Source organism: Peromyscus leucopus, chromosome 3 (genome assembly GCF_004664715.2).
Source record: "Peromyscus leucopus breed LL Stock chromosome 3, UCI_PerLeu_2.1, whole genome shotgun sequence".
Classification (NCBI taxonomy): domain Eukaryota; kingdom Metazoa; phylum Chordata; class Mammalia; order Rodentia; family Cricetidae; genus Peromyscus; species Peromyscus leucopus.
In genome coordinates this window covers 137,359,219-137,431,307 of record NC_051065.1, presented here as the reverse complement: position 1 = coordinate 137,431,307, position 72,089 = coordinate 137,359,219, and the positions used below count along the sequence as shown (strand labels likewise).

The following is a 72,089-nucleotide window of genomic DNA, read 5'->3' as shown; positions in this document are numbered from 1 at the left end:
GTGGGATAGGTAACAACCTCAATGCTGGCTGATTAAGATCAGTAATAAAACTGAAATATTGAGAGGAAAAAAAAAAACAGAATGAGCCCCAAAATGTCTTTGCCTGGTAGACAGGCTAAAAGAACTCATCACAAGGAAAGATGAGAAGCCTGGGGCCTGAATAAGAAAATCCAATACAAAAAAACATGTACCCTGACTATAAAGGGGTAGAGAGGTCTCCTTGGGCAAATTAGTCTTGTTAGAAAGATACCCAAGTCAAATAATCCAGTCTGTTTGTGGAAGGCTGACTATAGTCAAAAGCTGAGCACATGCCGTTCATGGTTCGTAGAGTTCCATAATTGACCTCATTTGTCACAACTCTAGAAGACTTCACAGAAACTAAGTTCACACACCACATGCTCCCCAGAACACTAACTACACCATCACAGCACCACCACCCAAGATACAATAATGGTCTGTCCATCTGGCTTTCTAGATTATGAGCCACTCAAGAAAAAAGACAGTGTCTTACCTGTCGGTGAAACTCCAGACCTAACTGTGTCTTGCTGTTATACAATCCATCAGTGAGAAGCTGCCAGATTGACTTTACTGGGGAAAGGTCATATGGGAAAAATTATATATATAATTTTATATATATAATTTATATATATATATATATTAAAGTAAGAGAGAGCACCTCATTCTCACTCATTCCCCTCAATAGATTAGGTATGTTTATCTGTACAAGTTTTATATAGCATATCCGGTATATGTATATATTTGCACATGCATGTGTATATGGTATGCATGTGTATGCATGTGCAGGTGGTGTAACTGTGCATACACGTGCATATGTTACATGGTGTATGTGTGCATGTGTGTTTATAGGTGTTCTTCCTTGTATGGACCTGTGAAATTGATGTCAAGATGTCTTCTTCAGCCATTTCTTCATACTTTTTCTCAGACGGGATCACTCAATAACCCTGTAGTTCTTTGTTTCAGCTCAACTGGCTTACCAGCGAGCCCTGATCCACACCCTGCCCAGTTCTAGGGTTACAGATGCACACTTATCCTTAGCTTTTCACTTAGGCATGGGCGACAAGTGCTTTATCCATTGACCCATCTTCCCAGCCTCCAAAGCATTCGTTACGACAACGGTAGATTATACAGCAAGAAAAAGAAAGAAAGAAGAAGCAACCAAAGAGCAGTGCTGGGTTTTCTTCTTCTTTCAAGGGCCAGGATAAAGGAAGAGGCCCAAATGTACGCCGCAGGATAAAAGGGAAGCATGGTTCGAAGCCAGCCTACAGAGAAAGTTCCAGGACAGTCAGGACTATCAGAGAAACCCTGTCTTGGAAAACAAAAACAAAAAAAAAAATGAAAAAAAAAACAAATAAATAAATAAAAAGAAATAAATAAAGCATGAATATGGCCCCAAAGATATACTCACAAGTATATGTCAGGTACACACATGAAACAGACTACAGCTTCCTCAAAGTAAATGAGAAATATGAGGAAAAAATTCAGCATCATCTCATTCCAAAAATATGCATATCTTTGAGGCACTCCATCAAAAAACCAGCTTTAATAACAGTCTTGTGGTGCTAATAAAATTGTAACACAACACCCTTACACACTCACCTTTATAGTGTCCACAGGAAAACCCTGAAAATTAAGATCTGGTCATGGTTCCCATGAACGGTACCATTGAATAAAGCCAACAAGCTCTCAAGGCCTGGTGCAGTGTGGGAAAGTCTGCACTCTCCTGAGGAGCCCCTGGTCTGCCTCACAGAACTTCCCATCCTCTACATTCACCTTCCTGTCCTTGAAGCATTCCTTCACAAAGCACCTCCCCAGTGTGCCTTTCCCCAACATTGCCTCCCATCTTCCGTCCTGATAGATTGCTAGAGCAATTCTTGACTAATTGACATTGTGTGGACCACAAATTTAAGGTGTGTAGTGTGTGCTCTCCAGTATGACTGGAGCCAGTCATGGATGAGAGCAAATGAGAATTTCTGTTCACTTTCAATTTTAGCACACCTATTTTTGACATCTGTTTTGTGTGTGCTTTTGTAGCATGCACAGTCTATTAGGCAATATACATATAAAATTAGGCATTGAACAAACATCCTGGTCACTGGGGCTACAATTCTGTAAGGCTGCATAAAAAAAAATTAACCTTGAAACAGTGACATGAAATACCAGCTTCTTCTGCTCACCAATTCTGCAGTTAGGATCTAAATGAGCACACAGCCAAGTGGACTTGATTAGTTTCCTGACTTTTCCTTAGGTAAAGAAGCTAGTGTATGAAAACAAAGTAACTCTAAGAACTGGGTTCTGAAATTATCTGCTACTATTTTGAAGGATGAAGATAAGAAATGAAACAGACTATCATGAAGCCCAGGCTGTCCTTTTACTTGTAAGGTAGCCAAGGCTTACTTTGAACTTCTGATCCTCCATCTCCCAAATGTTATTAAAGGTGTATGCAACCAACCACACATGGCTGGAACCTTTCAACTTACACAGTTGACATCTGGTCCCAACTAGGACCAACCATGGACCTACACAGGATCATCTAAGTGGAATCTCACATCACTGCACGGGAAATATCCTCGGGCAAGTAAATGGAGAGAATCAGGTGGGAACTTATACCCTCTTGAGACGTGAGCTCAGAAGTCACCTAGTATCACTTTCTCTATACTTTTCCTAGTCAAAGCAGTTTCAAGGCCGCCCAACCGCAAGAATGAGGAGTGTCAAGTAACATTAAAGAAGAAAATGTGGGATGAGATGTGCTGCTGCTGTTGTCTTCACAAATGCATCTGCCCCCAGTTTGCCTGTCTGCTCTGAGTTCTGTTCCCCCACCCTTTCTCTTCACTGCTCTGTCCCTCAGGTAGCAAAGGCCCTAAAGACCACATTGCCAGGCTCGCTTGCCAAATAGATTCTTGGTAATGTTAATTAACAGATGGATTCCAACAGGGTTGAGGAGATACAGAACAAAGGAAGCTAGAACACAACCCACCCCTTCCCTCTGATTGGTCAGTGTCTTCCCAGTGGCTATGGCTTCCTCGTGGAATCCATCTTTGCTCAACAGCCACCATCTGCTCCAGCTCCCCATGGACAGCTTCTGCCTTATTCTCTCTGACCCAAAAGTTCACAGTGGCTCCTTGCTTTGCAGATCCAGAGTTGCATATGTGAGTGACCATTAGCTTTTGAACTCTTCTATCCCTTATTTAACAAATCCCCCAATACTTTCCTGGCTGCTAAAAAAAAAAACCCACACATATGGGGAATAAATAGTCCAAAATGTTTTATTGAAAAATATAGGTGAATAAAGAATTATACAGATATACAGATCTGTAATGTAATTTAAAGAGGCTTAGAACAGGAGTTGGGTTTCCTGAGCTCTGGCTATGGAGCAGGCATTAGCTATGTGCTTTGATATTGCTTAGCCCATGGGCCTGCCTTTGTGGCCTGAACCACCTGGTGAGCTGAATCTCTGGGCACTGACACACTCTGACTGCCTTCAGATATAATCTGTCCACCAGATACAGGTCCAACCTACATGACCTTACTTCTGAACATCTCATCTTGGCCTTCAAAGTCATTTAGCACTAACAAGCAAACATAATTGGCTACATGATATCACAAAGGGTGCTGGCAAAGCAAGACAGAACTGGAGCCAGGTCCACGGGTATGGCTAGTCTCTGATGTTTCACCTGAGGTGGAAGCTGAGGGCAGGGCCAGCATATGAGAGTTCCGTTCACCCACTGGAAAGCTCTACTGCCTCAGAGCCAGATAAAAGCGCAATCTGAAAACCTGCCATCTGCAATGGAGACTCACCCAAGGTCAGGGTTGCCACTGAGGCACTGCCACACCACACCCAAAAAGGAACTTCTTGACAGGAAGGAAAAAAAAACTGAAGACACAGAAGAGCATAGCTTGTTACAGGAATAAAATCGTGTGATTGAGCCAGCCCATTCCATCATGGGAGGCAACATGCAGAGAAGAAAATTCATGTTGGCATCCCTTTTCTGTTCTGAGAGAGAGAGAGAGAGAGAGAGAGAGAGAGAGAGAGAGAGAGAGAGAGAGAGAGAGACTTGTCACCCAAATTACCCATGCCCAAAGAGCCTATGACTCCTTCCTATTCTAGGTTGTAGACTGACTGTGGACTTTAACAGAACATCTTAAGATATTTGAAGGAAAGGAAGTACTATCAACTAGTAATAATATGAGCATATATTTGAAAGCACAAAATTTCTGCTTGAGGGGAGAGAGATGCCTCAGCAGGTAAAAGCACTCAATGCACAAGACTGATCTGAACTCAATTCCCAGAACCTACAGAGGAGGAAAGCACTAACTCCCAAAAGCTGTCCTCTGACTTCCACACATACACCATGGCATGCATGTGCATATGCCCATTCTCTCTCTCTCTCCTCTCTCTCTCTCTCTCTCTCTCTCTCTCTCTCTCTCTCTCTCTCTCTCACACACACACACACACACACACACACACACACACACACACACACACACACACTAATAGCAATTAAAATAAAGACCAAAATTTCTGTTCAACTGTATATTATTTAAGGGTATATAAAGACACCATAGCTCCTGTTCAGCTACACAGTTAAGGAAAGCCTATTTCAAAACCTTGAAGGTGCACTAAGGATGCCAGAAATCTAACCAAAGGACCGGATTCTCATGGTGTACCTGCAGCAGGCCTAAGTCACCCTGGCATTCTGTACACAGAGTAGAACCCATGAGGCATCAAAATCCCAAGCTCTCCTCTGATGATGGGGAAAAGTGAGAAACAAGATGAGTTGTTTTCCACTGAAGCAAAACACACTTTTTCTACTTAGCTATCATCAGATATGCATCTAGATGATATTGAGTTAAACTGGGCAGACTTCATCTCAATCCCACCCTTGAGCCTGCAAAGGGATAAAGGTAATCAGATAGTACAGTGGGCTCAGTTTGCAGAGGACAATTCCATCCAGTTCACTCACTGTGTGTAATGGTCTTTTAGAGATTCCAACATAATGTGAAGATGAAGGAGACAACGGCCAACCCAAGGGGACCCCTAATTGTACGGTAGAGTCAGACACTTATATTATTAACTTGGAAAGGAGACTGAAGGGTGATGCACACCAAAGACAACACAGAGTTGTAGGTAAAGGCCCAAGATGGGAATGTGTGTCCTGTTTGAAGGGTACAGGAAACTTCTTTGAGGAAGTGGAATTCCAGTTGAAGCTTAGAGAGTGGCTAGCACTCTGACAAGGCCAGGGAAGAGGCCCTGACAATGGCTATCCCTGACTGAAGGCATGAGCAAAGCCAAAGGATCCTGTCAAGGTCGTGGGCACAGTGCACAGATGAGCTAGAATGCAGGAGGTGGGATAGCGCTGTGCAGGGAGTTGCAAAGGCCTCTCAGAGCCACAATGCAACACCCAGGCATCTCTCAGATGGAAGCAGGACTTCACTACACACGCAATGATGAGCTATTAAAGATTTCCGAGAAGACAGATATGATTAGATCTCTGATTTAGAAGGCAACTCATGGCATTTTGAGTTATGTTCCTCAAATCCATATTCCTCAGAGAAAATTTTGCAAAAAAAAAGACAGAAAAAGAAGATGTCTTCTAGGGCAATAACTCTCCCTGTCCCGGCCGCCCCGGTGTGCCTGGCCTTGCTCTGTTTTAAAATGCCTCGGCATGAAAACAAGTGCTTTAATTCTCCAGGCTGCTGCCTCCAACTGTTCATTCCATTTGGACTCTGGATACCCTGTGTGCTAGCACATCTGTCTGCCCAGAAATGAGCTGCAACATTTGGAGCCACCCTAGAATGTCTCCTGAGGGCCCGCTGGCATGTTCACAAACCACCCAACTTCTACGTTCATAGACTCACATGTGACAATGGAAATCAAAGGGATACAGGATTAAGGGGGGGGGGTTGCATCTATGCCCTTTAAACAGTCATTTCAAGGTTATCTTCTTCTGGGGTTTCCTGAACTTCCAGAATCATCATCCAGAATCTTTCTGCCAATATCATAAGTAAAGATTGAGTTTCCAAGAGGTCTTCCCACTACCCTTATATTGCTGTGTGTGGAGAAACTTGATTTATCTAGGGTAAAGACATCCCACAGGCAAAGGAGAGTTCAGCAGCTCTTGTTTTTAGAAGACATAAAAAAATGAACTAGATTAAAATTCCAGCTGAGCGGAATATGTGAACCAAAAAGGAGAAGAAACCCGAAAAGGCGAAGGTCAAGCATCTCACACCACACCATCAGACCGTTCCTGCCATCAGGTATGGCTTTTGCATTCTGTCGGGTTTCTGACGTAGCAACAGGTTGCTCAATGAGAGCCTCTCGTGAGGAGCTAACCCCACTTCATACAGTAATTAGTACTTCTGAAGTCATGTAAGCTACAGGAAGAAGGGCATGTGAGGTACATACTACATGTGTGTATATGTACACACACTGATACACACAAACACGGGGAGAAAAATGGGGGAACAAATGTGTTCAACCACAAGGTGCTTCTGAGTTCCCTCTCCATGGAAACTCAAGGAAGAGGACCAATGACCTCAGCCACACACGCTGATAACCGTCCACTGTGGCCATGGAGAAGGCTATCTGCCTCACCGCTACCATAGACCCTCCTCCAGGTGGACTTAGGAGAAGCAGATCCACACCTTCTCAGGGCCAGGCTCCTTCCTCCAGTCTCTCCGGGGAAGGTGGAGGTGATGTCCATACACAGGTGCAGGAACTGAGCTCCTGCGAGAGGCCAGCAGGGCAGAGGCTGGAGCTGGCCCTCTCTGCCCCACAGATGCCCCCCACAGTGCCAAGTCCCCAAGGCGGCAGTAGCTCTCCCTACTTCCTTTCATTGCTGTTTATTACTTTTTAATTGACAGATGAGATCGTATGCATTTATTTGTATGCAGCATGATATTCTGACGCACATACCCATTATGGAATGGCTAAATTAAGCTAATTGACATATGAATTACTTCATTGGGTTATCATTTTTGTGGTGAGAACACTTAAGATCCACTCTGCATTTTTCAATACAATATGTTGTTATTAATTACAGTAATCATATTGAATGGTGAGCTCTTGAACCTAGTCCTCTCATATGACTGAAATGTTATGTCCTTGGCCAGCATCTATCTCCCCACCAACCACCGTTCTACTCTCGACTTCTGCAGGATCAAGAAATTGTGTAGTGTTTCTCTTTCCGCACCTGACTTGTTCCTGTAACAAGTACAATCTGAAGGGGGTGGTGCTGGGCGAGGGTGACTTGGTGGTACAGCACCTACTTAGCACATAAAAATTCCTAAGTTTAACCTACAACACAGAGAGGAAGGCCCGCGGGGATGGAAGGAATGGGACAAGGAAAGGGGAAAGAAAGGGAAGAGAGGGGAGGGAGAGGGTCAGGGAGAGATGGGGAGGGGAGGGGGTCAGGAAGAGAAGGGGAGGGGGTCAGGGAGAGAAGGGGAGGGGGTCAGGGAGGGAAGGGGAGGGAGCCAGGGAGGGAAGGAGAGGGAGTCAGGAAAGGAGGAGGAGGTCAGGAAGGGGAGGGAGTCGGAGAGGGAATGGGAGGGGGTCAGAGAGGGAAGGATAGAGAGAAGATAAAAGAAGAGAAGGGAGGGGAAATGGAGAGTGGGGAGAGGAGGGGAGGGAGGGGAGAGGCTGTGGTGGGGAGGAAAAAAGAAGAGAGGAGAGGTAATCCTGTCTTTGGCAACACTGATGAATGCCTCTCTCCCCATGATGATCCTGGCTCTGCGGATGTCCATCTTGAGTATGATGTGCCATGAGTACTTTGACAAGGGTCTGCTATATCTCCTGATACTTCCTAGTCCCCCAGCAGGAAGCACAAATGTGGGAACCCAGATTAGGCAACCCTCTGACTCCAATAATTACTTCACACAATCCTAGGAGTCTAGAATGGCTGTGTGTGGTGTGGAAGCCACCAGCTACATGTGAATGTTGACATTTCAGTCAGTTCAAGTCCTCCAGTCTCTGTAGTCTCCCATGGCCAGTGACTATTACGCTGGACTGCAGAGATAAGTGAATAGTTCCATAGTGGCACAAATTCTCTTGGACAGCACTGGTCTCCAGATTATGCCAACAAGATCTAGTTGCACCTTAGATTAGGACTAAAATAGAGTGCTTGCAATAAATGGCAGAGAACATAATTGGGATTAATTTCAGGCCAGCATTACTAATAATGGTCTGATAATGACGCCCTATCTGTAAACACTGGCATTGAAGGAGACAGGTGATAAAGTAGGAAGAGGCAGCCAGGTCCAGGGGGAAAGCAGGGGCCCTGAGTTCACATGAGCTGAGTCAAAGACAACATAGTCCTGGGGCGCAAAAGCAAGGCAGCCGGTCTCCCCTGGTCTTCTTTTCTCTCTTGTATAATGGAATCAGAACATCTATCTCATAAATCAAGCCGCCTACTTCAAATCGCTGTTTGTGGCCAGTGTGAGAGCATTACCCTCACAGGTGGAGCATGCAGAATGCACGGCTCCTGAGGTCGGTCGCTCCTCCCTTATCCCTAAGAGGCTCCCTCACAGGCACGCAGGATGGAGCTCTGCTCTGCTTTTCTCCTGTCACACCTCTGCTCCTGCTGGCATTCCCTTCCACCGAGTCCTCTTGTTGCCTGTGCTCCACAGACCTGGATCTTTACCCCCTTCTGCTCTTCTTCCTCCCACCGCCAACAACACCACTACAAAGATGCTCAAGAAATTGCCATGGCTTCCTCCTGGGCTTTGAGAAGGGAAAGGGACAATTAAAAGGACATCACTTAATGCAGTCCTGTTTTATTTTATTTATTCTTAATTTATTTATTCTTAATAAAGAACACTGTACTTACTTTTTTCTTTAAAAGAGAGGTAGTAGAAAAAAAGAGGAGGAAATAAAACGTACATACTTGGAGACATTTAAAAAATATATATTTAGGGAGTTGGAGATGCCGGTTAATGGTAGAGTGCTTGACTAGCATGGGTAAGGTTCTGGATCTGGTCTCCAACATAGTAAATACACAGATAACAGACTTGGAGCTTCTTCAAGTGTATCTGGAAGAGTAAATTCAGCTAAGTGGAGTTCGATGTAATCCTGAAGAACAACAGGGATCCGGCTTGTTATTCAGGACACTTGCCCGGGGGAACTGAACACAGAGCCCGATTTTGAAAGATGTGATGGGTATGGTTTGACAGAACAAGAGGGAGGAAGAAATGACAGCACTCCAAAGCGGAGGGTAGAGGCGGGGAAGGAGGAGTCCGACTGGTGAGTGCTGGGAGACCATGGGGGTAACACACAGGCAGGTAGCTGCTGGGGTGAAGCCCAGGTGTGTGAGCATGGTCAAGCAGGAGGGCTTGGTGGGGGATTTCCCGTCCCTAATAAGCTGTAATGGAGAGCCACCAAGGATTCTTGAGCAGAGGAAAACAGTGTTTAGTGGAGACAGTTCCAGCAGCTGTATGGAGGACAGAGGCAGGCAGGGAAGCCAGCAAGGGCTCTGTACTAGGCAGGGCACCATAGAAATGGAAATGAGAATCAGAGGAGCCCATTTTGAGGAAGAACTGGCAAAGACTGGTTGGATCGGAAGTAGGGGCTTTTGGAGACCGAGCCAGTGGGAGTGGGTGCCAGGACAGTGTGCCTTTGAAAAGAGCAGAACTGCTGGGGAACATGTGGCCATTGAAACAGAGGAGGGAGGAGAACGCTGGGTCTTTATTCTCCTTTACTATTTTTCAGTACAAAGATAACGTGCCAGGGGAGATTTTTCTATAAACCACTGGAGGCATAATCACATGCTGGAAATGCAGATTTCAGAACCATCGAAATCAGTTTGTAACTGAAACCATGTGAGAAAATGAGCCCTCTAAGGAATGGGAGCTGAGCAAATGGAAATGGGAACTAGATTCTGCCTTGAGAAAACAATGGAGGGAGAGCCAGGAGGTATTGCTGGCTTCCTGGACTCCACCATAACCATTTGGGGCGGGTTAGCTCTTTCCCGCAGGGTACTGCCCTGGGCAGAGTAGGATGTTTGTCGCCATCTTTAGCCTCCCTCTATCTGCCAGGTGATGGTCCTCTCCCTCTCTCTCAGTTGTGACAACCAAAACTGTCTCCAAATATTGCCAAATGGACCCCAGTTAAGAAGTACTGACGGAGAGGCGATTATGGCATTCATTGGTACCAGGCACTGTTCTGAGTGTTTCAGAGGTATTCATTTATTTAATTCTCAAAACAGCATGTTGAAGCAGCCCTAACTGTTATTATTCCTCATTATTCCCAAATGAGGTAACCAAGACTCAGAGCTTAGGAGTTTTTTTGAAGTTCCAAAGACAAGGATCTGGCCATGCAAGCCATGGCCCATGGCTTGGTTTGGTTTGGTTTGGTGTTTGTTTGTTCATTCGTTTGTTTGTTTGTTTGTTTTTAAAACAAAAAGCTCTACTGCCTTTTCTTTGAAGGTAGGGGTCAAATGCAAACATAGGGTAAAGACAGGCTCTCTAGAGTCCTCAGGGGAGCTGAGTAGAGAGTGTTAGGTGGATGGGAGAGATCCCAGAAGCATCACGTCTGAAGAACTGGGACAGCAGGGGGTCCTGTGTAGGAAATGTGGACCCCAGAAAGGAAGATCGAAGATCGGGCTGAGGAAAGAAAATGAATTTGAGCTTGCATCAGGGGATCTAGGGAGGGTGAGAGAAGCCGTAATTCAGGGAAAGACTCCGGCTGGAAAGCTAAAGGGATGTGCAACACAATGAAGAGAAGAGACTTCTCTGCCAGCAAGGGGCTGGCGTGCAAAAGAAGTGTGAAAGAACTCAAGAACTGGAAATATTGAAACGCTTCTTTGAGGTCAGAAAACAAACTGAGGAACAACACTGTTGACCATTTTATCTGAACAACTGAGTAAATACCCATTCTATTAAGATCAGACAAAGTCCTTCCCTCCAGGCAAGCTGGGCGAGCCACTTAGGATGAAAAATCTAAGAACAGTTATTTCCACAGCATGAGGAGTTGTGTGCATAAAATTACAGTGCTAAGAGCATTTATTTAATCAATCCACAAAATCTTCAAGAAACAGGAGTCTGGTGGAATGGAGCCCAAGTGTGGCTGGTAGTTACAGGAGCTCAGAGACTGTCCCCCAACACAGACATGCAAGTGTGTGCACAGAGATGATGCATGGCTTGTCCACACCAGGACATGGAGCAGGCAAAGAAGATCTGAAGAGTCATTCTCAAGTCTGACCGTGTCTCCGAACTGGTGCACACATGCCGGTATCATGGAGATTCATGAGCATCCTGTAAAGTTTCCCATATCCTGCAAAGAAAGGGCTTCTCATTCATATTTGCATAGTCTCTATCTTCATACACACACACACATATGCACACTCTCACACATGCGTAGACCTGGTCCTTCACAGAGAGCTACAGGGAACAAGACTTCATTTAAACATTGCCCTCCACTGCAGCCCAAAGGCATGAAGGAAGTGTGACAGGCAGTTAACAGCGAGGCTCTTCACCCTCCTCACTCCCACCCCTGGTTTGGATATGAAGGGAGATCTGGACTCGTTGCCTTAAACACCTTCTCTCTAGTGGAAAGAGAAAGGTTGAAGGATTTGATCAAATCCAATATTTCCCCCCAGCCTTCGGTTATTAAACTCAGATTGTAACTAACTACCCTCACTTTGTATAGAATAAGCCCGGAATTGCCTGTGTTCCTAGTAGATGCCCCGGTACAGATAAACTGAAACAGGGCATTAATTCAAGAATTGATTTAACGTGTGCCATTTGAATATTTGACATTCTGTGATTTACAAAAGAATCAGCTTTCGTTCTTCACTAAAATGTCTGTTTGCCACCACTTAGAGGCAGAAGTAAGACAACGGAATTTACACCTAGCAAATATCTGCTCTGGAGAGCGCTGCCCTGGATCGTCCAGTGACTCTAACACCCAGGCAAGTCCAGGAGGGAGGGGCTGGCAGCAGGCAGGCTGGCTGACCTCCACAAAGAGGTTGCAAAAACTCCCTGGAGTCCAGACTGAACTTCCCAGGGTGGCAGAGCAGATGTCGCATTCCGACTCTCCCCCAGAAGTGTGCCAATACTGCCGTGACTTGTCCTCTGCTAGGGGAGGACTGAGCAGAGGGGAAGCAACATGGCCCCTCCCTGGGGAACACAGCTGGCCAGGCGTTCTAGCCACTGGGGTCCCCTCCAGATGTCTAGGAAGAGGATGTTTCCTGACAGCTCAGTCACCCTCCACCTTTTCCCCTCTCCCTGGCTTCTGTCTTTTCTATCTTCTATCCTTTCTCTCCCCTTCCCTAACTTTTTCCACCTTACCACAAAAAGGGTGAAAAAGCAAAAGAACATAACATCCTAAACTAACCCCCTCTTTCCTTATTTCTGACATGGTCTAATAATTCAAGGCCTCGAGTCTCTTTGCACAGGAACCCCTCCCCCCGTTCCCAGATACTTCCGTCATCACCTGACACAATAGAGTTCTGTGGCTTTACCATCTCTGTCACAAGCAAGAAGACATATTTACATGGAGAAAGAAAAGAAAATGCAGAACACCTGAACGGCCGTTATTCCCTTCTCTGGCCCTACTGAGAGTCCGGCAATATTACTCACTGCGGGTGGACAAGAGAGGTAACAGAACTAAGCTCCAGGTGCTTAACCTCCCTTGACCTCATCTAAAGAACCAGGTGCCCTCCCTACCCATGTCACTCACAGGCAAAAAAAAAAAAAAAAAAGCAGATCTAAGAGTCCCAACTCAAGTCCTTCTGGCATCAAATCCCTGCTCCTGACTCCTCAGGATGTTCTCTCTGGGGAGCAGTCCCTTGTCGTCTTGCACTCTAGACCCCAGCTTCTAAGATTCCAGGTTTGCCTTGCTGTCAAAGCTGTAGCAGTCCCAGCCTGCCAGCTCTGCGGACATGGAATAGAACTGTCCTTGGAAGGCACAGCCTGGCCCAGCGGAAGAGAGGCATATCATCTCCCACTGTGGGGAGGCAGCCGGGACCCCAAAGGGGTTTTTACTGCACATTGACTTTGGGGAGGGAAGGAAGCACATATCAGAAGTTTTAGAATTCCGCTCTCTGGGGTCCCAATGACAAATGAATCTTCATCTGTGACAAGAATTTGCTCTCAAGCCCTCAGGCTAGAAACACTGACATTGGGAAGAGAGTAAGTAAGGCCAATATTCTGTGTATTCCCATATTATCTGAACCACACTAGCCCCTTTCAGGATCCTTCCCCCCAGTGCCCGCCCTCCGCGCAGCTCTGCTGGCCCATCCTCCATTCTTCAGTGTACGCCACTGGAAAGACACCTTCCATTATGCCTTCTTCTCTACATATTTCTGCCCAAATCTCAGTCCTGGTCCATCAGCTCTTGGAAGGATCATTATTAAGCCCAGCCACCCTGCCTCAAAAGAGCCGCTATCATACACATTCATACACATTCCATAAAGGAAGTCACAAGGCTGCTTAGTTCTACTTAAAAAAAAAGCCGTGGTCCCAAGGAAAACTGTCCCTCAAGACCCTCCTCACTTTCTACACCCACATAGCGAGATGTATAGCTACCAGGTGTGCTCCGGGCACATGTTCTAGAACCACACTTCACACACTGGCATTAAGGATGAGCCTCAAGGGTTCCAAATCTCTTAATATTCCAACTGGAGAAATTTCTGAGCCTGGTAGGTAAGTGGTTTTTTTCTGGAAAAAACGATCCAGAACGTTCATTTGAGGAACTGCTGATCAACTGGATGTGTGACTCCGAGTCAATGGTAGAAGTGAGGGGTGCCAAAGACAGAGTGGGGGTAGGTTTTTTGGGGGGGGAATAGCCCATATAGGCTATATACTAAGCAGTGTGACTGGCTAGCAGAACACCCCCCCCCCATTCTGTGGGCTCAGTCTTCTATTCAGAGAGAGAGCACTGCTTCAGGGGTTCCATATCACTGCAGACATTAGGAGAGGTTGGGTCCCAACGCCTATCACCCCAAGATAAGAAGCAGTCTATTACTAGGTGCACTGGGTGTCGTTCATTCATAGCATTCTGAGCTCAGCTATTTAACCCCCCCCCCCCCATTGTCTCTGTTTAAGAGGCAGCTCAGGGGAAGCCAGACCTAACTGCCATCATTTTCCCTTAATTACGTAGATCCGTTTCCTGCAGCCTGCCAAGGCCCATCCTCCTTGCAGAGCCATGGATCCATCGGGATCTTGTCCTTTAAAAAGCCATTGTGATGGCCGCCATGCCCTGGGTTCTTCAAGGTGTTGGGTAACTGACTGTTTAGCTCCATAGATTCTCAAGTAGCCATTTATGCTAATGACTCTGTAATTTCCAGCCACCGCCTCTTTTTAGAAAGAGGACGAGCTGGCCTTTGGATGTTTTCTCTGTCCTATGCAATACTCTCCTGTGACTTCCTTCGGCCCTGCCATGACCGTTTCTTTGGTGAGACATTTTAGCATCTGTCATTAAGACCTGAGGCTGTTTTTATTTTCTCTTTAATGAATGTTTTAAAATTCTCTCTAATATCAAATTGGTTTTTTGTTCCCTAGCTCAAACTAGAATCCAAATTATCACACACACACACACACACACACACACACACACACACACACACACACACCAGCAGCAGCAGCAGCATTATATATCAGCAACCAGTTCTCAATTCTATTTCTTTTTTTAATTTTATTGTGTTTTATTTATTTAATTTGTCAGCAGACAACTTGTATGAGGTTAGGTCCATCCTTCTGCCTTATAGATCCTAAGGACTGAACTCAACACATCAGGCTTAGCAGTGAGTGCCCGGCCCCACTGAGCCCCCCCCCCCCCCCCGTTAGATCTCTAAGAAATTAACAATAGCATATTTCTTAACCTTGCTCTGTGGAGACAGAATTAGCTGTTTTTGCTTTTATTTAGCTGCTAACAGGATTTTTTTTTAATTTCCTAATTATCTTTTCTGAATATGAAAATAACAATCCTGTATTGTAGAAATTTTGTAAAATTAAAAAAATCACAAAGAGGTAAAGTGATAATTATCTGGTTCCTAGCCCTCTCTGTCTTAAATTTTCCTTTACATTTTTACATTTTCTATTTCTCTGTATGTACCGTGGGAGCTCGTGCAGGTGGAGGTCAGAGAACAGTCCCATAGAGTAAGTGCTCCCCTTCCACTGTGCAGGCCCTGGGGTTTGAACTCAGATCACCAGGTTTGGCAGCCAATGCCTTTATCTATGGAGCTGCCTCGCTAGCCCAGCCCTTACAGCTTTCATCTGGACTGTTGACCTTGTCTTTGGGGTTTTATGGCCTTCACCATTTCCAACTTTGTCCACCAGCCCACGAGTGTTGCTTTTCTTTTCCCGGTAAGTTCTTTGTTCACCTGAGTGGACACCACCGAGCATGTTGCTTTGCGGTGGCACGCTACTCCCCTAAACCAACTGCAGACACAGGCAAAGCAGAGGCACCAGCCCTGAGATTCGAAAGAGCTGAGGATGACATCCAGCCCTTGCTCCTCCTTGGCTACACAGCTTTCACAAACATGATTTCATTCCTCGGTTTCCTCATCAGTAAGATGGGAATAGTAGTTGATGTCCAGGATTCCTTGTAAATAAAAATGACATGCAGAGAAATAGATTTATAAGAAAGCCCTCAGTACGCTGCAGAGCACACAGGGAACACAAGTGAGTTCTACTGCCCTACCCAGTGTGTTTTGGTCTTCTCCTGTCAATTTATTCTTAGAAAAACCTTCCTTTCTGGCACTTTGTTTTTAGTCTTCTTTAGTTATTCATTATTTAGTTATTCTTATTTTGTTCATAGTAGGCCAGTTCATAGTGAATTTGCCCAAGGTTTACTTCAACCTTCAAATCCTCAATTTATGTGTCCCTATTTGTGGCTATCGTCTGCATTTTTCTGCACTAGGAACCAGACCTCCAAATATTATAAATAAAAAAAATCACCTTGCAGTCATGTTTCATTTTTCCAGGTATAATCTGATGAAACCTTCAGAAAGTCAACACTAGATTAGATCTGGAAGCCTGTGGAATCTAGCGGCAACTACAGACTCTATCTATGAGGCATGTGAGCATCACCCCTCTATCACCCAAACTGGATCAGATTAGAGTGGTACCAAATGAGGAGCAGAGGTGGCAGTGGCAGTTAGGACTCATGGAAGACTCACTCTCAACAAGGTCTGCTCAAAGTGAAATAAGCAGAATTGCAGATTAGCCAGAATGATAGAGAATTCAGTATTGCAGAAAAAGTGAGGGTATCATCCTTGGCAGCCTGGCAGCCTGAATCCTCAGGTCTTTCTCTCATCTTCTGCTTTCTGGATGTGCAATGAGAAGGGATGATGGTGATGGTGGCTATGAATGTTAGAAGCCCAAAGGGGACAGCAAGAGTCTGAGTAACACAGTACTGGGAACACAGCACACTTTACCCTCTGCTCATCTCCATGACAGTTTCTAGAAGACTGCCCTGGGTGTGTCCTCTGGCTGACGAGCACACGGGAAGAAAGAAGTCTGCAAACACCCAAACAAACCCTGATCGTTGTTAAAGTCCACGGTGCGTCCTTCCCTCTTTCCACTGTCCTCATTATGTAGAGCTGAGCACACACTATGTCCTTCCTAAGTCTGTGACTGCAAGTCACCCGGAAACGTTTACTGCAAAGCTGTAGAGAGAAGAGCATAAGTGGGTGTCTCCTGCCTGACTCTGGACCCTGAGCCTGGCTCTGCCACTTATGCTAAGCAGGCTTTTAACTTCTTGGTGTCCGGGTAGCCTTATCTGTAAGGTGCAGATTCGAGACTCATTTCACAGTCCTCCTGGAGTGATTGGAAGGTTTACATTAGGTGATTCCTAAAGTCCCTACATCATACCAGCAACACTGGTTGATGTACATGGTGCCAGCCAGCACTGTGTTAGGTACACACAGGGACCCAGGCTGGATGCTGTTCCTGCCCTTCAGAAGTTGACATGTATGGGATGCAGACACAACACAGCACTTCCACACCTGAGTGGGGGCTGAGGAACACAGAGGGCATGGCCATTCAGCTGGGCCGTGGGGGTGGGCCAGGAAGTCCCAGAAGGCAGATCATGAAGATGGATTAGGCACAAGCCACAGGAGGTGAGGTGGGAGGACGCCTCACACAGAGCGACAAGCCTAGGAGGTGAGGCTGCCTTTCAGACTGTCCTCGGCTTCTGTCGCCATTTCCATTTCCGCCCTTCTTGGATCATGTAAAGATGAAAGATAAGCCTGGGAAAAAGTTCCATACATAAAGCTGGAACGATTAGTCTTGCTCTCCTTTCTGACAAGCATTTATCTAGTTTTCTAGATAAATACTGTGAAAGAGAACCTGGGAAGTAGACACCGAGCAAAGATTAAGAAGCTCGGGTCACAATGCCTGGGTGCTGTTACTCTGTGTTCGGAATGTCAGTTTCTTCAACTCTGTTGTCTGTCTTCCCCATTAAATGTGTTCTGTTCTCTTGTCCACTGGGAGTGGGCGTTCCAAGTGGAAGGCCCCAGGATGCATCGAAAACCCAGAGCAGGACACAGTTCTCAATAATGATACTGCATGTATAGATATTGAGCCTGCCGTTTGGAAGGATTTTTACACAGTTCTCATTTGATCCACAATACAATTCTGTGTCCTAAAGATGCCATTTTACAGACAAAGAAGCAAGTTCTGTGAGGTTGCAAAGCTTTCCAGAGTCACACAGGTCTGCCTGGTGGGACCCAATGGGACCTGGTCTCAATAATATATTTACACTTGTGGCAGAACCCGACATGGAAGTGATATCCCTGCCTGTCATTCTCTGGTTCTAATGTTAATCTCCACTCGCAGTTTAACATGGGCTTCAGAATAAAAGATACCCATGAAAATGGAAGTCCTTTAATATGTCCATGATTGAAGGAGCAGGGAGAAGGAGACAACTCCATGCTGGGGAAACCGAAGTCTTCAAGTTCAGAGTAGAGTATATTTACAGAATGGAAAAAAACTGAAAACAGTCTGCCCAGCCCTGTCTATATATGAAAGAAGAAGGTGCTGACTGACCACATCATGAACATCTCACTTTCATCCTTATCAAATTACGTGAAGGTCCAGAAACTGGCTATTTTGTAGGAATTCTTATTCTCATTTTAAGAACAACTTTGCCTTTTGCCAAGAGCAAGGCACAAAGAGAGAAATTCTAAAAGACATTTGCTTCAGCTGGAGTGTCAAAGTCTACCACGTGAGTGGGTGAGGAGATAGCTCAGCTGTGTGCTTACCTCTCAGGTGCAGGGACCTGAGTTCAAATTCCTAGCAACCATAGAAATCCTGTAATCACACTCCAACTAGGGGAGGAAACAGGAGGACCCTAGAGCTTGCTGGGTCCAGCTGAGTCAATGAGCTCCAAGGTTAGGGACAGATCCTGCCTTAAAAATAAAGTGGAGAGTGATTATGACATTCTGACCTCCCTGGGCATGTGTACACATGAATACACACACACACACACACACACACACACACACACACACACATAACACACACCAGAGTCTATCATGTTAACGAGTTCCTCTACCTGCCACATAATCCTGTATCATTACACAGCAGAAGCTCCCTGTAATTTAAGTACCAGGGGTTAGTTAAACTCGGAAGACATAATTTGGAAATCTGGCTTCAGCTTACAGTTGGGTATCATCTAACTCTTTAATCCCCACTCTGTTTGTCTAAGACACCAAAATAATAACACTGGTCTTAGAACAAGGATGAAATGAGATTAGCCAGGTCAACAGAACTTATAATGTCATGGGCACACCACGAATATCTCTGGCCAACTCAAGACCCCATCTCCATAGGGAGCTGTCTCAAGAGAAGACATGGAAAGACCTTGTGTGTGACTGTCACATTTGGGCAGACAGCTATCATTCGTAGCATTTTCAATCCACCATTCCTCTATAAACACCCTACCATTCCTGGCTGCCTAATTCCAGAACCTTCTCAGTCCTTTCCTCTAATGTCTGTCTCAGTCACATCAATGCAAGCTTCATTACCAGAATCACATAGATTCTTTGCTATGGTCACTAAAGGATCATTTGTGAATCTCAGTGCCAGCCTTCATCCTGAAATCAAAGAATCTCTGTAAACAGGTACCCAATAAAAAGGAGAGGTTGTCAGCTTGAGTGACAATGATCCTATAGGTTCCAGAAACCCCAGGGTTGGAAAAGGTGACAGTGTCACAGGACAGTATGAAAACCCTCTGAAGAAGTGTGTTCCCAGAGCCATCTTAAAAGAGTGAGACAAACAGAAGAATCTGGGGACAAGCAGGCTAGCAGAGCTTATTTCCACTGAGGAATACCGAGCAAGGCTTCATGGTGGATACTCCCTGTGAGGTGGACCTGGAGGAAGGATTTAAAGACCACCATTAAAGAGAGCTGTCATGTCTGTTGAATGTGTGTGGACTACATCCCAGTGAAGTGGGGTGCTAGGGGGTGTTTTATTCCTTCAGCCTAAGCTGTATCTAAGCATGATTTTGTCCACTCAGCTTCAGCTGATCCCCCCACCAAAGCAGCTTAAACAGCAAAGAAACAACACATAACAGGTGTTGGCATGACACCTTAATCATTCATGCCATTTTTACCAACATTTTCCAAGTGCTGGCCGTGCACAAATATCCCTGTCCTGAGTACTAAGGACACAAAGTGACAATGGGCATCCTTGTCATCATGGGGGTGGGGCAGGATGACAAACTCAGAAACAAACCTAATTTCACTTCTCCACGTCAGTTCTAGCTGTTCCTTTCTTTAAACACCCAAAAGGTCCACACAATCCAAAGGATCTCACAGATGTGTGCTTGCACTGCCCAGGGTGAAGTCTTTCTGAATCCCGTCTTGAAAAAAGCCAGGATCTAGACTGGAGCAAAATTTTCAGAGGACTGACATTTTCTCCATCCCCCGGGAAGTTGCAAACAATCCTGGGGTCTGCAATAAGGTGACAGGAGCCACAAACCATGCACCATCCACTCTGGCCCCTACAGAACTCACAGAAGGAGACCTGAACCCCATGGTAGCCAATTCCAGGGCTAGGGCTGCAGTGCCTTCAAGTTCAGAATGCTCTGCCTATAAAAGACCACCCAGCAGGTGTTTTGAAATTCAGACTCTGACTGTCTTTTCCCTAAACATTCAGTGGCCGCTGAACGCCACTAGCATCCCAGTCTTTCCTCTTTCATCCCCAATGGCTATTAGCAGATGTCCAAAAGAGAACAATGGTTTGTCTTTGAAAAGAAAACAGACCCATAAATCTGGATTCTGCTCTTGCCACTGTACATTTAGGTTCACATTTATTTTAAAACAGGGAAGGGAGGAAGCCGAAAAGGAAGGATGCGAGAAAACTATTAGCCCAGCCAGCTTAATAATCGGTGATTAAAGTTACAGACAGAGAAGGGCGACGTCTTAATGCCTCCTACCCTCTGCCTTCCATCCGTGCCTTTAATATCCCACTTCAGGCACAGGGAGGAAGGGCAATGGGCCTAGTGAATTCCAACTGCTCCAGAATAATTGCACCATTCAGGGCCCTCACCAGTCAATCAGGGGCTGCTTATCCAGCCCCATTTATTAATAGTTTTCCTGCATTTACAATGGTACAAAGGAGTAAAATGAGGCTTTCTCTCTGAAACAAGAAATGGGGCATCCTCAATACCAGCTAAGTGGAGCAGAGGGTACCGTGCCGGCAGAGGCTAAGGCTGCTCGTCCTACTTCACAGCCACACCTGTCCCGGGGTGTCAGGGAAAGCATTGGCCTTGTGTCTCCTCACTTTAAACACCAGGCCTGTGTCAGTGTTGGGAGAGCTCAGTCATGGGGTCAATGGAGCGACGAGCTCAATTCAACCAAGGTTTCGCCCTCTGTGTGCACTGTATACATTAAATCGCTCCAGATCCCAGGCTCAGGGACTCTCTCCCAGTCACGTAACAGGGTCTCTCCGTACAATCAGAATGCTCGAGTGTGTCATGATGACAGATAATGCTTGCCTTGTCAGTCATCAAATACGACCTCTCACATCGCCTAGTCATAGTGCACACCTGTAATCCAGCACCTAGGAGGCAGGCATATCACAAGTTTGAGGCTAGCCTAAGCTACACATTGAGTTTGAGACCATCCTGGGCTACACAGTGAGACTTCATATAAAATAAAATAAAATGGCAACACATTAGACTCCTCTATGAGACTTTTAAAAATGGCCACTGCTTGAATTCTTCCTGAGATGTGTGTGTGTGTGTGTGTGTGTGTGTGTGTGTGTGTGTGTGTGTGTGTATTTATGTATGTATGTATGTATGTATTTATGTATGTGTGTGCATGCACGTGTGCTCTTGGGTGCATATGGAGGTGAGAAGACAGTTCCAGATATCATTCCTCATACATGGTTCATCCTGTTTTTCAAGGCAGGATCTTTCAATGGCTTTGACCAGACAGGCTAGGCTAGCTGGCCGATGAGCCTCAGGACTCCCTTGTCTGTGTCCCCCCAGTGCTGGGGTGACAAGCACATGTTGCCACATCCAGCTTTGTTTTCAATTACTTGAGTTCTGGCGCTGGAGCTCAGGTTCTCACACTTTAGTGGCTAAGCCATCTCCCCAGCCCCTTCCTAAGAGTTTTGATTTGATTCCTTTTTAGTCGTATAGCTTTTAAAACTTGTTTTTATTTAAGCTCTGCTGCTGAACCGGGGTTAAGGAGAGCTGCATTCCACTATCACCTCTGTGACTGAGTAAGAAGACTAAAGCCCAAAGTCAAAGCTTTGCATGCAGTCATGAAGTTAAGAGCCCCACAGATGCTAACGTGAGCTTCTGACCCCCGAGACCACCGCTTCCGTCATCTCCTGTGTGATGGAAACTGAACCTTACAAATATTCCTAACTTACAAAGGGAGCCCCGAGTTCTGACGATGTGTGCTGTAGTGAGTGCCCACCACTGGCTAACTCAAGGGACACCCATTCCAAGGTGACTGGTGGAGAAGAACTGCCCAGACCGTGAAGCACACAAATAAGGTTCAGTGGACAGACCCATGGCTTTTCCTCCTGTTGCTAACCTTGGGATCACTTTTATGTTTTAAAGTGGTAACTGGTCGTGCGGGCGGAAGCTAAAACAAACTTGAGGTGACTATCAGGGTGTGATATCCCCCCCCAAAAAAAAAGCATGTGTGCACACAAACAAACACAAATCATATGCATCACTGTACATGAATTTCATCATTCAATGTATTTCACATTTGATGCATTTGGTGATTTGGGCCACTGTTTGGAGTAGGTAAGCACTGAATGAGCAGCAAACGCACGTAAGTATGTGGAGTAGGGGTTGGGGGGAGGTGAATGTGTTCTGATCTCTAAACCAGATTCTATATGTGAGAGCAAACCATAGCATCAGAAAGTGGGAACCTTACTTTAGAAAGTCTGGTTGCTTTCACAGAGGAGAATGAGCTGTGGGAGAAGGATTGAACATGCCGTGTAAACCATAGGAATGGTTCTCACTATTTTGTTAACAATATAATGCTTTTAAACAACATTATTTCACTAAGTCCCACACAACTCAAAGGAAACAAGACTTAATTTCCAGAGATAATACAACCAGTTAAAGTCATGAGCAAGTCTACATCAAGACAGATGAGAGCTTGAAACTTGATGTTTCCTTCTGGAAAAAAAAAAATGGATTATGAATTTGCAGCCCTGGTGAACCAGTGAACAGAGACCCAGGGAGAACATGGACGGGGGGACAGGGCCAGCAGAAAGGAATCTCACACACACACACACACACACACACACACACACACACACACACACTGTCCTCATCACTCTGTCCTTGGGGATGGGTGTTTAAGGGAGAGGGAATCGCCAAGGACATGGCCATCACTTCTCTCTCCTCCCAGGTCTGCCACTCCGCAGGCTCAGCCTAGACTCCGCTCTGCTCCACTCCCCCCTGCCCAGGAAAAGGCGGCTTCATTGCTCTGTCCCTCCAGTCACCTCAGAATGCATGCACTTCAGTCAGGCCATGTATCCACCCCTACATCTTCATTCCTGCAGTACTCTTTACATACAGTGGACCCTCTAAAGGTCTCCAAGCTGACAGCTAGTCTTGGTGGCAACTACCTGTTAATCTGAGCCATTCAGGAGGTTAAAGGGGAAAGGTCATGAGTTCATTTAATGGGTGGGGGAGACAGGGGATTACGTCAGTGCTAAAGTGCTTACCTAGCATACACAAGATCAATCCCCAATACTGCAAATACAAAAATAAAAATCCCCAGACCGAGCTTAATAACAAGCTTTTCCTAATAAAATGAATATACTTCACCAAGTATAAGATATGGTGAGAGTTTTCAAAGATGGAAGAATGGGGAACACAAATAGATGGAAAATAATTTAGGGAACAATCCATTAAAATTCATCTTCCTTTAAACACCCATGCTGCAGCTTAACCAAGGGGTGACCAGGATGTCTCTCATAGTTCCTACCCCCAGGCATCGAACAAACCAAAAATTTCTTCAGTCTCAGGCCACTCCAATAAGGCAACTAAAATGTGTTGCGAGGTGCCTGGGAATAATGGGCTCCTCTGTTCTCACTGCCCTTCTGTGCCGGTACAGAAAGCAGCTAGTAGATGAATGGTACGGCACTCTACCTCACTACTCGAGAAACGCATGGGGCCGGGCCGGTCCTTCATTCCAAGTAGTCTGGCCTGGGCTGGGATCCAACTCTCTCCTTGGACACAAATCAGCTAACAGCTGTCCCTTTCTTTGTAATGGCCATCAATAAAGTTAGTTGCAATCCAGTGGTCTAAAATGAAAACTACATCATTTGCTCATTCTAGAGGCAAGTCTAACAAATCGGGTGAGGATGCATTAACTATAGACTCACCAAAGCAGGAATTAGAAAGCCTGAGCCTCACTCTACCTTGGTCACTTGTGATCAGAGATTCGTAGCTGGAGAAGCAGCACACTCCTGTGTTGGTCTTCAAGGATGCAAGACAAGGAGGATGAATATCTACACCAGTGGTCCTACCCCACGCATCCTCCTCAAAAGACCTTTCCCTCCTCACCTCTAAAACTCCTGTTTATCCTTCAAGAAAGAATTCAACTATCAACCCCTCTATGAATCCCTCTGCACCTCATCCCATCCCACTCTCGCCTTTAAAGGTCTTAGGCAATTGATGGTTTCCACATGCTGTGTCCTTCTAAGACCTCCAGGATATAGGTTATCTGCTACAGGAGTATGCAGAGACAATTCTTTTTCATAGCTTGATTAGTATTGGTTTTTACCAAGTGTTTATTGAATAACTGAATAAGAACAAAAATCATAAAGATAAATTAAATTAAAAGTCAAGAGTAGTGTGAGTGAGAAGAGACAAATGGATGTTAATAAAAAAATTAAGAAGCAGAATAAAATGAGAAGAAAGCATTATCAGAAAGCATACATGATGAAAGACGAGACAAAAAGGTGTAAATGGGTAGAAGAATTATAAACAAAAAGATATAAGAAACATGTAAACTTAAACATATAGTTGTTTTCTTACTAAATAAAAAAAAGATGCTGTACGGCCACAAAATGGATATAGAGAAATTCAATATTAACCATGATGGCGTTGAGATGTACAAATGGTGTGGACCTGAGCCTGTCATACAAGAACTCTATAGACTCAGAATATCAGGTCTCTCCCACAGACCTATCAAATCAGAATGTGAATTTTAATAGCATCCCCCCCCACCCCCGTGACTTGTGTATGCAATAGAGTTTGAGAGGTAATGATGTGGACATCTGAAATCCATAGACAGTCACCACCTCTCACGGCAATCCATGGTGTATTGCAGGAAGCCTCAGCAATAAGGAACTCCATAACCTTGGGACAATCACACCCCCAGATCCCAGCTTCTTCATCTATGAAATAAGAGGGACAGAGTAGGTGACTACTAAGCCTCAAGTTCTTGATTACATCTCATAGCATACCCTCACCCCATTTAATACCACCAAACAAAAAATAACAAATAGTGTCGTTGACTGATAGTGTGCGTCCTCTCCTGCTCCCTCTCCTAGTGATTTCCAGGTCTTTGTCACATGCTTGTCTCTGCAATGAGTACCAATGATTCCAAGATGAATATACATCTCCCCCCTGCCCCTGAGGAGCTGGTGAACTTCTCAGAAAAGGAACGAGGGCACAGAAATAAGAGAAGGGAAAAGGTGCCTTCTGAACCTCAAATGCAGGCTAGTAAGACACGGAAAGAGCAAACAATCACGGTGCTTGGGGCAGCTATGGAAATTGCTGCAAGGAGACAACATAAACATTAGGTTTCTTCCCTGACAACCTCAGCTGACAGGTCCAGGAAGTGACAATATGGAAATGAGATACTAGAACACAGAGCAAAGAAGAAAGGCCCCTGAAGACACACCTCTCTGTCCATCCACCCGGTGGATGGGGGTAACAGTCACAGGCAGACAGCTAGCATTGCATCGACTTGCATCTAGACCTCAGAAACCCACCTCCTCTGAGTTCTGGGTGCTCCCTCTACTGACTGCACTCTGTTCTTCCCATCATCAGCCTCCTGGAAGATAATGCCAATCCAACCACTAATCTTCTCTCCCTGGAGCTTTCTTCTATGGTTCTGATGAGGAGAGGCACTTTAATAAATGTAAACAATTCATTACACCAGCAACTCTTGTGATCTATATTTGTTTACAGAGGAACAGTACTGTAGTACTCAGTTATGGGCACGGTCACGGAGATTGAAAGTGGAGTTCACTGAAAGGAAGTAATTCTTAAGGAGAATGCAAAATGGCAAGGAGAAAGGAGATCTTAACTTCTGTAGCCTCTACTCTTGACTCCCATCAAGACACCAGAGATGAGTTGGAGGTCATTTCCTATCTTCACTGTTAGAGAAAGAGGCCCATCATTTGGAACACCTGCTTCCAGCCTACACCACAGTCAGCTCAGCCCTGGATTCCTTCTCTTCTCTGGTTCTAGATGTTCGTTTGAGGCTGTTGTTTCTTGACATCCAACTTCCTTTCCCCCTGCTTCCTTCTGTGTTTCAAGTCCACAAGCAGTAACAAAATTTTTGCAGTAGCTTGTCAATACTGGTGAAGATGTTACCTTCATTTGATTCTTGAAGAAGAAATTAGAGGAAAGAAACCCCGCCCCTGGATTCATCATAGCCATGCAGGAGATGGCAAACCGCTTCAAAGGTGATGATGTGTCCCAGCATCCACTCTGTCCTGCTCCTCCCCATCAAACAGCAGCCATGCACTTCTCTATCCCTGCATCAGCTAACCTCTGTCCATGTGTTTCTCTCAAAGGTGACCATTGCCCCTCCCCATACAGGACTGGATGGGGTTGAAGGTTTGAGAAAATGGCCAAAGCTCTAAAGCCATCTTCCCGAACATGAAACAGAAGCAATGATAAGGTCCCTTGCTGTTCACCCTCCCTCCAGAAGAAGTCGCTCTTCTGAACCTGTCTTTTTCAAAAACAGTACCTGGTATGCAAAGTAGTGACTAAAGGAATTCTCTCTTCCTCCTCCCCTCCCCTGTCATTTTCTCTCCTTTCTTATTCTCCCTGCCTACATCCACCCCTGACAAAGATCACACACAATCAGTAGCAAAGCAAGAATCTGCAGATGGGCAGGCTTCCTAGAGCTGGAACCAAGAGGAGAGATAAATTAGACAATTCAGTGGCATGCCCTGCTTCTTTCCCTGCACACCGGCATCTGCCACACCATCCCTTTCCCTGGCGCATCATACACCATCATACCTGAAACACAGAACCACACGTGGTTCTCCTCGCGCTAGAGCCGCATCCTTAACCATGCATCCCTAGAACTCATTATTTCCTATTAATGTCTCCTTAGTTACCAATCTTAGGCTCTTTGATTGCAATGCACTTCGTCCTTCCTCCCACCAGTGGTCCCACTAACTTCCCACGTCACCCCCACCACAGGGGTGATGGCAAAAGGCCAGAACAAAGGAAAACCCATTCAGCTCTTCATGATGGGCAGGGAAGAGAGGGCCAGAACAATGGCCCCAGGAAGACCCAGAATGCCACTGAGTCACAGCATCATGGGCACTGCTCACAAAGATGGGACACACAGCTTCCTCACCAGAGTCCCCAAAATGGCTTTGAGTTCCATATAGCCTCAGGCCACCTGTGGCAGGGCTTCCTTGACCCCTAATAAGTCTTTTCCACTGGATCACTTCTCATTTCTTTCTAACTTTCTAGACCCCTTTGCCTTCTCTTCCTCAATACTCTGCTCTTTTAACCTCTTCTCCTTTGCCTGGTCTCTGGGCCAACTAATGACAGCTTGAACTTGACTTAATCTTATTAGCATGCATGATTAATGAATTGATGAAGACCCTGCCCAAAGCCCCCTATTGATCTTATCACCAAGGAACATTCCCAAGTCCCACTCAGTTGCAGAGCACTGTCATAGGCAACCAGGATGCAAAAGAAGCCAAGGGCCCTACAGATGCCCACCTCTCTTTGTCCCGTCAGCACGTATGAACTCTCCGCACATTGAGCTGACATCCTCATCCATCCTTCTGTTCTATCTTGAAGTAAAATTAAGAGTTCATCCTCCCAACTGAAGGGTGATATGGAGACAGGGAACCAGCTCAGGTGTCTCTAAGGTGAGCACACACCAGATAACCTCAGCTATTTGTAGACACGGTGAGAACAGGATTCAAATTGGGATCCCACCCTCTCACTCTCATTATACCATGGTTACAGACTGGCATTTCAGCAGTGAAAGCTCAAAGAATGAGGCCTAGGGGAGAGGAACAGTAAATTTGGATGGCATCCTCATCCATCCTTTCTGGACAATAAAGAACTATCGCCTACTGTCATTTGGAGTGACTGGGAAGGACCTTCCATTACCTCCCCTACAACTCTTTAGTATTTTTAGATTGTTTTAAAGGATGATTATTTTTTAAGTGACTTTGAGGGGGGTGATATTTGGAGAAGGACTATTGAATGCTCATGGTTCAGCTCCATGTTTTTGAAGACCTTTTCCCAACCTCATTCCTGCCTGAGAATATCTTTAGAGTTTGGAGGGTATGTGGTCAGTGTAGAAAGGCACTGAGCAGCCAGACCCCCATCTTGGCCCTCAAGCCAGGGATGATCTGATTTTCTCAAGAGTTGTCTTGGCTGCCTGAGTGTCCAGCAGAAGGGCTGTTAGCTAAGTCGTTTCCATTTCTCTTCCTATTTCTCTTTTCAAATGCTGCCCAACAGATTGGGCATAGTTCACATATTGTTATATTTCTAGGCATTATATATGCTATATATATTTCACATATATAACAATCTCAAATATTGCTAAAATGGATGAGAGGATAAAAATTAAAATATCAATTCTTTTTTTAGGGTACAGGATGAACACATGCAAGCAGCACATCTCTTTGTTTAACACAAAGACTCACGTGTCGGATTCTGCACCCCTTCCACATGCACGGCGCTTTAGAACTCTGCAAGATAGCCATTTTGCCAGAGTGTGGAAGTAACAGTTTGCTTGGAGGATGTGTGGGTATAAATAGATGTGTGGACAGAAGGAGAAATTTACAGCTCAAAAATAATAGCTCACGGGGAAAAGACACAATGAAAAGCAGAATATTGACAGAATCCCTTCTTCTCAAGCTTAAGGTTGAAGTCTTCAACCTGCAGAATCCAGGTGTTCTAAGCCCAGCCAGTCCCTCTACACCTGCCCCTCTGCAATAGGCCTCCTGGGATCCGTGGGCCCAGTGTCAACCCTCTCTTTAGACACCAAGTAGGTTCCAGGGCACTAGCCACAGTAATCCCAACCATTATTTTTATTTACTTATTATTTGTTTATTTATTTATTCATTTATTTTTACAGCGCATGGAAAGGAAAAGACAGGAGACACGGAGAGAGAAATGGAGATGGCAAGAAAAAAAAAAAAAAACTCAGCTTGGAGAAAAATCTCTAGATGCCCACCAAGATCTAAAACACTAGCTCTGGGTGAATAGGATGCTGTTTAAGTGAGGGAGGCACACAGGTCCTGGCTGGCTGTGTCTGCATATAGCATACACCCCTTACGCCCTCCAACACCTTGTGTGCCTGCATACACCCACCCCCACCACCTTCCCGGAAAAAAAAACAAAAACAAAAACAACAAACCTGTTTGATGACAGGGCAAAGACACAACCCAGAGACTCCCTTCTTTGTCACAGAAACCTTTACCTTTCCCCCCAAACAGCATGATTTTGATATCATGCTATCTTTTTCTTCCAGAAAAAAACACCGTCTGGGAGACTGGAAAAGACAGATAAAAATGAGGAATCCCTACCCCAGGTGAGAAAAAAAAAAAAAAAAAGAATAAAATAGAATGTGCCCTACCTTGGTTTGTAGAAGCCAAACCTCTAGGCGGACAGATTAAGGGAGAGAGCATGTTGGGAATATCCAGGGTCCTCTTCTCGCTTGCATATCCACATAAGAAAGACGGAGAATAAAGGAACGGAAGAGATTTAAAATCCAATGTAGCATAAATTTTGTTTGAATCTTGTGTCTTGAAGAGATGCAAATTCAAAGAAAAAATTAATGCAAAAGGGAATCTCAGGGTGTGGAAAGCAGCTCACAATGCAGAATCCAGAGTCATTATTCCATGTGCATGTGAGGTTAGTGGCCCGAATATATACATTTAAGGAGTCTTCTGGCAATTACGGTTTTCTGGTTTTTTTGTTTTATTTTTGGAGCTTTAGCAGAGGAGTCTCTGTGTGGAGAGGCTGGGGGTCGGCTCCGTCCCTCCGTGGAGCATGGTCATTCCCAAAGCGTCCCCTTCCTAAGGGGAAAAAAGAGGAGGTCAGGGTTTGATTCGAGTGTCCCCCGGAGGGTGAGCAAAATGCATGCCGGAAAAATATATATGTATATATCAAGTCGTTATAAGAAAAGGGGGGAGGAAACCCTGCATTTCCCACAGAGTGCACGCGAGAGGAATTGAAAACAGCTGGCACCAATCTATAAATAATTCAGAAAAGGTCTGCCTATACCATTCCTGGGACAGGCATGGATGAGAGGTGGGAAAAGCCAACCTGAATGGAAGAGAGGGAAAGGGGGAAATGGGAAGCAAGGAGGAAGGCAGGGAGAGGAGGATCCGCACGGCAGTTCACACTCACACGCGCGCGCGCGCACACACACAGCATCCCCACTTAACTCGCCAGCGAGTGCGGCCCCCAGCCCCATCTGCAGTGCCGCTGACATGTCTGACTCGCTCTCCTCCTCTCCTCCGGCAGCAGAGCCTCCTCCCACCCCGGGCTCGTGCTCAATGGGCTCTGATTGTGCACCGGCCGCACACTGGGCATTTCTTGGAAGGGGCACACTGACACGCGCGCACACACACGCCCCCGACGCGTACGCGCCCCCGCGCGCACTCACACTCACCCCCGCGCACACTCACGCCGCCGCCGCCGCGCTGATGTGCAGCGCACCGGGCTGCACCTGCAGCCAGTGGATTGGACTGGAGGGTCGCAGCGCGTGGCTCCTGCCGCGAGCACTGCTGCCTAGCCTCCCCGCTAGAAGGGATTAACCCCCCCCCCAGAAAGATCAAAGGCAGCCCTACCCCCTCCCCAAAAATATCCTTTTGTTTAAAAAAAAAAAAAAAAGCCCTATCCAAAATACCAAGTGCCCGGTGCTACTGGATCGGAAAGCTGTACCCAACACCAGGTTGGTTAATGGTGCCAAGGTTTCGATCCTTTATCTGCCTGATTTCCCCAAACCCCCAAAATTGAGACTCCAAAGCGAGCATTTACGTACCGGCTCTGAGCGCCTCCGCGATGGCAGTGTCCGGAGAGGGGTGGCGGGTGTCGAGGGTCTGAGGGGTTCCCTTTCCTGCAAGGCAGGATAGATGGATCAGTCTCCAGGGTTGGGAAGTTCACTACGACTCTTTGCAGAGCAGAAGGAAATGCATTTGGACGCCAGCACCGCTGGATGCCGGGTTCGGAGAGGCAGCCTGACCCGAGGAGCGCTTCTCCATAGAGCCAAGCCCTGAGATTTCCTAGAGGTGAAGGAGCCCAAGGAAGTGGTGCTGGAAAGGGGGTGGGGGAGGACCTTCCTTTCTCAAAAAAAAAAGGGGGGGTGGAGAGGCAGGAGAGCCCAGATTCCAGTTGGTGATGATGGGAGCCGGGGGAGGGGAAGCGGGCGGGGGCAAGTCAAGCGTTCGGCAGCAGGAGAGGAAAAGCAGGGGAGGAGGGGGAGAGTAAGAAAAATGGGTATTAATCACCGGCGACGCTAGGAGGGCGGGGACATCAAAGGTCTTGGTCTTGATTTGGGTCTCACACCCAGGAACGTGCCACACAGGCGCGCGCTCGAGCGCGCACACACACACACACACACACACACACACACACACACACACACACACACCCTACCTCTCACACTCGGGCTCAGGAGGAGAAATCTAAGAGGCAGGGTGTGTGTGCACGCGCGTCCTCTTGCTCTCCACCCCCCACCCCTCCCCACCCCCAAACCCCCTCCATCACCCCCTCACTCCTACTGCTAAGACTCTTGGCTGAGGCTGCTTCTCACGTCATGAGCTGGGGGAAGTGGGGTAGCAAGGGGGTGGGAAAAGCTTAACCCGAGGCCGTGGCGCCTCCTTCTGGCCGCAGCGAGGAATGGCAGCGATGTAGGGAGGTTTAGGGGTGAGGGGACGAGACAGTGGCCCCCGTGGACCTCCAGGCAGAGCTGTGCCAAACAGCTCAAAGGCCGCGCCGCAGACTGACACTGAAAACCCCCCTCCACGGTGGTTCCACTCAGCAGCCTTTGCTGGGTACCTGCGTTCTGGGCTCTGGGCACAACTTGAAGGCTGAATTCTTGCCTTCAGGGAGCTTAAGGTCTGTCTTCAGTGCAGGAAGATAAAACAATAGGGAACCAGGTAAATGTGATTAACGGCTGAATTGTACAGCATAGTGTGTGTGTGTGTGTGTGTGTGTGTGTGTGTGTGTGTGTGTGTGTGTGTGTGTGTGTGTGTGTGTGTGTGTGATTTTTCTGGCTGCTAGGGAAGACTTGAGGACTTTGGGGTTCTTTTTTGAAGCATATGGCATTTTTAAAAGATCTTGAGAAAAGATGATAGACAAATGTTCCCCATACATAATTGTTTTACAGGACTGACAAACGCAGTTTCTCCAAAAAGGAAAACAGCATCCATTCCTCTCCCTCTTAAGTTGCTGTATGTTTCAGGAGTACTTGTGACCACTTGTAGTGTTATTTATTTTTCAATATTAATATCCTTGTAGATAACATCCTTGTTATCCTCACCCATTGTGTCTTCAGTGGTCCAGAATATTACAGCAGTGTTAAACTTCTACAGTAGGGGAACACGGGTTTCTCTGTCACAGCCCTGGGAGGGTGTGACCTGAACACGGGAAACTGCTGTGTGAGGAGCAGCCAGGGACCTCTGGTCTATGAGGGAGGGTGTGCTGGCCTAGAGACTAAGGCTGCTGCTTCTCAACAGCGATGCGACCCTGCTCCCTGGAGTTCGGCAGGCTGTTCTCAGAATCTCTCGTTTTTAAGACACACAGACGAAAACACAAATGTCATATGTTCACAAGCAGATTACTCTCCCTGTGGCAGTTTTGATTCTCTCCGCAGAGTGAGGTTGGTCCGTCTACCCCTTTGGGAAGCTGTAGAATTCTGCAATTGCTCCGGCGGCTCGCAAGAGCCGACCCAACCTCTCTCTGTGCACCCTTCAGAAGCACGCTGCCCTGGGGCTTCCAGAAATGGTCATTTCCCTCAGCATGGGATCCACGCCCACTTAAGCACTTCTTGAGGGCTGACTGTCAATCTGCTTTTCTAAATGTCCTCTTCTCTTGCTTTTCACCTCATCGGCCACCTTCCCTTCCCACCCCTCTTCCTCAAACGTGTGTCTTGCTCTACTTTATTTTCTCTCCTTTTTGCCCAAACCCAACATTTTTATTTTAGCCCGTCCACTGCTGCTGGTGGAGGGCAAATCCCGAGCACGCACACCCTCTGCCCCGACACAGCCCGCTCTGCCCTTTGGAAGTCTAATTCAAGGTCTTCCTGGTCTGGGCATGCTTTTTAGTGATCCAAGCCTGAACTGATTTCTGTAACAATTTGAGAGATTGGTGAGTGAGAGGGGGCATTTGGTTAACATCACACTCTGATTCTACCTGCCATGTGTGGAAATGCAAAACACAGGTGACTCCACTGGTTATCACGGTGACTGAGAGATACTTCTTGCATGTACCATCCCAGTATGTAACATATTCATAATACCATGCTGGGTGAAGAACTGGCCAGCCAGAAGGAAAAATAATAGCTCCGTAGCTGTTTGTGTTGAGCCATACAACACTATTGGCAATTCATTCATGACACTCTCAATCACATGAAGTAACCATTACAGACCTATAATAAATAGGCAATTTCACAAGGCTTACCTGAGAATTATATTCTTTGGTATATTTCCTGTCTTCTCAACTAGTTGCTTAATTCCTTTTTTTTTTTTAATTAATAGTTCTGAGAATTTCTTACTGTACTTTATAACGTTTCCAGCCCTCCCTGTTGCTTGGCTGCCTAATGTGTGTGCTTAGTAATTATTAGGGTTTTTCTGAGGTCACTTTTCTGCGCAGGTTTTTTGGTTTTGGTTTTGGTTTTGATGATAGGACTAGGTCATCCTAGAAACCACAAAGCTGACGGAGTGAAAAGTGCTAGGCCCATCACTGGGCCCAAGGGTTAGCTCCCTCTCATTCTCAGACTTCCTGGCATCCACTCTTTGTTTCTTTCCTTTCCTTTTGGAACTGGGTTTGACCCAGGGCTCTGCACTTGCCAAGCAAATGTTCCACCACTAAACTATACCCCGAGCCGTGTTCCTACTTTTACTTTGAGACAATCTCACTGAGTCACCCAGGCTGCCCTTGAACTCCACAGGTAACCCAGAAAACCTCGAACTTGTTATCATTCTACCTCTGCCTCCTGAGGAACGGGAATCACACACCTGTGCCATCCAGTCAGGCTTCTCCCGTTCATATTTGGGTTTCTCACAAAAGTCCACGAACGTCTCCAAAGAACTACCTTGAGGACCACCCAGACTCATGAATTTGTAATGCTATTTCTCTGCTTTGCAAGGAAGACATTTGCTTATTCCTATTCAGTCTGCACAGGAAGCAATATTCTAGGAGAAAATGGTGGATAGCACTTTGAAACATTGTTTATTGAGGAAAATCTCTTGCCTCAGGCTGCTAAGGACATAGTTGAAAGTATTCTGCCAGCTGGCTGGACTCAAAGAGAGGGTCCCGGAAATACTGCAAACACTTGTCCTTAACCCAATGGGCAGACATAAAGCCCATACCTTGCAGGACTATATATACACACACACCCATATAGCTATCTCAATGCCTTTCAGATCAAACACTGGGAATGAAAGATGGGCCTAGAGCTTATACAATTTAGAGTGCCTATTTAAAAGAAAGAACTAAAATAATGGTGTAAAAGTGAATACTTAAAATGTGGAAATAAATCACAACAATTTAAAATTCTTTAATATTCATAAATGTTATGAAACAAAAATTTAAATAACAATTCATGTAGGGGAATAGCCTGACACTTCTGCAGTACTTGCTTTCATGTTTAAAATACATATCTCTGAGCATCTCTTTGCATAATGGTTTAAAGTAACATGTCTATGAAAGTAATCAAATAACAAAAAGATCCAATCTATTCTTCAGCACAGTCAGTTGGCAGGCAGCTGTTTTTCACTGTTAAGATAATTGAGAATAATGGCTTTCTTATTGGTAAGCATGAAATATACTTTTTGGGAGTTGTCAAGATTGAGAAAAAGCATCAAATTTCATTTTTATATAGTTGTAATGCTATAAGAATTTCAACTTTTCTTAACTAACCTGAAATTATCTTGAACTGAAGACATGTACCGGTTTTTAATGGGTTATAAGTTTTACATTAGCATTGCCAGTGTCAGTATTTTGTCTCAAATCAGACAGAATTGAAATCTTCTTTCCTAGGTGTCCGTATGAGTCACTCCTCCTCATTAATTAGATTATCAACCAATGCCAGAGTCTGCTCATTATTTCTATTCAAAAGTCTCTTTTCTCCCTAAAGAACGACAGTTTCTATGTGATGGTGTTGGAGGAGGGCTGCGGTGGCTCCTTGTGTCAGATTAATTTCTGCTGATGTCAGTGTTCAGCTTAAGCTCTTTGTTTACGATTCATTTCCATCTGGGTTTTCTCTTGGTTCTTTAATAAGCAAATGTAGCTAATGGAAAGAGGGACTCTTTCAGTATGGCCCAAGCAACAGTCTGGAGTCCTCACTTGTTTTATTAAAGTGTCTTTCGAAATCATATTTGAAGCAACACAATCAATCATTGACTTCTTTCAGTGGACTTCATTCAACTTTCTTCATTTGAATTTCTCTCCCAAGCCTATAAAAATTTTTAGAAACCTAGTGTTGATGAGCCCATTTTGAAATTTTTGAGACCCTTTCAAATGGGAAACATTGCAGACAGATTCTTAAACAAAATTCTAATTTGTTGAGTATGTTTAAAATAGATACTTTGAGGGAGGAAGACATGGCTCAGTGATTAAGGGTGCTTACTTATATCCTTGTACAGAGGACCTACGTTCTATTCCCAGCACACATATGGAAGCTCAAAATCACCTGTAACTCCAGTTCCAGGAAATCCAATGCCTTCTTCTGACTTGTATGGGCCCTGCACATACATGATGCATATCTAATTAAGCAGACTCACACATACAAACAGTAAATAAATAAGTAAAAAAATCTGAAGCAGATACTTTGTAAACCAGGCATAGCCATTATGGTGCATGCTTGTACTCTCAACCCTGAGGTGGGGGAACACAGGCCGATCCCTACAGATCCCTTGACCAGCCATCTTAGGTTAATTGGAAGCTCCAGGTCCCAATGAGAGAGAGAGAGATGAAAACACAAGGTGAATGGCTTCTGAGGAGCTGTAAATATGAAGCTACACTGACTCCAATGTCAGTCTACCTCTGCTCCTTAACCAAATAAACAGCAGCCTTCTTGTTTCTGACGAAAACACTTGAATGATTTTTTTAAATATTTTAGAAAGTAATTTGTTAAAGGCTCAGTTGATAGCATGCATAGGAAAGCTTTGTGCTAAATCCGACACATCTTCCTTTGCTTGCCGTTCTCAGAGAGCACAGAAAACAGCATTGGATTTTAATGGCTCTCCCGAGCCTGCTAAGCTCCTGCCTCTCCCGTCGTTACTCTTTTCAAAGAATCTCTATTTTGCTCTTATCATAATGATATTAATTATTCAACCCAGACGATCGTTTTCAGAAGGATAGTTAAACAACTCTCACCCTTGTCTGAAGGCTTGCTTGTCCTGCAACCATGAAGACATTACTCCTTTCCCAGTGCCTCGTAAGGAGCCTTGCTGTGACACCCTGCTCCTTAACGGTGTCCTCTTCTTTGAAAACTTACACAAGAGAGCAGAGTTGGGGAAATAAAGAAGACCAAGAGAGGAAGGTAGACTCTAGAGAGGAAGATGCAGTGTGATGGGAAGGGTCCAGTGGACCTCAGGAGTGGGGAATTCGCACTGGGTGGTCTACAGTCAGTCACCTCCTGCAGAAAAAGTGGAAACAACCCCCTATTGAGCACAGTTAGAGTTGGCCTTGCCTTACCTTGTTGTTGTTGTTGTTTTGTTTATTGTTGGCTTCCCTTCACCCCTTAACATAGCAAAGGCACAATACTATATTTTGCCCCAACTAGTTGGGTTTTTTAATTTTTATAATTATTTCATGTATATGAGTGTTTCGTCTGTCTGTATGTATGGATGTACACCATGTGTATACAGTGACTAAGGAGGCCAGAAGGGAGTGGTAGATCCCCTGGAAATAGAGTTTACAGACAGTAGTGAGCTGCCATATGGATGCTGGGAATCAAACCCAGCTCTTCTGGAAGAGTAGGCAGTGCTCTTAACTGCTGAGCCGGCTCTCCTGCCATTTGTTTGTTTATTTGTTTGTTTGAAGAAATCCCTTAGAATCTTAATTTTCATCTCTCTAAATATCTGTGTCTGTGTGTGTGTGTGTGTGATCAAAAGACAAAAACAATCTCACTGTCACAACTACACAGAGAAGAAATTTACTATCACATTATTCAAGTGTTTTTTCCCCATAGTCAACAATATGGATGAGCGATGTCATCACTATCTGAAGGCAAATGTGAAACATCTTAGCAGAAGCTGTCAGATAATGATGCAAACAGTGAGACAAAATGGAGATGGACTAGACTCCTCAACTCTTCCCAGTCCCCTTCTCCCTCTGTGCTCAAATCCCTCCTCTCATTTCAGGATTTTCTCCCTGAGTGGTATCAATGACACCAATATATTTTTCCATATTTGTAGTATTTGTCTCCTCCCAAGTGGATCTTCACTCTCAAAGCAGTTGGCATCATCCCCCAAGGAGACACCATCTCTTTTTCAAACCCTCCTTAGTAAGTCAACCCATCTCAAGAGTAGCTTTCATTGGTAATAATGTCTGCTCACTTCTGGAAATCTTATCACAAGGCACCATTCAGTCTCAATGGACAGCCAGAACTCATGTGAAGCTCTATTACAGGAAATATAAACAAAGCAGCTTCCGGATCTCCTGCTTGAGTCTGGGGAAAAGAGGGGCTATGGGGAGACTGACAGGCCGTGAACAAGCCTAGCATGTGAGGAGGACATCACCTGGTCCTCTGGAAGAATTCTGAGGTTTCCATCTGAAATGGTGGGAGACTATATGCCCAGTCCATGCATGTTAACCCAGACCCTGTGCTGGGAGAGATAAGTGATGGAAACTCCACACGAGTGACTGAAACCTGAACACCTCCAGTGCTGTCCAGATGAATAAGTGAAGGACTTGTTAGAGGCCTGAAGAAGGAGGTCAGTAAATATTTAAAGAAGGCTTGCTTTCCTGTGATGCTGTGGCTGCTGCAGTATGGTGACCCTACTTGAACTTCTCCACAGGATCCCACAGGATTTGGTTCTGATTCTCCCAGGACGGGATGGTCTTCCGAATCTTATTCCAATGTGGTTCCCCTCGGTCTCACTTGTGTTTTTCAATTTTGTTTCTAGACTGTTTTTGTTTTGTTTTAATATTATCAAAATTGTGCAAGTGAAGAGTTTAAAGGAATGGAAACCATTGGGCATCAGTCCCCCTAACCTCCCCACCACCTCCATTTTTACTGGAGAAAGGCTGCTTGCAACTCTATCAGAATTTCTGGTAGACTCCCCCACAATGAAAAATGACACACCCTGTTACCACCTAACTTCTTAGGTCATTTCTTTATCTGCTGACATCTACAAAAAGAGGGGTCTGCTTCCTGTCTCAGACCAAGCCTCCAATGTGTTTGATAAGCACATCTCCCCATCTCGATGCCCTCTAATACACGATACCATAATCATAACCAACATGCATAGTTTCCAACTTTTTCACAAGCATACTTTATCATCTATCTTATTTGGTTATCTTGTCCCCTTAGTCCATTTTCATCGAGAATACTTCCTCTCTGGTTTACTCTTGGTGTGGCATTAACTTTTGTTTTGCTTTGCTTTATTGAGACAGTCTCAATATATAATTCAGACTGGCCTTGAATCTGCAACCCTTCTGCCTGCATCTCCAAATTGCTGGGATCACAGGCATACGACAGAACACCTGTCGACATTGGCATTGGTTACCTTCCTTATTGCTGTCATCAACATGACGAGAAGTAACTTAAGGAAGGATTTGTTCTGGCACACAGGTGGGTGGTGGTACTGTCGTCCATCATGGTTGGCGGGAATCATGGCAGCAAGAGCGTGAGGTGTCCACAATCAGGAAGCAGAGACCCACGGACACAGATGCTCAACTCCTTTCTCCTTTTATTCAGTATAGGACCCCCAGCCCATAGAATGGTGCCACCTGCATTTAAGGTGGGTCTTCTCACCTCAATTAGCCCAATCTGGAAGCTCCCTCCCAGACATACTGAGAGGTTTGTTTCCATGGTGATTTTAAATGCCACCAAGTTGGCAAGATTAATCATCACAGCCAACATTATGGGGTATGGCAGACCTGCCTGATTTCTTTTCCTCGTGAATAGATTAAGGATAATATTTTCTGGCAAGGCGATATTGCCAACTTCCCTGGTGCATCATCTCAGGTGCTGCACAAAGCTAGTCCCATGACGAATGAGGCCAATTTCAATCAGTGATTTGGATGTGACTGCCAGGTGTCAGCACTGTAAAGACTCCTCTTCCTTTCACTAACAAGTCATCTGCCGGGTGACAATTTGAGGCCACGTTCTATGTTCCTGGTTGCCTGATAACTTGAGGAAAGAGGTGACTGAGATATGAAGCTTCAGACTGTATGTCTGGTATTAGAGCAGCGGTTGTGAGCAATGCTGAAAGTTTTATACATACAAGTGAAAAGATCTACAAGCAATGACATTCCAGTGACAATAGGCACATCGACTGCCTAGATCCTCATTTCTAAGAACAGTTCTGGTGAAAACAGACAAAAAAACAAGGGATGCTTGGGGGTGTGACAAATTCCAGACCACTAGTAAGCTAAAACAGATTGCCTTTTTTGACTCAGGGACATTCTCTTAAACCAATAACAATGTGCCAAAGTGACAGAGGAACCCACAGAGACAGTTAGGGAGACAAGGGAGGGGAAACTGTGGTCAGTATGTAAAAATAAATGAAAAAATGTTAATTAAATAAAAATTTTAATGTGCCAAAGGAGAGCAAAGACTGGGATTAGTGGGTCTCATAGGTCAGTTTGACACTATTATAGTATTTACAAACATGACCACTAAGATTGAAAATGAATCTATCAGTCCATATGGAAACTTCCAAGGGTGAACAAAGGGGAGAAGACTTGTTCAATACAAATGTTCCATTTACTGTCTGATGGAGGAAGGGAAGAATTAGAAAAGGACCATTTTACAACTCCTCATGTAATGGCTGACTGTCATTAAGTACTAATAAATGGTGTTTGATGATGAACTTCAGCAAGGTACAATTGCAACCTCGTGTATTGTCATGCCCTGTCTTAAAACAGCAAGATGAATATTCCCTCATATCCTACAAATAAAATCTTCCTTCCATGCGGGATGGTGGTGGTGCACACACCTTTAATCCCAGCACTCAGGAGCCAGAGCCAGGAGGATCTCTGTGAGTTCGAAGCCAGCCTGGTCTACAGAGCAAGTTCCAGGATAGGCTCAAAAGCTACACAGAGAAACCCTGTCTTGAAAAAAAGAATCTTCCTTCCACTTGATCTATTTTTACTGGAGCATTTCTTATAAATCCTTTCAAAGTTCCTTCTTAGGTAAAATTTCTCGCTTACCTGTTGGTTGATTGCTATGAGTGCTAATTTACATATAATTTTGTGATTATTTAGAGGGGAAAATTCTATTACAACTATTTAGGAACAATTTATGAATTTCTTTTGACAAAAACACTCCACAAGTTCCTTTTTACAGACAAAAGGAACAGGCCTTCCTCTGTGTAGCTATGGGGAAGCCATCCATGCAGGGTGAAGACTTCCCAGGGAAGCTGATTTGCAGTCACCCATGTTTCTATTAGTAATTCCTTACACACTCTCTAAGTAAAACCCATAAACCCATTGATTCCCCAAGGGGGAGCTTTGATGGATTCAAACTTTGGCTTGTTGTTGGAACCTTAGAAGGACAGGGGCAGAAGTTATCTATTCTCACCCAGGAAAAAAAATTCTCACAATAGCTTATTATAGAGATAGAAGGAAAAGTCTAAGACCTCAGCAGAGTTATGTACTCTAACAAGAGTGTGGAAGGTTTCATTTTGGGTCTTCCTCTAACCACAACGTTTGCCTCTGAGGTTCCATATGACGTACACACGCTGTATCTTGGGAAGGGCATTCTTTTATTTTTTTTGTGATATATATTTTTTTTATTTTACAATACCATTCAGTTCTACATATCAGCCATGGGTTCCCTTATTCTCCCCTCCCACGCCCTCCCTTACCCCAGCCCACCTCCATTCCCACCTCCTCCTGACACGTCCTCCCCGAGGATTGTGATCAACTTGGTAGACTCAGTCCAGGGAGGTCCAGTCCCTTCTTCCCAGACTAAACCAAGTGTCCCTGCATAAGTTCCTGGTTTAAAACAGCCAACTCATGGAATGATACAGACTTGGTCCCACTGCCTAGATGCCTCCCAAACTGATCAAGCCAATCAACTGTCTCACCTATTCAGAGGCCTGATCCAGCTGGGGGCCCCTCAGCCTTTGGTTCATAGTTCATGTGTTTCCATTCATTTGGCTATTTTTTTTTCAATAATTGAGTAAAACTGAAATTTATTATATGCCACAGTCGTCCTAGGGACCTCCATGCTATATATATAGCCTCTATGGTTCTATGGGTTGTGGTCTGATTGTTCATTTTATATCTAGAATCCACCAATGAGTGAGTACATACCATAACTGTCTTTCTGGGTTTGGGTTACCTCACTCAAGATGATTTTTTCTAGTTCCATCCATTTGGGAGGGGCATTCTTCCCTACACCTTGTCTTTGGGTTTGGCCATATGACTCACTTTCTCCAGTAGAATGAAGCAGAGATTATGAAGCATTAGTTCCATATCTATAAAGAAGAAGCCTGCCTACGTCTGCACAAGATTTCACACTTCTGCCACGGTCCTGAGAAGAGCCTGTCTAGGCTGTTCTGCTGGTCCTTGTGTGAATGGATGCTGGTTTGGAGGCTTACCATCCAATGGGCCAGTGAAGCAAAGAGCCCAGGTTCAGCTGAAACAAGGAAGATGACTTGCTTCATCTCCAAAAGTTGACTTAAGAAGATGGAAGATTCTTGTCCTGTTCTCTTGCCAGAATGTTGGTTGAGGAGTCATTTATATGAGCAGGTGTAATTATTTCCAGACTGATGTGTACCTTCTCACCCTAATCAGGTAATACACATCTAACACCAGTCCACAAATCATGAGGTGCTTTTCAGTTCTGCAAACAACAAGAACATTCATTATTTCCTGTCTGTCTGTCTGTTTTTCTAGCTAACAGCTAGCCTTGAATGCAAGATTATTTTGCCCTCATCTCCTGAGGGCTGGGATTGTAGGTGTGCACCACCACACCTAATCCCTCAAATTATTCTTTTTTTTTTTTTTTTTTTTTTTTGTTTTTCGAGACAGGGTTCCTCTGTGTAGCTTTGTGCCTTTCCTGGAACTCGCTTTGGAGACCAGGCTAGCCTCAAACTCACAGAGATCCACCTGGCTCTGCCTCCCGAGTGCTAGGATTAAAGGCGTGTGCCACCACTGCCCGGCCTCAAGTTATTCTTGATACTGATGGTTTCCTCCCCATGTAATTCCTGACATATCACAGTGGACGGCCGAAAATAGATAGTTTACCTTGAGACCCTCTTTCTGATCACCAAAGTCATACTAATTAAGAAAACATCCTTATTTTCAGCTTCAGCAGGAGGAAAGAAGAGGCATACAGAGAGAAATTGAATCATTCCAAGTGAACACACCGTCCTGTGGGTAACCTTTGCCACCTACAGATCTTTAAGAATAAATACTCGCTGTTTTGACCCACTGCATTATAGAGGCATCTATTGTGCATCAATCTTATGGCACTATCTAACTAATACACTGAAGGCCAAGGGAAAGCTCAGGTCTCAGAGGATGTGGTGCTGTTTCTGAACTTTTGGTGGAGGGCAGTTAAGCATTCCAAACTGAGGAAGAAAGGTGGTGTTACTCCAGAGAGATGTTAGTACAACAACGGGAGATAGGATGGAGGGCCGTGCCTCCTTGTACATCCATGATTGCACAGGAGGACCTAGTCTAACCTGCAATTAAAATTGGCAATAGTATGGGCCACATCCAATGGAGGACAGAGTACTGAAATCGAATGGTTGATTTCCAGCTACATGTTGAGAGAAAGCATTGCCTTAGTGATCTCTTGCAAACTCTTAACAGCCATGCAAGTACATATTGGTATCCCCTTTAAAGGTGAAGGAAATAAACAGAGATTAAGCAACTCTCCTCATACTCTACCTCTGGCAAGAGATAGAGCCAGGGTTCAAGGTCAGTTTATATGACAAAAACATGAGATGTTTGGCAGTAGTGGTGTGCATCTTTAATCTCAGCTCTTGGGAGGCTGAGACAGGTAGATCTCTGCTAGTTCAAGATTAACCTGATCTATGGCATGAGTCCTAAGCAAGCCAAGTATACATAGTAAAGCCCTGTCTCAAAAAAAAAGTGTGCTCTTTTTAATGCCTCTGTTCTGTCTCCCAAACATTGATACAGGGAGACAAAAATTGGGAAGCTGTCACTCATGGAAAAGAATAATGAAGTTGACAAGGAAAGTGACAAAATAGACCAGGAAGTATAACCAGAGTTATTATAGTCTTGTTTATTTAAACTGCTAAAGTAAAAATGTCTTGATACAGTAACTGACTGAATACAACTACTGATGGAGTGGGATAAGATTTGTTTTTCAATGCAATCATACCACAAGAGCACTTGCTCAGTTATGTTCATATCAGCATTGTTTGTAATAGCCAAAACTTGGAAACAACCTAGATGCCCTTCAACTGAAGAATGGATAAATAAAATGTGGTACATATACACAATGGAATACTACTCAGCAGAGAAAAACAATGACATCATGAGGTTTGCAGGCAAACGGATGGATCTAGAAAAAAAAATCATCCTGAGTGAGGTAATCCAGACTCAGAAAGACAAACATGATATGTACTCACTCATAGGAGGATACTAGATGTGGAACAAGAATGACTGGACTGCTACTCACATCACCAGGGAGGCTACCTGGAAAGCAGGACCCCAAGAAAGACACGGGGATCACCCAATGACGGAGAAATGGATGAGATCTACATGAACAACCTGGACATGAGTGGGGGTAATGAAGGGCGAGGGTCGAGGGAAAGAGAGCTTGGGGGAGCGGGAGATCCCAGCTAGATCAAGAACAGAGAGGAGAACAAGAAATAGGAGACCATAGTAAATGAAGACCACATGAGAATAGGAAGAAGCAAAGGGCTAGAGAGGCCCACAGAAATCCACAAAGATAACCCCACAATAGACTGGGGGCAATGGTCAAGAGACAGCCGGAACTGACCTACTCTGGTGATGGGATGGCCAAACACCCTAATTGTCATGCTAGAAACCCCATCCAACAACTGAGGGATCTGGATGCAGAGATCCACGGCTAGGCCCTGGGTGGAGCTCCGGGAGTCTAATTAGCGAGAAAGAGGAGGGTTTATATGAGCGAGAATTGTTGAAACCAAAGTTGGATAAAGCACAGGGACAAATAGCCAAACGAATGGAAACACATGAACTATGAACCAGTGGCTGAGGGCCCCCCAACTGGATTAGGCCCTCTGAATAGGTGAGACAGTTGATAGGCTTGATCTGTTTGGGAGGCATCCAGGCAGTGGGACAGGGTACTGTGCTCATTGCATGAGTTGGCTGTTTGAAACCTGGGGCTTATGCAGGGTCGCTTGGCTTGGCCTGGGAGGAGGGGACTGGACCTGCCTGGACTGAGTCTACCAGGTTGATCTCAGTCCTCGGGGGAGGCTTTGCCCTGGAGGAAGAGGGAATGAAGGGTGGGCTGAGGGGAAGGGGAGAGGGGCGGGAGAGGGGCGGGAGGGGGGAGAACAAGGGAATCTGTGGCTGCTATGTAGAACTGAATTGTATTGTAAAATAAAATAAAATAAATTTGTTTTTCAATGCAACTAACTAAAGTGGGATAATGATTTCAAGATAATATACATAGGACGAGCAAGTTTGGAAGTAAAAACCCAAGCATGTTGAGTTTAATAAGCTTTCTGTCTAGCAATAATAATACTAATAATGGCTAACTTCAGCTGTGCACTATCCTAGAGCACTGTGTTAGCACTGCTTGGGCATCAACTCACCTGTCCACACAACATTATGAGGTAGTGTACCCATTGCTTGTTTTGACTCTGTGATAAAATACCTTGCTAATGCAACGTAAGATAGGAAAAGTTTAATTTGGTTCCTGATCTGGGGATTATACAGTCCATCATGGTAAGGATGGCATGGCAGCAGGAAGCAATATGGTAATAGGAGCATGTGACATCTCACATGCTCACATCTCAGTCTACCAGAAAACTAAGAGCCTTCAGAAAAGGGGATATAAAGCATAAATGCCTGCTCCACTTCCTCCTGTGGCCCACTTCCTCTAACTAGACTCTACCTCCTAAAGGTTCCATAGCATCTCCCCAAAAGCACCACTATCTGGGGAGTAGGTGTTCAAACACATGAGCCTGTGGAGTATATTTTACATTCCAAACATAACAAATAGGTATTATTAGCCTCTGTGATGGTCAGTTTAATTGTTACCTTGACACAGCCTATAACCACCTGGTAAGAAAGTCTCAATGAGGGATTGTCCACATTGGGTTGAACTGTGGACATAATCTGTGTGTGTGTGTGGGGGGTGTCTTAATAAAATTCATGATGTCGGACAACCTAGGCCGCTATGGGCAGCACCATTCCATAGGCAAGAGGTCCTGCACTGTGTAAGAGTGGAGAAACTGAGCTAGCACAAGCAAGCATGCATGTATTCATTTTTCTCTGATCTTGACTGTGGATGTGATATGATTAGTCATTAGAGGATCCTGCCTTGACTTCCCCATAATGATGAACTACAACCTGGGATTATGAACTATAATCAACTCTTCTACCCCAGAGTCACTTGCTTGAAGGTGCTGCATCACAGCAACTAAGATGAAACTAGAAATTCACATCCCACGTTATTGATAAAGAAACCAATGAGCTTAAGGAACATGTCTGAGGAGCAGTGGTGATTGGATAGGAACCCAGGCACAACACTTCTAGAACTGTTGACAACTGCACTGCGAAATCATTCTGAAAGTCTTCAAGCTGCAGGTGACCTTGGCACCAACAGGTGTGTTAGGAGAGTAAAGGGCATACTGCAGTAAAGACCCCCAAACAACAACAGCTTAACACAGCGTGGAATCTCATCTTTCTCTCTCCAAAGCCACTGCGTGTTCAAGCAATGCTCCAAGACACAATGTTGTCTTGGCACCAACAGGTGTGTTAGGAGAGTAAAGGTCACACTCCAGTAAAGACCCCCCAAACAACAACAGCTTAACACGGCCCTGAATCTCATCTTTCTCTCTCTAAAGCCACTGCTTGTTCAAGCAACCCTCCACGACACAGTTCTCCATGGGATGACAAGACAGTCTCTGATGCATCCGACATCACCTTTACAACAAATGCACTACCAAGGCAGCTCCAGAGAAAGCAGAAGGGTAATATCTTGAATTGTTGATTCAGTGTATTTGGACAACAACTCTCTTCTGTCCACAGCCAGTCTCATGGCCAAGCCCAACTTCACAGTGCAAGGGAAGTGCATTCCTATCTAGAGCAAAAGATAGCCGTAAATACAGTGAAGCAGGAGTAGTGTCTGCTTCCTGAATTCTGCTTCTAATAGCAAACTGGCAATTCTGCCTTAAAATGTAGGGTCAAATCACTAACTTGGGATGCATTTGGATACGCATGCGCATGCTTGCTCCTAATTTCTCTCTCCTCTTAAGATGCAGGTATCTGTGCTCTCTCGCTGTTCCACTCTTGTCTAGGGCGGATGAGAAGAATCAAATGATATCCCCTCGACGCTCTGCAAACTTGCAGGCACAGAACCATCCTGTTCCATCTAGCGTTGGGATCTGCACTCACCTTCAGTCCTACATTAGGCAGCCATTTCACAGCCACAGAGGCACCTAGACAAAAGGAATTTGACAAGACATTTGGAAAGTCATTTAAGACCTGACTCTGTGTTGTGTAGCTCTCTCCCCCGAATGTAACATTCCCTGGTGGGGAAAAGGAGGCTAGTGTGGCTAAGGAAGCTCACAGAAATTACAAATTTCACAGGGCCCTTCCCCAAGCTTATAAAGGCCATAAACAGCTGCTAGGGGAAGGGGACTCTCTGGTGGTCAGTGTGCACATTGAGCATGGCGATCCAAAGACAGAGCTTGCCGTGAGTCCCCAGGCTGGGCTGGGCTTCTCAGTGCCTCAGCTGCCTTTGAACCACCCATGCTCCTGGAAGTAATCCCTCATCTCTATTCCTGAGAGTAGCCTTCCTCATCCTCCTGTAAGGTATCCCTCATGCATGCTCCTGTGAGTAACCTTCCCCATCCTCCCGAAAGGCACCCCTCCACCATTCTCCTGTAAGTAATCCTCACTCATGGTCCTGTGAGTAACCTTCCCCATCCTCCTGAAAGGTGCCCCTCACCAATGCTCCTGTAGACAACCACAGAGAGATCATTTATCAAGCCAGGCTAGAGTGGAATCATTTTTTGGTCTGTCATTGGTTTCCTATCTGGGATGAAGAGACATTGTTCACATTGCCCCCAGGAAAAGCTGCCAAAGTGCTCACTACCTCAAGGAGTTACAGTTTAAGGAATAAGACTGCTCCTGTGAAATGTTAATAAATGTAAGAAAAATCAGAAGATGTATGACCTTGAGTGTTCGTGATAGAAATACTACTTCAGAGATCACCAGGGAAGAGGATGGGGATGCTTTGGAACTGTCTGGAGATAGAGGGGTAGTGAACTCAGAAGTATGTAGTACCCAAGTGTGCATATGCTGTGGCTGTCATGAACTGAAAAACACAGTAATGAGGCTTTGACATTCAGAGTTCAGGGGGAGAAAAGTAAACACTATAAACCCAACAAAATACCTCTTCTTTGGGCTAGGTGTGCTGACTCATGCCAATAATCACAGCATTGTGAGATAGAGCAAGGCTTGGAGAGTTTGAAGTGAACCCAGGCGACAGGGCAAGACCATCTCAAAAATAAAATAAAATAAATACAACTTCTTGGCAACATTTGGGTGGTGGCCCCTGAGAGTCCTCTGTCAGCTGTTACCAAATTTGTGTTTCTAAAAAGTGAATTTCTAGAGCTGAAGAAATGGTTCAGTGGTTAAGAGTTCTTAGTGCTCTTCCAGAAGACCTGAGTTCAGTTCCCAAGCAGCCACAGGCAACTCATAATCATCTGTAACTCCATTTCCAGGGATCTGAGGTCCTCTCTGCCCTCTTTCAGGTACCAGATATATGGTACAAAATATACATGCACCTAACAAAATACAAGTAATACTTTGTAAAGATTTAAAAAGTGACTCTCTGACAGTGGCAGGACACATGGACAGACAAGACAGAGGGAAGTTGGAGGGGGCAAGCTTCTGGGTCTCTCTCTGCCACAGTCTTCTCAGGCAAGTTAGTAGGATCTGACACACAGATGACCATGATCAGTTTAGGGGGATGGGGATGGACGAGGCAATCCTATTCTTTGAAGATACATTTCATTACATGATAAATGTTAGAACCAAAATCTTAACTGTCTAATAATGTCAAATGGTAGAGGAGAAGAGAAGGAGAGAGAATAATTAGCTGATCTAGATTGGTTTAATTAAGGCTTTCCAGCAAAACATGCTTGTCCTGCTATAGATTTTATAGGTTTTTTTTTAAAAAACATTACATTTACCCTTGACCCCAAGCCTCTTAGATTGATTAAGTAGGATTGGGGAGAGAATTCAGTCAGTAAAGTACTTGCCACATGAGGACCTGCATTTGGATCCACAAAATTGGTGTAAGACGCCAGGCATAGTGTATTTATAATTCTAGAGTTGGTAAAAGAGAAACAGGAGGTTCCTTGGAGCTTGCTGGCCAGTCCAGCTAGCCAATCAATGAGTTTTTTGTCAATGAGAAACCTTGTCTCTAAAAGATAAGGGGACAGGGGAAGACCCCCAAAACAAACTTCTGGCCTCCACTACTCACCCACATGTGTAGATGTACATGTATATGCCACACACCAAAAACAGGCAATTGATTAAACTGGCCATTCACTTCAATGTCCTACCTTGTCTATCTTATGATATCCTATCTTAAGATGACTCCTGTTCTATATGAAAGGAACTTAAATTTAGAATTGTTAGTAAATATTCTTTTGTATTGGTTCTTTCAACTTCTTTTTTTTTCTCTTAAAGAACACCGTTGTCTACATTTTAGCTTTAAATTTTAAATTAAAACATTATCTAAGATGGGTGTGGTGACTCAGGTCCATAATCCACCAGTAAGGAGGCTACATCAAGACAACTGCAGCAACTTCAAGCCAGCCTGGGCCACACACAGGGTGGATTCCAGACCAACCTGGGCTACAGAGTCTTGAGGCCCTGGTCCAAAACAGAACATAACAAAAAGGTTAAGACATTAGCTTAGCTGCTTATTACCTGCTTTCGCCTTCATAGATGTGTGTGTCTGCTTCAAAATTGTGTTATTATCCATAATTATGCTATTTGTGTTCTACTTGGGTCTACTTTGTTTGATTTCTAGAGGTTGACATAGTTCACATGCTTTTAAGAGCTGAAATTTACTAACCCAACTTTCAAGTTTGCCTCTAATTTTTTATGAGGAATCGTTTGCTGTAAGTGTGTGATATAAACATACTTTTTAATCTTAAGATGTATGGGGGTGGAGACCTCCTCAGAATGAGGCTGCTAGCCTTACACAATGCCTTCATTGCTAATGCCCCCCTAGGAAGAGTGAGCCTCTTTTCCTCTTCCCTGTGTCTCTCTTCTTCCAGGTCTGCAAACTTATATTTGACTGTTACTTTATTTACATTGGTCTGTGTAAGAGGGGAGGAATACCTCTTACAAATATGATATATGTCACAGCTCTCTCCAGACATGCTGGCCTACTGTTCATTACCTCATTTATAAAAATGGTTTCCTGCCGGGCGGTGGTGGCGCATGCCTTTAATCCCAGCACTTGGGAGGCAGAGCCAGGCGGATCTCTGTGAGTTCGAGGCCAGCCTGGGCTACCAAGTGAGTTCCAGGAAAGGCGCAAAACTACACAGAGAAACCCTGTCTCGAAAAGCCAAAAAAAAAAAAAATGGTTTCCTCCTCTTTTTTTAAAAAAAAAAAAAAAATTTTCTTCTTCTCTCATACATCACATCCAGACCACAGTTTCGCTTCCCTCCATTCCTCCTAACTCCTCCCCGACTTCCACTCTCTCCCAGATCAACTCCTCTTCTGTTTCCCTTCACACACACACACACACACACACACACACACACACACACACACACACACACACAAAAAAAAAAAGAGCAGGCCTCCCAGGGATATCAGCAGAACATGGCCTAACAAGATACAGTAAGACTGGGTACAAACCCTCTTACCATGTCTGGACATGGCAACCCAGTAGGAAAAAATCCTAAACACAGGCAAAAAAGTCAGAGACAGTCCCCACTCCTATTGTTGGGAATCCCATAAAAAGACCAACCGACACAATCATAAGGTGTGTGCAGAGGACTAGCTCATACTCTTCCATGTATGTTGCTTCAGTCTCTGTGAGCCCCTGTGAGCCATGCTTAATTGCTTCAATGGCCTGTGTTCTCGTGGTGTCCATGACGCCTCTGTCTCCTACAATCCTTCCTCCCCATCTTCTACAGGGTTTCCTGGCTCCACCTAGTGTTTAGCTCTGAGTCTTCTGCATCTGCTCCCATCTGTGGCTGACTGGTGCCCTCCTGATGAATGGGCTAGGCACAGATATAGGAGGATAGCAGAATATCATTAGGAATCATTTAATCAGCTTCCCGCCCTCCACCCCCGCCAGCTGTGTTTAGTTCTATCCTGGGTCTCTGGTTCCTGGTCATCTAGGCAGTGTCATGTGGTAGGCTCCCTCTTGTGGCATAGGTCCCAAGTTGGATCAGTCATGGGTTGGCCATTCCCACAAGCTCTGAGCGCCTTTCCCCCACATCTTGCAGCCAGGACAGATTGTAGGTTGAAGTTTTGTGGTTGGGTTGATGTAACAGTCCCACTGCTAGGAGCCTTGCCAGGTTATAGAAGGTGGCCAGTTTGGGCCCTTGTATCCCCCATTACTAGGAGACCTCTACAGGGTCACTCTCATAGATTCCAGGGAGGTTCCACTGCCCCAGGTTTCTACATCACCCTCTAATTCCTGTCATCCGTCCAGTACTCTTTCCCTCTGCCTCTACCACTTCCCATCTGATCCCTTCTATTCCCATCCCCACCTTCCCCCAGTGCACCCACAAAATCTATTCTATTTCCCTTCCCAGGGAGATCTATGTTTGTCTTTCTGGGTCTGGGTTACCTCTCTCAGGATGATCTTTTCTAGTTTCATCCATTTGCCAGCAAATTTCACAATGTCATTGTTTTTAACAGCTGAGTAATTGTGTAAATGTATCACATTTTCTTTATCCATTCTTTGCTTGAGGGTCATCTAGGTTGTCTCCAGTTTCTGGCTATTATGAATAAAGTTTCAGTGAACATGGCTGAGCAAATGTCCTTGTGGTAAGATAGAATGTCCTTTGGATTTATACCCGAGTGGTACAGTTGGGTCTTGAGGTAGATCGATTCCCAATTTTCTGAGGAACCACCATGTTGATTTCCATAGTAACTGTACTACTTTGCACTCTTACCAGCAATGGAGGAGTGTTCCCCTTGTTCCACATCCTTACCATCATAAGCTGTCACTGGTGTTTTTGATCCTAGCCATTCTGACAAGTGCAAGATGGAATCTCAAACTAAGTTTGGATTTGTGTTTCCCTGATCGCTAAGTATGTTGAAAAATCTCTTTAAGTGTTTCTCAACCATTTGAGATTCCTCTGTTGAGAATTCTCTGTTTAGATCTGGACCTCATTTTTTAATTTGATTATTTGGTTTGTTGATGTCTAGTTTCTTGAGTTCTTTATGTATTTTGAATATTAGCCCTCTGTCAGATGTGGGGTTGGTGAAAAACTTTTTCCATTCCTTAGGCTGTTGTTTTGTCCTATTGACAGTGTCCTTTACCTTACAGAAGCTTCTGTTTCATGAGGGCCGTTTATTGATTGTTGTTCTTAGTGCCTGTGCTATCAGTATTCTGTTCACCTGTGCCAATGAGTTCAAGGATATTTCCCACTTTCTTTTTATTAGGTTCATTGTATCTGGTTTTGTGTTGAGGTTTTTGATCCACTTGAACTTGAGTTTTGTGCATGGATCTATTTGCATTCTTCTACATGTTGACATCCAGTTAAACAAGCACCATTTATTGAAGATGCTTTCCTTTTTCCATCATGTATCTCATCTCTTTATCAAAAAATGAGGTGTCCATAGGTGTGTGGATTTACATCTGGGTCTCAATTCCATTTTATTCCTGTTTATTTATATGCCAGTACCTTGCAGTTTTTAATTACAATATCTCTGTAGTAGAGCTTGAAATGAGGAATAGTGATACCTCTGGAAGTTCTTTTATTATACAAAATTGTTTTGCTACTCTGGGTTTTTTCATTTGTTTTTCTATGTGAAGTTGAGTATTGTTCTTTCAAGATCTGTAAAGAATTGTATTGTAATTTTTATAGGGATTTTATTGAATTGTTTTTGGTAGTATGGCCATTTTTACTACATTAATCCTACCAATCCATGAACATGGGAGATCTTTCCATCTTCTTTTATTTTCTTCAATTTCCTTCTTCAAAGACTTGAAGTTTTTGTCATACAAGTTTTTCACTTGCCTAGTTAGAGTTACCCCAAGATATTTTATATTATTTGCAGCTATTGTGAAGTGTGTCGTTTCCCTAATTTCTTTCTCAGTCTGTTTGTCATTTGTGTATGGGAGGGCTACTGTTTTTCTTTTGAGTTAATCTTGTATCCATCCACTTCACTAAATGTCTTTATCAGCTGTAGAAGTTCCTGATAGAATTTTGGTGATAACTTATGTATACTATCATATCATCTGCAAATAATGATACTTTGACTTCTTTGTTTCCAATCTGTATCCCCTTGATCTCCTTTTGTTGTGTTATTGCTCCCCCTAGAACTTCAATTATGACATTGAACAGATATGGAGAGAGTGGACAGCCTTGTATTGCTCCTGATTTTAGTGGAATTGGTGGGGGTTTCCTCTTCTTTAACCTATCATCTTGGAAAGAAAAATCTATCAACTTTTATGTGTTTATAATCATTCTCACTACATCTACATTTCCACATTATATCTGTCACATTTATTTTGCTAATTTCCCTATTATAATATCCTAATTTTTAGATTTGTTCCTTTAAAATATTAACTACAGAAATACAGAAACTTATGTCATAGTCTATATTGCTATGAGTGAAGTGTTGATCAAGTCTACATTTCCTTATGTCAAGGCTTCATGAATTTCCCAGTAGATGAGTATTAAGGATGTGAGGGTTAAACCTGATACATACACAGTATCTATACTTTTGTGAAGTTGGTAAATATAGCTCAGACATTTGGCTTCGGTAGCCATCCACAGAGCAGAAATCATATGGCATGTGGTGCCACATGGCAGCCTAAAGTCATACTATTATTTCATATTAGTGTGCAATACTTCCCTGAGACATTCTGGAACCACCCCATCCAATGGGGTGGTTGAGGGAGAATGGCCCTTATAGGCTCATATGTATGAATACTTGATCCTCAGTTTGGTACTACTATTTAGGAAGGATTAGGAGGTGTGGCCTTGGAAGAGATGTGACACTAGGTGGGGACTTCTCAATGTCTTTCTCTGCCTTGTACTTGTGGGTTATGATGTAATCTCTCAATTGTTCCTTCCAACATGCCTTTACTCTGCTATCATGGACTCTAACTAATTTTTTAAAACAGTGGTTCTCAACCTTCCTAATGCTATGACACTTTACTACAGTTCTTTATATAGTGGTGACCCCTAACCATAAAATTATTTTTGTTGCTACTTTATAATGGTAATTTTGCTAGTGTTATGAATCATAATGTGAATATCTGTGTTTTCCAATGGTCTTAGGGGACTCCTATGAAAGAGTCATTCAACCTCTAAAGAGGTTGTGACCTGTGGGGTGTTCACCCAACAACCCCACAGTTCCCCAGAGTTTTCTTGAATGTGAGCAGCAGGAAATATTAGATAGAAGGATTTATTACAGAGAATATTGCAGAGATAAACAGATAGAAAATAAAGAATAGCCCCGAGAGGGCCTGGAACCTTTTCCAACAGGCCCCGACTGTCTCTGTCTCAGGGTATTTATAGAGAGGCCAAGGGGTGGAGCAAAAGACCTCCCCCCAGCACAGCCAAGTGCAGACCATCTCAGACACCTGCACTCAAGCCCATGGTCCTAATCATCCTCTATGTGGACCTGCTGGGTAAAGCCACGAGGAACCTGAAAACGGGCTCCCACAGTGACCCTCAAGTAGAAAACCATTGCTTTAAAACACTAATCCTAAATTAAACACTTCTTTTTTAAGTTGCCTTGGTTATGGTATCTTAACACAACAGTAGAAAATGAACTAAGACACCAAGCTCTTGTTGGAAATAGCAATAACAATCTACTTTGTTAAGAAAAATGCCATTATCTTACAGTAGCTTTAAATTTTTCTCTTTTCTCCACATTTTCCAAATTAAGAGAACAATAGCATTTCATGTTGAGGAAGTCTCTATTGACTTATGAAGCCTCATCCTTATTATAGAAGAATACTTCATCAGAAAGTTTGCTGAAACAGTATTTACACCCTATGGAATTCGTTTCCCAATTAAACACATTACTCCCGTGGGTTTAAGACTATAGCTGTGCAATAATAATTTCCAAAGATCATTTTCATTGCTGGAGTTCCATATATAATTATATATATTAAATTAACAGTAACAATGGACTGTAAATTGCTTTTGCACCCTCCAGACCCGGTCCCAACCCACACAGCATACTACTCATACATCTCTCATTTAAAAATCTCTCAACTTTCTCATCACTGACAGTATTAATTCTGATGTGATCAGAATGGATGACATGGTCTTATGGAGGATGCTTGCTATTTGCTAAATCTTAGCCCTAAGGAGTTGAAATACATATTGTTAATTTTGTGGCAGTGGGAATGCTATACCCTCCACATTCTCACGTGGGCTGTCATGTGGTCAGTAAGACAGACCTCATATGGCTGAGGGGAAATGTATGCATGCCCTTTCTGTCTTTGACCTTATGAATGGATAATTGTGCCAACCCAATTTCTGTATTTTGTGGGGGGCAGCTCACATGTTTCTGTTTAAGTCATATTGCTCCCAATGGTATTCTTCATTGTACTTTAATCCTTTTAACATTGCTGCCATTTCATATATGATAGATGCTAACTGCTTTAAATATATCTTATGTGACATATGGGCTACATCAGAATCACATGTCACAAAAATCACACTAACTATAATGACAAAGAGAAAATCAGTGGCTTTAGCCCACAGCTCAAGCTCAAAAGAAATAGGAAATATCTAAAACAACTGAACAACTGATGAGTAGAATGTTTTGTTGACCTCTTCATAGTCGAGTAACTACTCCTTCAAAATGTATTAATATTTACACATGTAAATTTTTTCTTTTAAAATGGTGTTAATTACCAAGCAACAAAACTGTCTTAACCCTCTCCAAATTGTGTTCCAAAATCAATTCCAAGACTCACTCTTTCCCTTCCACAGTTGGATGACTTTCCATTTTAGTATTTCTTTTCTTAAATAAAACATATGCAAAGAACTATCACGTTCCAAGAGAGAACAGAATACCATAAAACCTCTTCTTATGCTGAAACTTTTGAATATTCAAAGGCATCTCTTAGATGACTCCTGCATGGGTGTATGTCATAAAAGACACATAATGAGGCTGATTCTATATTTTGCAGGGTTTGGGTTTTCTTGACATGTTCGCTTTCTTTCCTGTGCTCATTTCAGCAAGGCAGGTGGCAAAGGATTGGAGGAGACAGAGACGTGGGGAGACATGGCTGAACAGAATGATGATCTCCCTGCTCACTCGCCCTGTGGACTCCATGACTGCTGCCGGTCCTGGAGTTTGTCACCATGTTTAGGTTAAAGGAGAACCTCATCAACCCTCCACAAAGAATCCATCCTTCCTCCTCCTTCATTGAAACTCGTTTCCAGAAACCTTGAAGAATTGTGTAGCAAAAACTTTCTAAAATGTTTTCTCTAAACTTCCCCTCTTATTTTACAGTCAAGATAGTAGCTTTGAGCTCAGATTCTTATACAGATATAGTTAGAATTCGTATCTGGAACTGGAGTGATCTTTGAGGCTGAAGGGTGTATTCTTAACAAAAGGGGTATACATGTGTCCTTGAGGGAAATACAAATATCCCCTGCTCTTGACTATTACTCTCTGCTTCTTTTAAACATTATTGTCTCAGTTCTGCAGATATTATTCTATTCCTAGTAACTCCAACACATATGTGAAGTGAAAGGCTACATTATAAAGGCCATTGGAGTCTTCTATTGTGTGCTTGGTGTATAGGATTAATAATTTTAATATCAATCACTCCTAGTTCATGTTTACAGAAATTTTAAATCACATGCTTTAGCATCACCCCAAACTTTGAAAGTCTAGTCAAATCCACTAGAAACACACACACACACACACACACACACACACACACACACACACACACACATTGTTACAAATCTACTTGTGAAGTCTTTTGTTCCATCTTTACATTTAATAGTAGACATTGATTAGATACTTTTAAAAGAATGAGTGGAAAAAGAGGCAATTAGAAAAGATAGTTGTAGGATGGAAAATAAGTTGCAAGATTTCAGCATTGTGATCAAAATAGTCACACATCACAGATCATTACTCATGTTCAATGGTTAAGGCCATGTTTGAAGAACAAATACAGAATAACTTTTAAGAACACAACAGTTATCAATTACTCTAAAAGAATTGATTAATGTTTGGATATGGTGGTGCATGCCTTTAATCCCAGCACTGGGGAGGCAGAGCCAGGAGGATCTCTTTGAATTCAAAGCCAGCCTAGACCACATAGCAAGTTTCAGGCCAGCCAAGGCTGCATAGAGAGATTCTGTCTTTTAAAAGAATGGTTAAAAACCTGGTTGTGGCACAGTCTTAGTTAAAGTATTGATAAAAGCTATTGTTCTTTCTTTTGAGACATTTTTGAAGAAAGAATGGAGTCACATGGGCCTCTTTCTCCCGCGAACCATCTTTGCGACCATCATGTGTGCTGTTATCTGAGCTCGCCCATCACGAGACTCCAGAGGAAGCAAAGAAGACAAGGAGGGTGTTTCCAAACTTCACATTTTTAATTAACTTACCAAGTGATAGATTCACGCTGACAGTTTCATTCTCATATCTACGACTGCACTTTGTTCCTGCTGGTCTTTCCTAATGCCATATATCCATTATCCTCTCTATTGTCCCCTTGGGCTCCCTCATTTTACACCTCTTCCTCCCCTCTTCTAGGCCCCTTTTCCTTTACATGTCTTACAAATAGATCCATGTATGTACGTGCAATACCTAAATTTAAATCTAGTCTCCACATCAAATAAAATATTCAATCTTTGTCTTACTCAGTCTGGCTTATTTCTCTTAACATGGTGATCTTCACTTGCATCTATTTTCTGGAAAATGTCATAATTATTTTCATTTTTCTTTACAGCTGAATAAAATTCTTTGTATGAGTACCACCCCTTTTTACCTTTCATTTGTTGATAGACTTCCATGCTGGGTCCATTTCTCAGGTACTGAGACTAGAGCATGTATCCCTTGGGCACATTCCTAGGAGTGCTGTATCTAGGTCACGCAGTAGTTCAGCTTTGTGTTTCTTGAGTAGCCTCCACACTGACCTCCATAGCAACTGCCTTGATATATCCTAGCCATAATGCTAGCCATTCTGACAGAGGTAAGATGGAATTTCAGTGTAGTTTTTAAAATATGTGTTGACCATTAGCGTTTATTCTTGCAGAATTATCTGTTCAATTCATTAGCCATTTATTGTTTGCTTGAGTTTTGGGCACTTCAATTGTAGAGTTCTCTATATATTCTGAGTATTAATCCCTTACCACGTGCACAGTGGACAAAGATGACCTTTAACTCTGTCTTTTAACTCTGATGACTGTTTTCTTGACTATGCAGTAGATTTCTAATTTCATGGGATCCAATCTGTCAGTTCTTGGATAATTTCCAGTGCTGTTGGAGTCTTTTGCAAACATTCCTTGCCCGTGCTTGTATCTTGAAGTAGTTTGCATATGTTTCCATCTAGTAATTTCAGAGTTTTGGGTCTTACATTAAGGTCTCTGATCCGTTCTGAGAAGAGAGTGAGTGATGCATACATAGTTTCTTTTTTTTTTTTTCTTTTCTTTTTTTGCAGGAGGACATTCATACTTCACAATACCATTTGATGAACAGGCTGCCTTTTGGGGGCCCTAAGGTTTGATTTTGACTCCTTTATCAAAGGTGTGGCTACACCTGTGCAGGTGTCTTCTCCTGGGTCTTCTACTTCTCTTGCACTGGTCTGTGAATCTGTGTCTGTGCCAGTACCACATTGTTTAGTTTCTGTCACTACAGTTTTGTAGTATAATTTGAGGTGAGGTCTGGTGATGCATCCAGCATTGTTTATTTGGCTTAAGGATGAAGTGATTATTTTGTTTCCATAGAAATTTTGGGATTTTTTTTCTAGCTCTGTAAAGAATGCCATTGTAATTTTAATGAAAATTGCATTAAATCTGTAACCAAAGTAGATTACTTTGGGTAATTGTACTAGTGAGCATTCTCTAGAGGTACAGAGATGGTAGGGGATTTATTAAAGTGGCTTACAGGCTGTGGTCCAGCTAATCCAACAATAGATGTCTTCCCATTGTCAAATGTTCAGTTTCCACTAAGGCCCAATAGCAGGCCAAGAGCTGGCTCTCAAAAGAGCAGTCATCTGCAGATGATGGTATAACCTTGCTCCAAAATCCCAAAGGTCTCTTCTGCATTTCACCTATAGGAGCCTGCCAAAGGCTCTAAACAGCATTCTTATCTACCACTAACACCTCAAATGCCATCCGGTCTGCTAGATCATGTGGTCCAAGTGGCAGAGCAGCCTGAACCTGTTGAAGAGCCTTCTCCTGTTCCAGGCCCCACACAAAGCTAGCAGCTTTCCAAATCTCTAGGTGTATGGGACAGAGAAAGACACCCAAGTTAAGAATGTGTTGAATCCAGAATCCAAACAGGCCCACTAAACATCGAGCTTCTTTAAACTTGGTAGTAAGAGGGGCCAGATGAAATAACTGATCCTTTGCCTTAGAAGGAATATCTCTGCATGCCCCACACCACTGGACTCCTAAGAAGTTCACTGAGATTGAAGGCTCCTGAATTTTGGTTGGATTTTTTTTTCCATTCTCTGATGAGCACATCTGTTACCAACAAGTCCAAAGCTGTTGCTACCTCCTGCTCACTTAGTCTAATCAGCATAATCTCATAAATATAGCTAATCAATGTGATTTTTTTATAAAAAAAAAAAAGACAACCAAAAAGTTGTCATAATGAAGTTATTACACAGGGCTAGAGAATTGATATATCCTTGAGGTAAAACTGTAAAGGTATACTACTGACCTTGCCAACTGAAATCAAATTGTATCTGGTGGTCCTCATGACAGGTACTAAGAAAAAAGTATTTGCTAGATCTATAGCTGTAAACCATGTACCAGGAGACATGTTAATCTGCTCAAATAAGGACACAACATCTGGTACAGCAGCTGCAATTGAAGTCATTACTTGATTGAGTTTTCAATAGTCAACTGTCATTCTCCAAGATCCATCTGTCTTCTGCACTGGCCAGATAAGAGAGTTAAAGGGAGATGTGGATGGAACCACCACCCCTACATCTTTCAAGTCCTTCTTGTGGCACTAATTTCTGCAGTTCCTCCAGGAATACAATATTGTTTTTGATTCACTATTTTCCTTGGCATAAACAACTCTAAAGGCATCCATTTTGCCTTTCTAACCTTAATAGCCCTCACTCTACAGGTTAGAGAATTTTGCCAACTTCTAAGTCTATCTATCTCAATAACCACAGGATGAGTTCAGGGACACACTGGACCTACTGTGAGTCGAACATCAGTCAAAACTCCATTAATCACCTGACCTCCATAAACCTCTACTTTAACTGTAGGGTCACAATATTTCTTGGCATCTCCCAGAATCAATGTCAACCAGCATCCAATAGACCCTAGAAAATATGATTGTTTCATTTCCCCCAGTGTACAGTTACCCTTGTGGAAGGCCACAGTTTCCTCTGGGGAAGTACTAGAGAAAAGCTAACAGCAAAGCTCTTAGGGATTTTATCAAAGTCCTTCCTCAGGGGAAACTGGCCATCCCTTCATTCAAGGGATTCTGGGTCTGCAAACTAGCTCATTTCTGGAAATCTGTTCACAGACCAAGATTTCCTTTGCCACAATCCAACGAAGCCTTCCTTTCATTTGTTTGAGAATTTTTCTACTTTCATAGATCAAACAAAAAAATGCAGTAAGTTTATCTATTTCATGCCTGAAAACACCATGATTTGTTAGCCAGTACAAAAGTTCCATACAAGTCATGCCACCATAAAAATCACTTTGCCTGTGCTGACCATTACGAGTCAGGCCATTATGGACATTGCTTTGTTTATGCTTCCCATTATGATAACTGCAACCACCTTGCCTTTGGGGATTCAGTGCTGCCACCTGGCTGCTGCTACTTTGGGGCCCAATCAAATTCATTACATTTAATTCATCCAACTGAGCATCAGCATCTCCAACCCTAAGGTCTGGAACAAGGAAAAGCTCTTCAAATGTGTCCCCTCTCACCATTTTGTGTCTTACAGGATTAGTGAAGGGTGTGCTTTCTGTGCCCTTCCATTGTGGAGGGTTAGGTTTTACAGTGCACCCACTCAAGCATTGCAGCATCCCTGAGTCTTAAAATTCCTTCATCAACTTGAAGTCAAGGGATACCAGGCATCTCCAACTCCTTTTCAGTAGCCACTCTTTTGACAAATGCTTCAGCCAAGCATTCAAACAAACTTTTGACAACTCTTTAACTGTGTAAGCTTCCATATTCAACCTAGAATCTCCACTCAAATGTCCCATATCAATTAACTCAGCCTGATCCAGTTTTATGTTCCTTCCAGCATTATCCCACACCCTTAAAATTCATTCCCACACATATTCTACTTCTGCTTGAACAAATTAGTAAACACATCAAGCTCTTTAGAGTATAGTGCACCTCCTCCTGGACTATACTTTCTACTTTCCCTCTAGGAGACCGCTTTGCCTGAAGTCTGATTATAGGTCTAGAGACAACTGTTGGTGACCCCTGAGGCACATCAGTATTGTCTTTCCTGCCATTTCCTTCAGAGAAAGTCACTGCTGGTTTAGTAGACAATAAAGGATTAATTTTCTCAATCAAAGGTGGAAAGGGCAATATTTTGGGATGGAAGTAGGAGGACATCTAATGAGGGTGAAGAGACTACTTCCTCAGGTGAAATAAACCCTTGAGAATCTTGGGGTTCAAAGTTCTCAGCTTCAGTGGGGTCCTCTCACACATCCCTATCCCAAGTTACAGGATCCCATTCTTTGCCAACTTATAATGGCCTGACTGTGCTCAGAACTCCAATTAGCTCCAAATGGAAAGATGAATTGCTTTTAGCCAAAAATATGATTCTTTTTTATTCTATGACCTTTAGCTTCCAAACACAGCCTCACCTTGCTTCCTCTCTGCTCTCCAGAGAAATGAAATTACTAACAATTATTGGGCATGCACAGGAAACACTCCACACTCACCTCCTAACCCTCCCACACACAAACAAAATTATAAAAACTATGGGTGATGAACTCATAGCGGGGTTGGTTACCTGCTCCAGACCTGCACAAGATCAAGCCAACCAAAACTCCAGAATAGAGAGAGGAGGAGCTCTCAAAGTTGCACTCCATATTGAGGAAACATTGGTAGTTGATGGCTGTTGGGGGAGGGAGAATCATTCTTCTTTGGTAGGTTGCCCACACCATTGCACATATAGGCAGCACCAGTTGGAGTTGGTGGGTTAGGGAGGAGGAGGAGGAAGAGGATGTAAAGTTCGGAGAGTGAAATGTTAGGGAGGATACAGGAGACTTGAGAGTGGAAATAGAAGTAGGTGTGGTCATATTTCATTGCATACAAGTGTGAAATGATCAAAGAATAAATTAAAAGAATAAAAGACAACCAGTGAAAAACAAGGAGACCTCAGCCGGGCAGTGGTGGCACACGCCTTTAATCCCAGCACTCGGGAGGCAGAGGCAGGCGGATCTCTGTGAGTTCGAGGGCAGCCTGGGCTACCAAGTGAGTTCCAGGAAAGGCGCAAAGCTACACAGAGAAACCCTGTCTCGAAAAACAAAAACAAACAAACAAAAAAAAAAAAAGGAGACCTCAATGTTATCTTTCCTGATATCTGAGGTTCCCCCTTTGACAGAAGAAATAAAGACCTGTAACAACGTTTAATTCTGAAAGCTGTAGGGCACCTGGATATTTATACTCCCTAATTTATTTCTTCATGTCTTGCTTGTAACAGTCAAATTACATCATGTTTGGGGAAGATAAAGGAGATATAGGATAGGATCAATTAAGCAAAATCCCCCAGAATAATTTATTGTTCTCAATTACATAGTCTCCAAATAGCCTATTCATTATGATTGGCTATAAGAAATTCTTAACCATAAATACGTGTTTCTCAAAAATATAATTGTATTGCTTTTGTTTTAACTGGAAAAGTATCATGCTTGTTTGGCAACATAGTATAAAAGTCTTTTTTATCTTAAAGGTGGAGCAATTGGATGGGGCTGTTACCATGCTCTTACACATGTATGGAGTTCCCTACCATTAAATAAACGTTCCACAAGAGGAAACCCATCAGCAATAGGAAGAAAATCAGCAAAGTAGTTAAGAGTGGGTTGCACAAAAGAGGCAAGAGAGCCATCATTTTCTTTTTAATCTTGTTTTATAAGAGCAAAAGGAAAGCCTCAATAGTTTTACAACACTAACCACATGCGGAGTAGTGCCGAGTATTCAAATGGAATGGGAAAGTAAAGACCATTTTAATCATAAGAGCTTTGGGAATAGAGTATTTTGCACTTGTAGCAAGTAGAGTTGAATCCCAAGTGTGCTGATTAGGTTTTGTCAACTTGACACAAACCTAGACATGCCCAGGAAGAGGAGATTCCCAACTGATGGAGCTGCCTCCATCAGCTTGGCCTATGGACAAGTCTGCAGGGCATTTTCTTAATTGCTAATTGATGAGGGAGGGCTGAGCCCACTGTGGGTGGAACCATCCCTAAGTAGATGGTCCTGGGCTACATAAGAAAGGTAGCTGAGCAAGCCAGTAAGCAGTGTTTCTCCATGCTATCCACTTCAGTTCCTGCCTCAAACTCCTGCCCTGGCTTCCCTTGATGATGGACTGGAACCTGTCAGCCTTTCTTCGTCAAGTTACATTGGTCTATGTTTTATCATAGCAGCAGAGAACAAACGAGGACAGAGTGGGAGGAGAAAGACTATTTTAACCTTAAGAGGAGAGAGCATGGAGTATTTTGCAGTTGTGGAGAGGAGGTTTGGATGCCAGGTTTCCATTGTCTGCTGCACATTTCAGCTTCCCTCACACTCTTGGGAGCAAGACGAGTACACACATGTGCTTTTAGCCATTTCTCACCATGAGTCTTTATGTCACTTCTCCAGAGTACAACTACTATGCTATGAATAGGAAACATCCCGCACAGGCTCAGAAGCTGAACCCTTGGCCTCCAACTGGTGGAACTATTTTGAGTTTGGGTTCCTTGTTTTGTTTTGTTTATTGTTTTTTGTTTGTTTATGTTTTTCTTGGAAACTTTGGGAAGAGATGATGAGCTAGGGAAAGTGTGCCACTTAGGGCTTGTCTTTGGAGATTATACCTGGTCCATGGTCCCTTCCTCTTTCTCTGCTTCCTGTGTATTATGAAGAAATCTCCCTGACATTTGGCTATGATTCCATGATGGCCAAGTTTCAATGGCGCTAAGTTTTATGAACAGAAGTCTCTGAAACCATGAGACCAAAGAAATTATTCTCCCCCTTATATTGTTCTCGTGGGTGCTGTGGTGGTTTGAAGGAAAATGGCCTCCATAGGCTCATAGGAAGTGGCACTATTAGGAGGTGTGGCCTTGTTGGAGTGGGTGTGGCTTTATTGGAGGAAGTGTGTCACTGGGGCAGGCTTTGAGGTTTCAGATGCTCAAGCAGGCCCAGGCTTCCCCACAGACCGCTCTCACTCTCGCTCTTGCTTTTGCTCTCTCCCCTACCCCGTGCTACCTGCCTATCTAGATGTAGAACCCTGAGCTCCTTCTCCAGCACCATGTCTGCCTGCATGCCACCATGCTTCCCACCAAGCTGAATAATGGACTAAACCTCTGAACCTGTAAGCCAACCCCAATTAAATGTTTTCACTAATTCAATATGTCATGGTCATGGTGTCTCTTTGCAGCACTGGAAACCCTAACTAAGACAGGTGTTTTTAATCACTGCTATGGAACGCTCACAAGAGCCACTGTCTTTAGCAAAACCTCTGAGACATAAGTACTGGAGAGAATGAGCCGTGCATTATGGCTAATATGAAGCTGGGTCAGTGTAGAAATAGATAACACTTATTCATCTTTCTCTTCCTGCTTATATTATTTCCTAGTCACTGAGACAAAATCTAACACAGCGGTAAAGGAGACATTGATATTGTCTCACAGCTCATAGGAATAGGGTTCATCATGGCACAAAGGCATGATGGAGGGATGGGTGTGGTCTGTGGTGCTATCCAGAAAGCACATAGAAAAGGAAATGTTGGTCTATGGCTGGCTTTCTCCTTTTTCTCCTTTTATTCAGTCTGTATTACCAGCCCATTGGATAGTGCAGGCCACATTTAGATCAGGCCTAACCCTCTCAGGTAATCCTGTTGAAACAGCTTAAGGACACACAGAAAGCTGTGCCTCACTGACACCCTGGGCATTTCTTACTTTAACACAGTTGGTAATCAAAACTGACCCACTCCCTTCCTCTGCTCCTTCGTCCCTGTCCAGGAACTTCTTAGCCATTCCAATTTCTCAACAACTTTGGATGCTTTTGCTGTTTCTCAGGCACCGCCCACCTTATTTTCTAGACGGGGTCTCTCATTGGCCTACAGCTTGCTAATTAAGCTCAACAGGTCTATCTCCACCTCCCCAGTACTGAAATTATAGGCACACACCAGCACAAACGTCTGGGTGTTTCACATGGGCTCTAGGAACTGACTCAGGTCTTCTTGATGACAAGGTTTACAGACTGAGCCATCTCCTCTCTGCCTTCTAATGGGCAGATTAAGAGCCCTTGGCTCTCCAGCTGGGCCTGGGATTCAAGACATGGGAACAATGTGACAAGCAGCTTTCTCTTCGATTTACCTTTGTTTCATACCCATTGAGAAAATGCAGGCATATAAATCATGGACTGAATCTCAGCAAGCCACACGGGATATAAGATCTTTCTTTCAATTTTCTGGCTTACAGTGGCCTGTGGCTGAGGTCTGTTCATTGCAAAAGAGATTCTAGGGGCCTTCCTTTCATACTGAATACTTCCTTTTAGCAAGTAGTACTAAAACTTAAGTCTTTGGGGTAAAGCACTACTAAATATTAAAGCTAGTCAAAGATATAAAAGCTACACAAGTGCATTTGTATAATAAAAATGTACTTGAGAAGCAGCTGCGATGTAATCTCACAGGATAATGGCCCTTTATTCTGGTTCCCCATCAGTGAATACCAGAGCCCACACACGGTAGGAGCTGGGGGCCACTTTTCAATTTTATTTAGGAAGCCAGGACTTTAAGAACATTTAGGTTTGAGATTTTCAAACTGAAAAGCAACTAGATCTCACTGTTCTATTCAAAGAAATTTTAAGTGCTTTAAAAGTCCTCAAAAGACATCTGACATGAAAAATAGTGTGATTATTGCTGTAAGCCTTCTAATATTCAGATAAATACTAGTATTGCCTTGAAAACCCTGAGGCAAAGAATCCTCCCCATCAAGTGCACTTTCAGTGCCATTTCCTGTGGTGGGGAACCCTGTTTCGGTACAGCAAAGCTTGCCATGGATTTGACACCATTCTTCAGATCGGAAGGATTTACATGTAGTAAACAGAGGGAAGAGAAAGGAAGAAACAACATATCTCTGTGATAACAAATAGGCAAGAGATGACTTCGCAACAGTGTTCAAGAGGATAAATGTTTAGTAGAAGAAAATTATGACAAACTTAACTCCATTCCACTTGGTACAGAGGAAGAAAAGAATGAAACAGGACTTAAAATGGCATCAGTACAAAAAAGTATTCTATATCCATAGGCGATTGCATATGGAGACACGTATTGGGCATGTACACATGCACACATAAATACATGCATGCAGGGTCTTCATAGAGCCCTTGAGTATGATGTTGTTTTCCCTTTGTGTCTCTTTAAAGCTTAGTAACTCAGTTTGCAGCTATGAGAAACAAGCTGTGTAGAAGTTCCGAGGCGAATTTATTAACTCCAGGACAATTGTGTCATGCAGATATAGTTACAGGCACTCATCGGAGGTCCCGTGACAACACAAATGGCTTCTATGGGCAAGATGGTCATGAGCAAGCCTGGCTATGGAGTTAAAGCCCACATTACTTTTTAGAGGAAAAACTCTTTTGCATTTATATGTGATTATATATATACATACACACATTGCTTCTGTCAGAACTACAACTCAAGTTATTAAAATTTAATAAACTATTCGTGGCATTATAAACTGTGTGCATATCTTTGTATATGAGAATATCCTGATATACTGGTCAATTTTAGAAGCTTAAGAACTGCTTACAGTGCTTCGGAAGTATTTTGTTCCTGTGGGGTTTTTTTTTTTTTTACAGTTAAAAAAGTGTGGATGAGGGGGGTCAAATCACATGTGCGCACAGCACCCTTATGGAGGTCAGAGAGCAACAATTGGCTCTATATTTTGACACAATCATTTTTGGTAACCATGTAATTTCCTAAACCCTGCAGGACTTTTTAGAGTCCTTTAAACATTTTCATGTATAATCTCCCCCCCCCTTTGTTAAATATTTCTTTAGATATTTAATACTAAATGGATAGAAATGGGGGAAATGTGTGCTGGGGAGGGAAGAACTTGAAAGGGTTGAAAAAGCCAAAGCAAACACGCTGTTACGTCAACGAATGTTTACATCTGGTGTAGCCGTAGCAAAGCTTGTGCTGGGGATGGGTAATGAAGCCGGGAACATGATGCTGAAGAGGCAGACAGAGTAACCCGTCACACAGAGCAGTGGGGCCATTGGAAGAGGCTTTAGAAGAAAGTCCTTCAGGCAACAGCATGGCGCATTTGCTGGAGGCTGAATATGACCACATCGAGGAAGGACCATTTGGTGACAAGGATGGACGCCTGGGGGAAGGAAGCGGTGTAAGAAATTTAGAAAGTCTATTCGAGTTTATAATAATTGCATGAAGATAGCTCTGAAAGATACACTGAGAGACTGGTTGTTTGAGATCATTAGTTGAGATATGACCTCCTCCCAAACAGGGAAACCATAGAAAAGTAAAGATTAAGTTTGGGGGGCCTTGGTGGAAAAAAAATGGAAAGCGGAGGCTAAAGAAAACGTGTTTTCTTCCTGTGGTGATACAAATGCTCTAAACTTAAATACATTGTGCCTTCTTGAGGTATTGCTCTAACAAAGTACCTTACCGAAATCATTTGAGAGGGAAAGGCTTATTTTAGGGTTTTGAAGGGATCAGTCTATCCTGGTGAAGAAAGCATGGCAGATAAGAACAGCTCATGTCCTAATGGGCCAAGAAGGGGGATGCTGGCGTGCGGCTGTCTGTCTCCTCCTCTTTGATTCTCTGCTTCATAGCCCAAGGGATGGTGTTACTCACATTCAGAATGGGACACACACACACACACACACACACACACACACACACACACGCAGCCGCAGACATACCTCAGGTGTGCCTTGCCATCTCCTAGGTGATTGTAAATCCAGTCACATTGACAGTGAAGACTGATTACAATGTGGCCATAGTTGCCCATAGCTGTAAACATATTAAAAACCACTGAATTGTGGCCTTCATGTGGGTAAGTTTCACAGCATGTGGTTATGTGAATTCCATATCAATTTAACTGTTTTGGAGAGGGGAAGCAAAACTGAGATCTCTGTGAGACAGAAGAAAATCTACTTACAGAAAACATCCTCAAGCTCTGTAGATCTGGGGCTTGCCCCACAATCACATAAACTGCAGGACAGAGAGAAACACAGACAGGTAATTTTTTATTGATTTTGTTTCTCTGGCAGAACTCTGGGTAACAGATTTTGGAATTTTGAAGAAGAGCATGGCTGCCTTATATACATTAAAATGAGATATGAAGCAATTGCTCTGGAATTAGGCTGAATAGAGACTGAAAGAATTGTGAAGTATCTGGTAGAAAATCGTAAATGACTTGGGAGAGGTAGTTGGTAAAACACATGGGTGTTAAAGATGCTTCCACTGAGGCCTCAGGAGGAAATGGGCAGCATGTTACTAGAAAAGGGTGGGAAAGCAACCAGCCTGGAAAGATAGCCCTAATGGTACAATGCTGGCACTTTTTTCCAGGGGGCGCCACATATGTCTAATTAGACTTAAGACCCATTGTATAGGCAGGAATTCAGGTCTGGTCATATAAACCTCGACAACTGCCTATGATCTGACAAGGCACAGACTCAAGAGGAAAACATCCTACTACCAGTTTCTATAACAATATAATTTCTATTTTCTGAATACCTGTCCTTATACTCATACATAGATCTAGTTCTCACTCCTCATCAAAGAAGCTTATTTTTACAGCAGATGGGAACAAGGAATAAGGGACTGTGGAGATGCACAACTCCCAACATGTACATTTAAAATGTAACCCCTACACCTAAGGCTCAGGGAACCTCACAGAAGAGTGGGCAGGCAGATTGTAAGAACAGGAGACCCATGGTCTCTACTACGAAAGAGTGTCATCTAGATGTGATGGGGAAGCTGCACCCATGAAATCTCAACAATGCAGTTACCAAAACAACGCCTGCACAGTGACAACACCAGGGGACAGGCCAGCACGATGGGCAGTTTCAGAAGGCCTCACCTAGATGAGAAACCCCAGGCCATCAGTGCTGCTGAGGGAGGAAGAATCTGTCTTCTCTGTGGCCAAGCCACCTAATAGGTTGCTCAGTTCAAACTGGTGAGTCCTAAACAGATACAGATAGAGGCAACACTAAATGGACTCAGCAGGTTATATATATATATATGTGTGTGTGTATATATATATATAGTGTGTGTATATTGTATATGTATATAGTGCATGTGTGTATATATATATATATATCTGTGTATATGTAGGTTTATGTGTATGTGTAACAATAATAATTAAAAAGAGGTCATGAATTTGAAAGAGTGGAGGGAATTGAGAGGGGTTGGGGGTGAAAGTGATATAGAATGTTAATACATAAAATTCTCAAAACTAAAAAGTTTAGATAAAAATAAAATATTGAGGAAAATTGGGAGTGGCAGAAGTTGACCGAACTGCAATTGCATTCTATTCTGGACAAGTGGAACTCATCATAAACTTGACTGTTTAAGTTGAAAATATTTCTGAGCAAAATGTTGAAGTGCTACCCTGCTCATCTTGTTGCCAAAACAAACTCAAGCAACACAAACCAGTACTGGATGGTTTCAGAGGCTGTTAGTCAGCCATGTAAAGGATGCCATGTGAGAAACTATCCACAAAGCTCCTTATAGAGAGTGAGTCATATGGTCCACACCATGACCAAGACAACTCTCATAAAAGAAAGCATTTAGAGTGGGAGAAATGGCTCAGTGGTTAAGAGCACTGGCTGCTCCTCCAGAGGTCCTGAGTTCAATTCCCAGCAACCACAAGGTGACTCACAACCATCTGTAGTGGGATCTAATGCCCTCTGCTGACATAAAGGCGTACATGCAGATAGTTCACTTATATACACAAAATAAATAACTAAATCTTTAAAAGACAAAAAGAAAGCATTTAATTTGGGGCTTTCAGAGGGTTAGTCCATGATTATCATCTTGTAAACATTTTTGCTTATGTCCTAACCATGCCAATCTCCAGGGGAAAGTTTTCAGCTGAGTTCATGGCAGTATGTCCGCATCTCATATATATGTGGATATATGTGCACACACTGTCTTCAGTGATACTGAGGATTGAACCTAGGCTCTTACACACTCTGTCACTGAACCACATTCCAGCCCAAGAAAGAACACATTCTGTTGCTTTAAGCCACCAAACTTGAGGTCATATTTCTCAGCAGCCCTGAGAGGCTAATACCATGAGCAAGATTAATTCTGTGGCTGTCCAGTCTCCCCAGAGCTATCACACACACACCCCAATACTTACATTTAAATGTCAAGTCCATTGCTTTGTCACAGACTCACCTCTGTATTGTGGAAAATTTATTCTCAGCTTTCCTGTTGTCCTTTGCCATCATGGCAGCCACCTCACAGAACACATGTGACCTTACATCTTTGGGCCTTGGTAAGAAAATGGAATGGTCAATGAGACAACTGGCTTTTATACAGGAGATTCCTCCACTCTTCTGTGAACTTGTATGTGACCCGCTCAGAGGAGTCACCAGTTCCCGATGCCAGAGCATCCAAATCAGATAGACTGTTCCAAACCCTGTGACACCTGAATATCTCAATGTTCAAAATGTCCCAGAAGGTCACTATGAAGACGCTTCATTTTAATTGTGTCTTAATTTATCTCTGACATATTACATTTTTGATTATTATCAACCAGTGATCTGAGCTGTGAACTTAGGATACAGCTCCAGTCTTCTGGGAACTAACAATCTAGTTGTGCAGTGCTAATTACCACCACCATTTACATATAAATGAATCAATTAATAGGATAAACTATACTAAGCACTCCATTTTATGCATGCATGTGCACACACACACACACACACACACACACACACACAAACACACACACACCTCTGTTAAGATCTATTTGAACAGAATAGCTTGAGGTCTTAGTAGCTTAAAGGATGCCTTCTTACCTGATTGCAATGTTTGAATCTCTTGTTATGTGGATGTATTACTTTTTAATTTAAAAATAGCCATCTTTTGGAAGCAGATAGATTAAAGTAATTATGGCATTCAGCATACGGCACTGCAGAATCTAGTTCATGGACCACAGGGGTTTATCTACCACAGTCTTTAGTCAAGCTCCCTGGAGATACAGCATAGGAAACACAGACACCCTCTCTGACTTCCATCTCAGAGCTCTGGGATTTAGTCCAGCTTTGTCTCTGAGTCACTTATGACTCTGTGACTCACAAACATAAACATTTATATTTAAGTAATATTTGCTATATGGATAAACCGTTTGCTATAAGAGCTGCTCTTCAGAATGGCATCTCTTAGTGAGCACCATTCCTGAATCGACAGATAATAATCAGAGACTTGTTCTTCTGAGACCAGAGAAGTCTCCCTGCCCTCTTCTGCTCAGCAGGTGTGTCCTCTTGCGTGACTCCTGGGTGTATATTGCAGAGAAAAGAAAAACAATATATTAAACAATAAAATTTCATTTCTCCACTTACCCCAAAATGAAACCCTGTGTGGACAGACTATGCCACCATGGTCACTCATCAAAATCTTTAGACTCCAGGTTCACAATACATTTCTTCTCAACCCTTCTGAAGCAGAGTGTCCATTGTAAACATTTATTCAGTTCTGGAATGCTGAGGGATTCCTGTAGTCACATCCCTGTGAAGAAAGAAGAATAGAAAGATTACTCATCTCTTTACTTTAATGATGCCTTCCTAAGTCTTGTAAACATTTTCACTTGTATCTTAACTATACTGATCTCCAGGGGAAAGTTTTCAGCTGAATTCATGGCAGTATATCCATATCACGTATATATGTGAATATATGTGCATACACTCTCTTTGGTGATACTGGGGATTGAACCTAGGGTCTTATATATGCTAGGTAAGCACTCTATCACTGAGCTACATTCCCAGCCCTTGAGGGTTTATTTAGTAAGAAATGAAAAGACAGATTGTAGGAACAGTTAACAACTAGTGAGACAGCAGAGGATCTACATACACCATACAAGCAATTCCCCGGATGGAAGTAGGACCCAGAGTCACAGTCATAGTTCAAACTGTAGCACTCACTGGGAAACATGATCTGCTCATCGCCTCACCTCCATATGCACATGTCCACCATCCAAAAAAGGGAAAGAAATGCAGAAATGCTTCTACTATCTGAAGTGTGAGT

At 43.6% G+C, this 72,089-nt stretch overlaps 1 protein-coding gene and 1 long non-coding RNA gene across 5 annotated transcripts in view; both read right to left on the bottom strand.

Annotated features, from left to right (window-relative positions):
* Grin2b (glutamate ionotropic receptor NMDA type subunit 2B) overlaps nucleotides 1-31,369 on the bottom strand; it is a 453,056-nt gene extending 421,687 nt beyond the window's left edge. The window contains exons 1-3 of one of the 4 annotated variants that reach the window (XM_028872157.2): nucleotides 31,328-31,369; nucleotides 30,714-30,788; nucleotides 29,301-29,742 (exon numbers count right to left, since the gene is read on the bottom strand). The gene's annotated coding sequence lies outside the window, so the exon portion shown is untranslated. Of the gene's footprint in view, nucleotides 1-29,300; nucleotides 29,743-30,341; nucleotides 30,411-30,713; nucleotides 31,101-31,179; nucleotides 31,283-31,327 lie in introns of those variants that run through there. The other 3 variants (XM_028872158.2, XM_028872156.2, XM_028872159.2) reach the window with 3 other exon arrangements.
* Nucleotides 31,370-41,376: 10,007 nt separating this feature from the next.
* On the bottom strand, nucleotides 41,377-71,567 carry LOC119087652. The gene is made up of 3 exons (XR_005091159.1): nucleotides 71,408-71,567; nucleotides 70,239-70,334; nucleotides 41,377-41,915 (listed from the first exon to the last, which is right to left on the bottom strand). It is a non-coding gene; the product is annotated as an uncharacterized LOC119087652 (long non-coding RNA).
* Between the last annotated feature and the right edge of the window lie 522 nt (nucleotides 71,568-72,089).